The 65,030-nt window shown below is 42.3% G+C and overlaps 3 protein-coding genes across 3 annotated transcripts; 1 reads left to right on the forward strand and 2 right to left on the reverse strand.

The window, feature by feature from the left end:
- Nucleotides 1–4,964: 4,964 nt before the first annotated feature.
- On the reverse strand, nt 4,965–11,329 carry LOC131929769 (uncharacterized). The gene is made up of 4 exons (XM_059286135.1): nt 10,903–11,329; nt 8,176–8,246; nt 5,723–6,684; nt 4,965–5,628 (listed from the first exon to the last, which is right to left on the reverse strand). Exons 1-4 carry the CDS (start codon nt 11,327–11,329, stop codon nt 4,965–4,967), a joined length of 2,124 nt encoding a protein of 707 aa, XP_059142118.1.
- A 22,054-nt stretch (nt 11,330–33,383) lies between these two features.
- On the forward strand, nt 33,384–40,004 carry LOC131929770 (integumentary mucin A.1-like). Its single transcript, XM_059286136.1, has 2 exons — nt 33,384–33,540; nt 38,547–40,004. The coding sequence occupies exons 1-2, from the start codon at nt 33,486–33,488 to the stop codon at nt 39,086–39,088; spliced, it is 597 nt and encodes a 198-aa protein (XP_059142119.1). The 5' UTR covers nt 33,384–33,485; the 3' UTR covers nt 39,089–40,004.
- A 1,265-nt stretch (nt 40,005–41,269) lies between these two features.
- LOC131929768 (uncharacterized) lies at nt 41,270–51,841 on the reverse strand. The gene is made up of 4 exons (XM_059286134.1): nt 51,580–51,841; nt 49,760–49,861; nt 43,333–43,378; nt 41,270–42,231 (listed from the first exon to the last, which is right to left on the reverse strand). The coding sequence occupies exons 1-4, from the start codon at nt 51,652–51,654 to the stop codon at nt 42,128–42,130; spliced, it is 327 nt and encodes a 108-aa protein (XP_059142117.1). The 5' UTR covers nt 51,655–51,841; the 3' UTR covers nt 41,270–42,127.
- Nucleotides 51,842–65,030: the final 13,189 nt, after the last annotated feature.

Here is a 65,030-nt window from a genome sequence, read left to right on the forward strand (position 1 = left end):
TCCATCCTTTTGTTTTACACATTTTCATGTCTCATACACTTCATTGGGGAATGTGTAATTTTGTTATAATTGTTAGTTGTTTTTTTTAAAAATCAAATGCTGTTAAAAGGATTAAGTTTAATTAGTCTATTTGGTGGGGTTTTTTTTTTAAGTTTAACAAATTCACTTTAGTATACCTCACCATTATGAAAATCAATACAAATGTTCGAATCGACTAAAATCATCCCTAATATTTTGCTGTGAGGTATTTTGTCGGAGATCATTTGTCCTTGAGATCATTTGTTCTGAGATATTTGTTCTGAGATCATTTGTCTGAGATTATTTGTCTGTAAGCTATTTTATGAGGGATATTTTGTATGAGATCATTTGTCATGGAACCGATTTGGGATATTAGCTGGCTGCTACACATTTTCATAACTACATTTGAGTCAGGATATTCCACGCTTAGAAGTAAGTAAAGTACCTTTTCGAACCAGACGGTTCACGGGGCAGGTGAAGTAGAATTCACCTACTTCAGAGACCTCAGACGAAATTTTAAAAAAAAAATGATCTATAGAGAATATATTTAATTCTCACCCCCACTCCGGAAATTGTAAGTGCGGCCCCCGGAAATTTTAGCAGCCACCTCCGTGGTGGAAAATGTCTGAAAGATACACTGAGATAGAGATAGTTTATGTTATTTATGTACCTGCTCAGGACGTGACTGCAAATCTTCCTGCCTGCCTGCCTGCATGCCTGCCCGCCACCAAAAAATGTATTAAAATCCTGTCACGGTTTTTAAAAAAAGGATGCCAAAATACAATCCGGCATAGTATCCCCCCCCCCCCCCCCCCCCTCACTCCATCTTTTAATCCGTAAACCTCAACGGAAGGAGGTAGCTTTTTAAGGGGGGAGGGTAGGTTTATGAACATTATAATCATCACAATGCAGCCTTTTGAGAATGTGTTTTCTGGTCTGCCAATAACATTTCGCAATAACAGGGGAGAGAAAACATGCAGGAAACGAATGAATGTGTGACTCTAAGCCCCACCGTATTTTTATTTGTGACCCTAAGCCCCGTCTTATTTATGTTTCCCCACTCTGGTAAGAGCGGTGTACGGGTGTCACGTGGTGTGGTCCGCACCCCCTAGTGACGCCTCAAACACGTGTTCACTGGGGAGTTAAGCTCGACTTTATATTGGCATGCTCGTGGTATTTTTTTTTTTTTAATTCGCTGGAAGAAAAATTTGGTGTCAAGGATATGGGTTGAAGGTCGGAAACTTGAGTGTAGGGGGGGGGGGGGGGAGGTTGTAAGATGCCGAGTTAGGTTAGACCGTGGTGGGTTGTCTTAAATGTGTGGGTTGGCTGTCTTGTGTGGGTTGTCTAACCTGATGGTTGGCTAACATGTGATGGTTGGCTCTAACGTTTGGGTTTTTCTAATTTGTGAGCAGTGTTTCTTTCAGACTTTTTTCTCCGGGTGGGGGGGGGGGGCACTTGAAACTTTCGGGGTGGGGGTGGATTACATTTTCACGGGGGGGGGGGGGGGCGGGACACTAGTGAAAGTATATATTTTCCATATAGATTATATTTCATTTGGGACCCCCTCCCCTGAAGAAATGCTTGAAAGAAACGGTTCTTGTGTTATCTACACTATGTACATTGAGTGTTTTCTCAACTGGGTAGCATCGAGGGTTGTCTCCCATTTTCCCTACACCAATTGATTATCCAGCCCTCATGCTGCAGTGCATCTAATGATATTCGATGCTACCTAGAAAAATAAAAATGGTCATCAAGTCGATGTACTGATGCTCGTCGTAAATGTTAATATATAGCCAATATATGCTATTATTGTATTAATTATTAAAACGTTGTTTTAGCAAGTACCGCAACTCTAGACTTAAAGCCCAACATTAGCCCTAACGCTAATCATGTCCCATCTCTGACCAAAACCACAATTTTAGCTGCAACCCTCACACTAGCTGGGAAAAACCCATTTACAATACAGCAGCATCCTATCTGCGTATATTATGTTTTTTATAATAATAAGGACGCTGTTTTTATAGCACCCAACTGAAGCGCCATCCTATGGTCAGTGCTAGCAGTGGTTGCCATGAAGTTCAAAGTTCAAATCACGACTGGGTTAAACCAAAACAACAGCGCAGTAGCGCCGGTGGAAAGATGTGTTGACGTCAGCATTACTTGCCGTCCTGCGCAACCTGTTAGAGCATCGGGCGGGTAGGCGAGGGGTGGGGGGAGTTATTTACTAGATTTGAGCGTCCCCGCTGGTTACATAACTGGGTCAAGGTAACGAATCTGGCGTTGAAACTTCCATAATGCGTGCCGATAATTCCAAGTGAGCATTCAAAATATGTTGATAAAATATTTGATGACTTTTTAACGTGTTAAATTAAAAGATAAATTGAAGATAAATATTAAAGCCTTACGACAGCGTAAGGAGTGGGTTTTGTGTATGTGTGTGTGTGAGTGTGTGTGAATGAATGGGGCGGCATTTTGGGGTAAGAGATGTCAACCAAAGTAGGTTCATCCCTACACTGTGAGCTAACCCAGTCACTTCATGCCATCTTGAGGCGATTCATCTTTCAGATTTAGGAGAGTACCATGAGCCCGATGTAGTCAGCCCATCACACCAGATGTAGTCCACATGTAATGTAGCCCATCACATTAGATGTAGCCGACATGTAATGTAGCCCATCACACCAGATGTAGCCTATTATCATTTCACCTGATGTAGCCCGTATTTAATGTAGCCCATTACATCAGATGCAGCAATCACACAAAATGTAGCCCATCCCACAAGATGTAGCTCACGTTTAAATTTTATGTAGCCCATTACACCAGATGCAGCAATCACACACAATGTAGCCCACCACACGTTTCATGTAGCCCATCTCAACAAATGTAGCCCTCCAAACCAACTGTGGCAATCACAACAGATGTAGCCCACGTTTGATGTAGTCCTCCAAATCAGATGTAGCCCCCATTTATAGTAGCCCACACACACCTAACGTAACGTGTAGCCCCCACACACACCTAACGTAACGTGTAGCCCACACACACCTAACGTAACGTGTAGCCCACACACCTAACGTAACGTGTAGCCCCCACACACACCTAACGTAACGTGTAGCCCACACACCTAACGTAACGTGTAGCCCCCACACACACCTAACGTAACGTGTAGCCCCCACACACCTAACGTAACGTGTAGCCCCCACACACCTAACGTAACGTGTAGCCCACACACACCTAACGTAACGTGTAGCCCACACACACTTAACGTAACGTGTAGCCCACACACACCTAACGTAACGTGTAGCCCACACACCTAACGTAACGTGTAGCCCCCACACACACCTAACGTAACGTGTAGCCCCCACACACACCTAACGTAACGTGTAGCCCACACACCTAACGTAACGTGTAGCCCACGTTTAATGTAGCCCTCCACATCAGATGTAGCCCCCATTTATAGTAGCCCACACACACCTAACGTAACGTGTAGCCCACACACACCTAACGTAACGTGTAGCCCACACACACCTAACGTAACGTGTAGCCCCCACACACCTAACGTAACGTGTAGCCCACACACACCTAACGTAACGTGTAGCCCACACACACTTAACGTAACGTGTAGCCCACACACACCTAACGTAACGTGTAGCCCACACACCTAACGTAACGTGTAGCCCACACACACACCTAACGTAACGTGTAGCCCCCACACACCTAACGTAACGTGTAGCCCACACACACCTAACGTAACGTGTAGCCCACACACACTTAACGTAACGTGTAGCCCACACACCTAACGTAACGTGTAGCCCCCACACACCTAACGTAACGTGTAGCCCCCACACACCTAACGTAACGTGTAGCCCACACACACCTAACGTAACGTGTAGCCCACACACACCTAACGTAACGTGTAGCCCACTTAAAAAAAAAACATTCCCTGTCGATGTAGGTTACAACCCTACGCTTTTTGGCGGGAAACTTTATCTGGGTCATACAGATAACACGAGGTTGTGACCTTGACCCGTAGCCAAGCGTTACTTATTGTAAAAAACACCGCTTGCATCCATCCTGACAGTATTTTTAAAACAATTTATCCAATTATGTAGAAGGGGGGGGGGGGAAGAGGGGTTAACTTAAATTTTTTTTATATCAAGGCCGTTTATCTAGCATCAACCTTGTTTTTCAAAGCTGCCTAGCACAAGGATAGAAATAACTGCTAATAAATAGTATCTTAGGGCTCGGTTAGGTAAATATAAGACGTTACACTGGAGGAGGGGGGGGGGGGCGCTGATAGCTTTGGGTGATACTGCACAGGTGTGATAACATCCGACCTGGGATAGATGACACCATCCGAGGGTGACACTATCCGGGGGTGACACCAAGACAAAAACGTGCGTATTGTCTCATTGGGGTAACTATTTATTGTTGAAAACACAGGGGGTGAAACCGATAAAAAGTCATAGGAAAAAAACCCAGAAAAAAGTCAGTTTATGCTAGGAAAAAAGTCAAAGGAAAAATGTATCGAAAAAAAAAAAATCACAGAAAAAAAGGTCACAAAAATCTTTTAAGAAATATTTTGATTTAACTATTTAGAATTGTGAAATTTTGGGTGTTTATCAATGTGGGTCGTTTTTTTTTTTTTTGCTAGCATTAAAAGCATTATGGTTTACAACCTGAATAAAAAGGTGTCATTTCAATACAACGTCAAATTGATAATGTAAAAATTCCGCTTTAGGCCTAGCGATAAATTGGGCAAATAAAGTAGAGTTCATGATCCTTAACCTCGGCATATGAAGGGATGTTGTGGTCTGAACTATGCTCGGCCGCCTTTACTTTCCCGAACGTGAGTCAGGTACCCATCTTAAAGTCTCAAGATCCGAACCTTGAGACCTTCAAGGTAGCAGCCAAATGCTCTACCGTTCATCCCAAACGCCATAATAATAACATCATTTGATTAGATGTGTGAATATGTGCATGAGAGCTGTAGATTTGTGAATATGTGCATGAGAGCTGTAGATGTGTGGTATATGCATGAAAGCTGTAGATTTGTGAATATGTGCATGAGAGCTGTAGATTTGTGAATATGTGCATGAAAGCTGTAGATTTGTGAATATGTGCATGAGAGCTGTAGATTTGTGAATATGTGCATGAGAGCTGTAGACTTGTGAATATGTGCATGAGAGCTGTAGATGTGTGGTATATGCATGAAAGCTGTAGACTTGTGGTATATGCATGAAAGCTGTAGACTTGTGAATATGTGCATGAGAGCTGTAGATGTGTGGTATATGCATGAAAGCTGTAGACTTGTGAATATGTGCATGAGAGCTGTAGATGTGTGGTATATGCATGAAAGCTGTAGACTTGTGAATATGTGCATGAGAGCTGTAGATTTGTGGTATATGCATGAAAGCTGTAGACTTGTGAATATGTGCATGAGAGCTGTAGATGTGTGGTATATGCATGAAAGCTGTAGACTTGTGAATATGTGCATGAGAGCTGTAGATGTGTGGTATATGCATGAAAGCTGTAGACTTGTGAATATGTGCATGAGAGCTGTAGATGTGTGGTATATGCATGAAAGCTGTAGACTTGTGAATATGTGCATGAGAGCTGTAGATGTGTGGTATATGCATGAAAGCTGTAGACTTGTGAATATGGGCATGAGAGCTGTAGACTTGTGAATATGTGCATGAGAGCTGTAGACTTGTGAATATGTGCATGAGAGCTGTAGATGTGTGGTATATGCATGAAAGCTGTAGACTTGTGAATATGTGCATGAGAGCTGTAGATGTGTGGTATATGCATGAAAGCTGTAGACTTGTGAATATGTGCATGAGAGCTGTAGATGTGTGGTATATGCATGAAAGCTGTAGACTTGTGAATATGTGCATGAGAGCTGTAGATGTGTGGTATATGCATGAAAGCTGTAGACTTGTGAATATGTGCATGAGAGCTGTAGATGTGTGGTATATGCATGAAAGCTGTAGACTTGTGAATATGTGCATGAGAGCTGTAGATGTGTGGTATATGCATGAAAGCTGTAGACTTGTGAATATGTGCATGAGAGCTGTAGATGTGTGGTATATGCATGAAAGCTGTAGACTTGTGAATATGTGCATGAGAGCTGTAGATGTGTGGTATATGCATGAAAGCTGTAGACTTGTGAATATGTGCATGAGAGCTGTAGATGTGTGGTATATGCATGAAAGCTGTAGACTTGTGAATATGTGCATGAGAGCTGTAGATGTGTGGTATATGCATGACATCTGTAGACTTGTGAATATGTGCATGAGAGCTGTAGATGTGTGGTATATGCATGACATCTGTAGACTTGTGAATATGTGCATGAGAGCTGTAGATGTGTGGTATATGCATGAAAGCTGTAGACTTGTGAATATGTGCATGAGAGCTGTAGATGTGTGGTATATGCATGAAAGCTGTAGACTTGTGAATATGTGCATGAGAGCTGTAGATGTGTGGTATATGCATGAAAGCTGTAGACTTGTGAATATGTGCATGAGAGCTGTAGATGTGTGGTATATGCATGAAAGCTGTAGACTTGTGAATATGTGCATGAGAGCTGTAGATGTGTGGTATATGCATGAAAGCTGTAGACTTGTGAATATGTGCATGAGAGCTGTAGACTTGTGAATATGTGCATGAGAGCTGTAGATGTGTGGTATATGCATGACATCTGTAGACTTGTGAATATGTGCATGAGAGCTGTAGATGTGTGGTATATGCATGACATCTGTAGACTTGTGAATATGTGCATGAGAGCTGTAGATGTGTGGTATATGCATGAAAGCTGTAGACTTGTGAATATGTGCATGAGAGCTGTAGATGTGTGGTATATGCATGAAAGCTGTAGACTTGTGAATATGTGCATGAGAGCTGTAGATGTGTGAATATGTGCATGAAAGCTGTAGATTAGTGAATATGTGCATGAGAGCTGTAGATTTGTGAATATGTGCATGAAAGCTGTAGACGTGAATATGTGCACGAAAACTGTAGATTTGTGAATATGTGCATGAAAGCTGTAGACTTGTGAATATGTGCATGAAAGCTGTAGATTAGTGAATATGTGCATGAAAGCTGTAGATTTGTGAATATGTGCATGAGAGCTGTAGATTAGTGAATATGTGCATGAAAGCTGTAGACGTGAATATGTGCATGAAAGCTGTAGACTTGTGAATATGTGCATGAAAGCTGTAGATTTGTGAATATGTGCATGAGAGCTTTAGACGTGAATATGTGCATGAAAGCTGTAGATTAGTGAATATGTGCATGAAAGCTGTAGATGTGCGAATATGTGCATGAAAGCTGTAGATTAGTGAATATGTGCATGAAAGCTGTAGATGTGCGAATATGTGCATGAAAGCTGTAGATTAGTGAATATGTACATGAAAGCTGTAGATGTGCGAATATGTGCATGAAAGCTGTAGATTAGTGAATATGTGCATGAAAGCTGTAGATTAGTGAATATGTGCATGAAAGCTGTAGCTGTGTGAATATGTGCATGAAAGCTGTAGATTAGTGAATATGTGCATGAAAGCTGTAGATTAGTGAATATGTGCATGAAAGCTGTAGATTAGTGAATATGTGCATGAAAGCTGTAGAGGTGTGAATAAGTGCATGAAAGCTGTAGATGTGTGAATAAGTGCATGAAAGCTGTAGCTGTGTGAATATGTGCATGAAAGCTGTAGATGTACCTCAAAGGTTAGGTTTTCTTTAGGAGTCTTTAATGTCTGTGTAACAATGTAGGTATCTGCGCCCATCAGTAGGTGTAGGTGATGTATGGGAAGTAATGATTACAATTCGCGTTACAAAATAGACTAAATTGCTCTAATTTGCTCTAATTTAATCTTGAAGCATATGAACAATGTTAACCACATACTGTTTTTGCTGATTAGTAAGAGAAGATTGTTGTATTTATTTATTTTTTAAATTTGAAAATAAATTTTATATGACTGTCTTTTGTACCAGCGACCCGTTGGGTTAAAATTGGAGTTCCATTAGAAGTCTTGAAGGGTGACTTAAATCTGTTCTAAACATCGAGATTACGATATGTTGACAAAAAATTAACTCTTTGAAGAGCTAAAATACAATGTTGACACTCAACAGAGAGGCCGAGCGATAGAGCCCTTGACTACTTACCTGTAAGTTTCGAGTCCCGTCCTCGGGCTCATTCTGAGACGCCCTTGAGTCCAAACAACTCTGATGGGCACCTGACACGTGTTATATCAAGTTGATAAAATAGCTGATAAAATAGATGATATAATTGTTGAAACAAAAGCTGATAAAAAACACCAAGCTGCTACTACTTACTTGTCACCTGGGCACTCGGAGCTAGCAGACGTGTGCTATCGTCTGTTATCTTCAAGTGTCTGTAACAAAGTTTACATTCAAACATCACGCCACTTAACTAATGAATTAATGAATTAATTCTATTGAATTTATTTGCGGAAATCATAAAAAACCCTAACCACGTAGAATACATTTTGAACTTCTAATTCTAACGTATACAAGTAATATAACGTTTTTATGTCAAGTTTTTTTTCAAACCTTTTTTTTACAAATTTAAATAAGAGCAGTCCGCACACGGCCCCCGGCCTGTCTCATGAATACAGCTACAGGACAAACGAACTTCTCATCTTGATTCACCGATGGCCGTCAGTCTCTGAAGCGCGGTCGTCAGATAATTCGTGGTTGTGTAATGATAGACATTTTCTAACCGCTTATCCTGTATTAAGATCACACATAATGCTTTAGAATCACGTTTATCTTGTGATGGGGTCTCCTGTACCCATGATGTTAACAGGCTACGTTTATTTTATTGTCATTCTGCATTGAAAACGTTATGGTCAGCCACACAGATCTTGGTTCTTTTGTTCGTCAGCATTATTTCTGGTATTTGTATTTTGCTTACATTTGGCCCTAAATACGGCCCCCAAATTTTTGGTCCTATTTTCTGTCTTCATATTTGACCCTATTTACGGCCCCACATTTGGCCCTATTAACGACCCCAGATTTGACCATATTAACGACCCCCACATTTGGCCATATTAACGACCCCCACATTTGGCCCTATGAACGACCCCCACATTTGGCCCTATTAACGACCCCCACATCCACCGTTAAATACAGTCTGTACTAAGGAAAGTTAAACCAGATTTTCAACAGCGTGAACATAATGGTGCCACGTAGGTCACGATGTCACGTTCATAGGGATGTCACTTGTTGTTAGGGATGTCACGTTGATAGGGATGTCACTTGTTGATAGGGATGTCACGTTGATAGGGATGTCACTTGTTGATAGGGATGTCACGTTGATAGGGATGTCACTTGTTGATGCCACGTAGACAGCGATGCCCTTCGTCTGCCCCCCCCCCCTCCCCCACATCCCCTTATATCCCAACTCACCATTGGTACCCTCTACAATGTTCAAATGTTTTGTCTACACTCGAGATTTCTGTCAAAACACGGGGCGCCAGTACAACAACTGTTAGTGTCGCCAGAGGGGGTGGGGGTGGGGGCTGGGGGGGGGGTGGAGGCGGTGAAAGTGGAGGGGGGTGGGAGCGTGTATGCAAGGGTGAGGTAAATACGTGCACTTTAGGATGGAACCAAGGGGCGACAAATCATTTGTGTATCCACGGGGGAAGTTAGACAAAACTCGACTTCAAACTTTTCATGTAAAAGGGGGGGGGGGGGGTCTTTCTTGCAACCTGTGTTTGACAATGGACTAATCATGTTAGTAGCACTGTTATAGCAAGTTTAATGTTAGGGCCAGGGTTAAGGGTTAGGGTTATTTTAGAACTGGGATGAGGATTACGAATGGGTTGACCATTAGTCTGTAGTTTACTACAAGTAGGACATGCTTGAGTCCACCCAGCTCTGATGGGTACCTGGTTTAATTTTGGTGAAAGTAAGGGCTGCTGGGCATATTGCTGACCATATTATCCCTACTTAAGTCGGGAATAATTGAAACAGGTGAACTCTACTTCACCTGTCACATGGACCCTAAGGTCGAAAAGGTACCTAACTTACCAGCAGACTAACAGCTTTGTTTAAGAACATGGCATGTTTGTGAAAAAGTTTTGTTTGTGAATTCCGACATCCAATTTTTATTTTCCTCCCCGATATTGCCCTGGGTTCTCATATATAAGAGAGCTATGAATGTGATTATTAAAATGTGTGGTTATTTATGTTTTTAGGCACCGCGAACTAAAACTTTGAGTTGTTTTTAGGTTTAAGATAAAATAGAAAGAAGCCTGTCACGAAGCACAGGATAGCAAATATCTAACCAATGATCAACAAAAGCTTCAACAAACGACAAATAACAAAAATATCTAAAATAAATTTGAAAACACACACCTCTAACAAATAGTCAACAGATACAAAAAAGACCTCAAATTAACTGACTAGTATCTGAACAGATGGCCCTTAACATGTGTAATTGACCAACTGCCCACTGGTAGTGCGTACGCATAAGAACGGGAAAACGACAAAGCTAAACACCACCCACGCTACAGGAACCACCAAAAGGTCAACGACCTCTGCAGCCATTGACCAAGAAATGACCGTCTAATGCTAATGACCGGTCCCATGAGGCACAGAGCCCGAGCTTTGAGCAGGCGTGGAGCCCTAACATTCCGAGACGCCCAGACGCAGAGCAGACGTTTAAACTGGGTGTTTGTCTGTTGACGTGTTTGTCTGTTGCCGTGTTTGTCGGGCTCGGCCATGTTTGGTATGTGACAACGTTTTTCATTGGTCCACAGGGTGAGAACAACAGTGAGTCTCTGTGTGTTGGTGTGGGGGGGGGGATGTGTGTGTGAGCGTGAGATTTTGTGTGGGTGTGTGGAGGGGAGTGGGGGGATGTGTAGCAGTTGGTGTGGGATGTGTAGCAGTTGGTGTGGGATGTGTAGGAGTTGGTGTGGGATGTGTAGGAGTTGGTGTGGGATGTGTAGGAGTTGGTGTGGGATGTGTAGGAGTTGGTGTGGGATGTGTAGGAGTTGGTGTGGGATGTGTAGGAGTTGGTGTGGGATGTGTAGGAGTTGGTGTGGGATGTGTAGGAGTTGGTGTGGGATGTGGGGGAGCTGGTGTGGGATGTGTAGGAGTTGGTGTGGGATGTGTAGGAGTTGGTGTGGGATGTGTAGGAGTTGGTGTGGGATGTGGGGAAGTTGGTGGGGGATGTGTAGGAGTTGGTGTGGGATGTGTAGGAGTTGGTGTGGGATGTGTAGGAGTTGGTGTGGGATGTGTAGGAGTTGGTGTGGGATGTGGGGGAGTTGGTGTGGGAAGCAAAGACGCTCATTTCCGGCACCAGGACATAACTGCAGCACCACTCTAGAGTCGTCGCTAGGGGTATGGTGCCTATGGTGGGGGGTGACCGCCCTGGGCGTCAGCCCTACGGGGTGCTCAAAGGGGTAAAACAAAATGCTAAGTTTTATCTGCATTACTGAACTATAAGATTAATAGTAATACACATACATATTTTTACACATTTTTATTTTCCACATCGGTTGAAAAATATTTTTTTTAAAAATCCAAAGCGGTAACAAAAGTGTCTTTCCCCCCTTGTTTTTCTCCTTAATGAAAGAGCTTACATAGGCCTATATAAATAGGTTGCAAGGGGAATCCCCCCTCCAGTAGTACCGTAGCACTATTACCTCGTGTCTTTTGTCAACATTGCCGGCTGTGGAGTCCACGGATCAATATGTGGAGCACTAGACATTCTATGGAGATTTGTTCCACAAGGCCAGAGAAGTTTTGCCCTCAACAAGGTGCAGGGGCGGCACACAACACTTTTGTCTGCGGTTTGACTCGGCCAGTACACATACCCCCCACCCCACCACCACGACCACCAACATGATGAGGTGAATCACCACAAGGACTGTCCGTCTTCTCGGAAGCAACATCTGCAGACTGTTGCCCTCATACTAGCAGGTCTAGCGGATCTTCTGTATCGTGGTCAAGGCCGTGGTCAGTCCTACTACAGCACAGACCTCTCCAAATCAACAATCGAATGGACTGCAGCTTGTATGTAAGGTCGTCAGGTGCGAGATTTAAACCCAAAGGAAATTTTCTTAAGTAGTTTTCACAGGTCTTATCAATATATTTTCCAACCTTAATCTACGACCAAAACCTGAAATTTTTTCCCACGGAAACCAAGACAAATATTTTAGACGAAAACCAAAAAAAAATATATATCAACAAAAGCTTAATTTTCACCGTTTGTAGCTTTATTACTTTCAATAACGAGGGATTTTTTTTTAACATTTACAATGAAAGCAGTAATAATCAAAATATAACCATTAAAATAACCTTAATAATACAATAGCAATAACCACAATTATAAATATAAAAGTAACCAATAAACCGGGAGGTTTTATTTAACCAGCTCTCGCGTGTTGTTGGTTGTTTGTTTTTAAAGTTTGCCCAGCGTGATTTTGTCGCTTGTTTTGTGTGCAAGAATGAGGAAACACGACATTTTTACCTCGAACATTTGAACAACTCGTCACTCTTATCGCCAGGCCTCAGATCTGTTAAAAGTTTATTTCAATTCACTTTTTCTTGTTACGTTCTCAATGCTGGACAAACCCACACACATCCTAGACACACCCACACACATGCTAGACACACCCACACACATGCTAGACACACCCACACACATGCTAGACACACCCACACACATTCTAGACACACCCACACACATGCTAGACACACCCACACACATGCTAGACACACCCACACACATGCTAGACACACCCACACACATGCTAGACTCACTCACACACATGCTAGACACACCCACACACATGCTAGACACACCCACACACATGCTAGACACACCCACACACATGCTAGACACACCCACACACATTCTAGACACACCCACACCCACCCACACACATTCTAGACACACCCACACCCACCCACACACATTCTAGACACACCCACACCCACCCACACACATGCTAGACACACCCACACACATGCTAGACACACCCACACACATACTGGACACACCCACACCCATCCTAAACACACATCATTAACACATTCACACATCCTAAACAGATTCAAACATCTAAACACTCCCACACACATCCTAATCACATGCTGACTATAGGTTGTTACTGGTCATTGTGTCGAAATGGTATTTCATTGTACAAACTGATGTGTACTATATTTTTGAACTTTTGAACAAAAAAGGCGAGAGTGAAACAAGCCACGTATATGAACTGCATCATTTTAAAAATTCTTTTTGGACTTCCTCTAAATTTGTCTAGTGCGGTCACACTTCCGCGTATTAGATGGATGTTTGGGGACTTGTGAATTAACTAATTGGGACAATGTGTGAGAAAAAGTGTGCGGGACTTTAAAGTTAACAGTAATCACATTATGAGCTTGTAAGTAGAAATTGTCGTTTAAATTTTTGAAATTACAAGTCTGCTAATTTATGACGATGTTTGTGTAAAATTTGTTATGGGGGGGGGGGGTCGTGCTAAGGACTTCTTATTGTGTGTTGGTGTGAGGGTGTGTGTGTGGGGGGGGTCGTCCTACGGACTGATTCTTCTGGTAAATACAGCAGGCGTTTAGCAGCAGCTGATATCCAGTATTGGGGACAGATTGTGTGAGGACGACGGGAGGGAGAGAGGCGGAGGTAATTTTTTTAAATAGACCATAATTTGTTTGGTCTAGATTCTAGATGTAAGAGTGCACTTGTTCTTAGCCTTGAGTGGAACACATCACGCACTGCTCTCTTTGTGTGTGTAGATTGTTTGTGTATAGGCATAATGTGTGGATATAGGGTGTGTAATTAATGTACAAAATGTGTGTAGTTACTGTGTAATGTATGTATAGAATGTGTGTAATCAGTGTGTAATGTGTGTGTACATACGGTGTGTAAATGATGTTTGTATGTAGTCCTAATGTGAGTATACAATGTGTATGAAGAATGTGCATATAAAGTGTGTAGTTAGTGTGTCATTTGTGTTTAAATAAGGTATGTGTATATAATGTGTGTATAAGCCTAATGTATCTATATGTGTGTTATGTGTGTGTAATGTGTGTGTATGTCAGGTGTGTTTAAAAGTCTGTGTGTTTATCTGTGACCTGAAAAGGTCAGTATATTAGAGAGGTATTACATGAGGCCAATACATTGGCCATAGAATCAAGTCTGGCCATAGAGTCCAGAGTTTGGCCATAAAACCCAGAGGTTGGCCATAAAACCCAGAGGTTGGCCATAAAACCCAGAGGTTGGCAATAAAACCCAGAGGTTGGCCATAAAACCCAGAGGTTGGCCATAAAACCCAGAGGTTGGCCATAAAACCCAGAGGTTGGCCATAGAGCCCAGTCAGCCCATAGATCCCAGAGACGATGGGCCATACGATCCATATGTTAACAAACCGCCCCTAATTTGGCCATATAGTTCACAAACTGACATTAACTACTAAGATCTTGATCTTTAAAGTGACACATAATCTGTTTTTCGTCACCAACTAGGAAAGAACAAAAAAAAAAAAAAAAAAAAAAAAACAACGGACCACCCATAACAATATGACCTTCAAATGCACACAAATTCAACTTGTTTTAATTGTAACGACACACTGATGTGTCACAATCCGACAAGCCCCCCCCCCTCCTAATGTGTCTTGTCATCCTGCCTCATGTGTATGCTTCTATAAATAGCGCAGAAGTACATGCCTACATACCGCACTTAACAACGTAAGCTCTGTTTGAATGAAAGTGTACTTTTAGCCTCTGCTCCATATCTGTGTGTACGCTAGCAACCAATCACAGGCCAGGGCGGGCGGGTTATGTGGGGGCCATAAATTTGACAGGGGGGTGAGGTTAGGGTTAGCCTGGTAAACCACGAAACGGCTCACAGATAAATCTAAAATCAATTTATTTTTATGATAATTTATTCATGTTTTTATTGCTAGCGGCGCGGTTGTTTCTATGGCTTTGGTTTAAATAGGGGGGGGGGGGGGGGTAAAGTTATGTTAAAGTGCGTGCGAGGAGGGTGTTAGAATGAAAATAAAGGAAGCAGGGATGTTAGGGTGTAAGAAGCAGGGATGTTTGTAAGAAGCAGGGATGTTTGTAAGAAGCAGGGATGTTTGTAAGAAGCAGGGATGTTTGTAAGAAGCAGGGATGTTTGTAAGAAACAGGGATGTTAGGGTGTAAGAAGCAGGGATGTAAGGGTGTAAGAAGCAGGGATGTAAGGGTGTAAGAAGCAGGGATGTAAGGGTGTAAGAAGCAGGGATGTAAGGGTGTAAGAAGCAGGGATGTAAGGGTGTAAGAAGCAGGGATGTAAGGGTGTAAGAAGCAGGGATGTAAGGGTGTAAGAAGCAGGGATGTTTGTAAGAAGCAGGGATGTTTGTAAGAAGCATGGATGTTTGTAAGAAGCAGGGATGTTTGTAAGAAGCAGGGATGTTTGTAAGAAGCAGGGATGTTTGTAAGAAGCAGGGATATTAGGGTGTAAGAAGCAGGGATGTAAGGGTGTAAGAAGCCGTATGGAGCTGGATGATCATCTTTGCAGCTGTTAGATCTAAAGCCCAAAACACGTTAGGCAACGGCTTTGGTAAAAAACAACCGGACCGGTAAATTTAACCGGCGTGTGATTGCCATCAAAATAACCAGGCCCGTAAATTCAGCCGGTTGTGATTGTCATCTGCCAATGAAGACCGGTAAATTTAGCCGGTAATTTAATGATTGTTTGTCACCAACCTAAAGTGACCGGTAAATTAAGCCGGCTATGATTGTCACCACGGTAACCAGACCGGTGCATTAAGCCGGCAGTGATTGTCTGTATGTAAATGAACCCGCCCGTGGTCCCATCTATCCAATCTACGGACACCTTTAACCTGCCCGTGGTCCCATCTATCCAATCTACAGACACCTTTAACCTGCCCGTGGTCCCATCTCTCCAATCTACGGACACCTTTAACCTGCCCGTGGCCACATCTATCCAATCTACGGACACCTTTAACCTGCCCGTGGTCCCATCTATCCAATCTACGGACACCTTTAACCTGCCCGTGGCCACATCTATCCAATCTACGGACACCTTTAACCTGCCCGTGGCCCCCATCTATCCAATCTACGGACACCTTTAACCTGCCCGTGGCCCCATCTATCCAATCTACAGACACCTTTAACCTGCCCGTGGCCCCATCTATCCAATCTACAGACACCTTTAACCTGCCCGTGGTCCCATCTATCCAATCTACGGACACCTTTAACCTGCTGTGGTCCCATCTATCCAATCTACGGACACCTTTAACCTGCCCGTGGTCCCATCTATCCAATCTACGGACACCTTTAACCTGCCCGTGGTCCCATCTATCCAATCTACAGACACCTTTAAGCTGCCCGTGGTCCCATCTATCCAATCTACAGACACCTTTAACCTGCCCGTGGTCCCATCTATTCAATCTACAGACACCTTTAACCTGCCCGTGGTCCCATCTATCCAATCTACGGACACCTTTAACCTGCCCGTGGTCCCATCTATCCAATCTACGGACACCTTTAACCTGCCCGTGGTCCCATCTATCCAATCTACGGACACCTTTAACCTGCCCGTGGTCCCATCTATCCAATCTACGGACACCTTTAACCTGCCCGTGGTCCCATCTATCCAATCTACGGACACCTTTAACCTGCCCGTGGTCCCATCTATCCAATCTACGGACACCTTTAACCTGCCCGTGGTCCCATCTATCCAATCTACGGACACCTTTAACCTGCCCGTGGTCCCATCTATCCAATCTACAGACACCTTAAACCTGCCCGTGGTCCCATCTATCCAATCTACAGACACCTTTAACCTGCCCGTGGTCCCATCTATCCAATCTACGGACACCTTTAACCTGCCCGTGGTCCCATCTATCCAATCTACGGACACCTTTAACCTGCCCGTGGCCCCATCTATCCAATCTACGGACACCTTTAACCTGCCCGTGGTCCCATCTATCCAATCTACGGACACCTTTAACCTGCCCGTGGTCCCATCTATCCAATCTACGGACACCTTTAACCTGCCCGTGGTCCCATCTATCCAATCTACGGACACCTTTAACCTGCCCGTGGTCCCATCTATCCAATCTACAGACACCTTTAACCTGCCCGTGGTCCTATCTATCCAATCTACGGACACCTTTAACCTGCCCGTGGTCCCATCTATCCAATCTACAGACACCTTTAACCTGCCCGTGGTCCCATCTATCCAATCTACGGACACCTTTAACCTGCCCGTGGTCCCATCTATCCAATCTACGGACACCTTTAACCTGCCCGTGGTCCCATCTATCCAATCTACGGACACCTTTAACCTGCCCGTGGTCCCATCTATCCAATCTACGGACACCTTTAACCTGCCCGTGGTCCCATCTATCCAATCTACAGACACCTTTAACCTGCCCGTGGTCCCATCTATCCAATCTACGGACACCTTTAACCTGCCCGTGGTCCCATCTATCCAATCTACGGACACCTTTAACCTGCCCGTGGTCCCATCTATCCAATCTACGGACACCTTTAACCTGCCCGTGGTCCCATCTATCCAATCTACGGACACCTTTAACCTGCCCGTGGTCCCATCTATCCAATCTACAGACACCTTTAACCTGCCCGTGGTCCCATCTATCCAATCTACAGACACCTTTAACCTGCCCGTGGTCCCATCTATCCAATCTACAGACACCTTTAACCTGCCCGTGGTCCCATCTATCCAATCTACGGACACCTTTAACCTGCCCGTGGTCCCATCTATCCAATCTACGGACACCTTTAACCTGCCCGTGGTCCCATCTATCCAATCTACGGACACCTTTAACCTGCCCGTGGTCCCATCTATCCAATCTACGGACACCTTTAACCTGCCCGTGGTCCCATCTATCCAATCTACGGACACCTTTAACCTGCCCGTGATCCCATCTATCCAATCTACGGACACCTTTAACCTGGCCGTGGTCCCATCTATCCAATCTACGGACACCTTTAACCTGCCCGTGGTCCCATCTATCCAATCTACGGACACCTTTAACCTGCCCGTGGTCCCATCTATCCAATCTACGGACACCTTTAACCTGCCCGTGGTCCCATCTATCCAATCTACGGACACCTTTAACCTGCCCGTGGTCCCATCTCTCCAATCTACGGACACCTTTAACCTGCCCGTGGTCCCATCTATCCAATCTACGGACACCTTTAACCTGCCCGTGGTCCCATCTATCCAATCTACAGACACCTTTAACCTGCCGTGGTCCCATCTATCCAATCTACGGACACCTTTAACCTGCCCGTGGTCCCATCTATCCAATCTACGGACACCTTTAACCTGCCCGTGGTACCATCTATCCAATCTACGGACACCTTTAACCTGCCCGTGGTCCCATCTCTCCAATCTACGGACACCTTTAACCTGCCCGTGGTCCCATCTATCCAATCTACGGACACCTTTAACCTGCCCGTGGCCCCATCTATCCAATCTACGGACACCTTTAACCTGCCCGTGGTCCCATCTATCCAATCTACGGACACCTTTAACCTGCCCGTGGTCCCATCTATCCAATCTACGGACACCTTTAACCTGCCCGTGGTCCCATCTATCCAATCTACAGACACCTTTAACCTGCCCGTGGCCCCATCTATCCAATCTACGGACACCTTTAACCTGCCCGTGGTCCCATCTATCCAATCTACAGACACCTTTAACCTGCCCGTGGTCCCATCTACACAATCTACAGACACCTTTAACCTGCCCGTGGTCCCATCTATCCAATCTACAGACACCTTTAACCTGCCCGTGGTCCCATCTATCCAATCTACAGACACCTTTAACCTGCCCGTGGTCCCATCTATCCAATCTACGGACACCTTTAACCTGCCCGTGGTCCCATTTATCCAATCTACGGACACCTTTAACCTGCCCGTGGTCCCATCTATCCAATCTACAGACACCTTTAACCTGCCCGTGGTCCCATCTATCCAATCTACAGACACCTTTAACCTGCCCGTGGTCCCATCTATCCAATCTACAGACACCTTTAACCTGCCCGTGGTCCCATCTATCCAATCTACGGACACCTTTAACCTGCCCATGGTCCCATCTCTCCAATCTACGGACACCTTTAACCTGCCCGTGGTCCCATCTATCCAATCTACGGACACCTTTAACCTGCCCGTGGTCCCATCTATCCAATCTACGGACACCTTTAACCTGCCCGTGATCCCATCTATCCAATCTACGGACACCTTTAACCTGCCCGTGGTCCCATCTATCCAATCTACGGACACCTTTAACCTGCCCGTGGTCCCATCTATCCAATCTACGGACACCTTTAACCTGCCCGTGGCCCCATCTATCCAATCTACGGACACCTTTAACCTGCCCGTGGTCCCATCTATCCAATCTACGGACACCTTTAACCTGCCCGTGGTCCCATCTATCCAATCTACGGACACCTTTAACCTGCCCGTGGCCCCATCTATCCAATCTACGGACACCTTTAACCTGCCCGTGGTCCCATCTATCCAATCTACGGACACCTTTAACCTGCCCGTGGTCCCATCTATCCAATCTACGGACACCTTTAACCTGCCCGTGGTCCCATCTATCCAATCTACGGACACCTTTAACCTGCCCGTGGTCCCATCTCTCCAATCTACGGACACCTTTAACCTGCCCGTGGTCCCATCTATCCAATCTACAGACACCTTTAACCTGCCCGTGGTCCCATCTCTCCAATCTACGGACACCTTTAACCTGCCCGTGGTCCCATCTCTCCAATCTACGGACACCTTTAACCTGCCCGTGGTCCCATCTATCCAATCTACAGACACCTTTAACCTGCCCGTGGTCCCATCTATCCAATCTACGGACACCTTTAACCTGCCCGTGGTCCCATCTATCCAATCTACAGACACATTTAACCTGCCCGTGGTCCCATCTATACAATCTACAGACACCTTTAACCTGCCCGTGGTCCCATCTATCCAATCTACAGACACCTTTAACCTGCCCGTGGTCCCATCTATCCAATCTACAGACACCTTTAAGCTGCCCGTGGTCCCATCTATCCAATCTACAGACACCTTTAACCTGCCCGTGGTCCCATCTATCCAATCTACAGACACCTTTAACCTGCCCGTGGTCCCATCTATCCAATCTACGGACACCTTTAACCTGCCCGTGGTCCCATCTATCCAATCTACGGACACCTTTAACCTGCCCGTGGTCCCATCTATCCAATCTACAGACACCTTTAACCTGCCCGTGGTCCCATCTATCCAATCTACAGACACCTTTAACCTGCCCGTGGTCCCATCTATCCAATCTACGGACACCTTTAACCTGCCCGTGGTCCCATCTATCCAATCTACGGACACCTTTAACCTGCCCGTGGTCCCATCTATCCAATCTACGGACACCTTTAACCTGCCCGTGGTCCCATCTATCCAATCTACGGACACCTTTAACCTGCCCGTGGTCCCATCTATCCAATCTACGGACACCTTTAACCTGCCCGTGGTCCCATCTATCCAATCTACAGACACCTTTAACCTGGCCGTGGTCCCATCTATCCAATCTACGGACACCTTTAACCTGGCCGTGGTCCCATCTATCCAATCTACAGACACCTTTAACCTGGCCCGTGGTCCCATCTATCCAATCTACGGACACCTTTAACCTGCCCGTGGTCCCATCTATCCAATCTACAGACACCTTTAACCTGCCCGTGGTCCCATCTATCCAATCTACAGACACCTTTAACCTGCCCGTGGTCCCATCTATCCAATCTACAGACACCTTTAACCTGCCCGTGGTCCCATCTATCCAATCTACAGACACCTTTAACCTGCCCGTGGTCCCATCTATCCAATCTACAGACACCTTTAACCTGCCCGTGGTCCCATCTATCCAATCTACAGACACCTTTAACCTGCCCGTGGTCCCATCTATCCAATCTACAGACACCTTTAACCTGCCCGTGGTCCCATCTATCCAATCTACGGACACCTTTAACCTGCCCGTGGTCCCATCTATCCAATCTACAGACACCTTTAACCTGCCCGTGGTCCCATCTATCCAATCTACAGACACCTTTAACCTGCCCGTGGTCCCATCTATCCAATCTACAGACACCTTTAACCTGCCCGTGGTCCCATCTATCCAATCTACAGACACCTTTAACCTGCCCGTGGTCCCATCTATCCAATCTACAGACACCTTTAACCTGCCCGTGGTCCCATCTATCCAATCTACAGACACCTTTAACCTGCCCGTGGTCCCATCTATCCAATCTACAGACACCTTTAACCTGCCCGTGGTCCCATCTATCCAATCTACAGACACCTTTAACCTGCCCGTGGTCCCATCTATCCAATCTACGGACACCTTTAACCTGCCCGTGGTCCCATCTATCCAATCTACGGACACCTTTAACCTGCCCGTGGTCCCATCTATCCAATCTACGGACACCTTTAACCTGCCCGTGGTCCCATCTATCCAATCTACAGACACCTTTAACCTGCCCGTGGTCCCATCTATCCAATCTACAGACACCTTTAACCTGCCCGTGGTCCCATCTATCCAATCTACAGACACCTTTAACCTGCCCGTGGTCCCATCTATCCAATCTACAGACACCTTTAACCTGCCCGTGGTCCCATCTATCCAATCTACAGACACCTTTAACCTGCCCGTGGTCCCATCTATCCAATCTACAGACACCTTTAACCTGCCCGTGGTCCCATCTATCCAATCTACAGACACCTTTAACCTGCCCGTGGTCCCATCTATCCAATCTACAGACACCTTTAACCTGCCCGTGGTCCCATCTATCCAATCTACAGACACCTTTAACCTGCCCGTGGTCCCATCTATCCAATCTACAGACACCTTTAACCTGCCCGTGGTCCCATCTATCCAATCTACAGACACCTTTAACCTGCCCGTGGTCCCATCTATCCAATCTACGGACACCTTTAAGCTGCCCGTGGTCCCATCTATCCAATCTACAGACACCTTTAACCTGCCCGTGGTCCCATCTATCCAATCTACGGACACCTTTAAGCTGCCCGTGGTCCCATCTATCCAATCTACAGACACCTTTAACCTGCCCGTGGTCCCATCTATCCAATCTACAGACACATTTAACCTGCCCGTGGTCCCATCTATCCAATCTACAGACACATTTAACCTGCCCGTGGTCCCATCTATCCAATCTACAGACACATTTAACCTGCCCCGGTATATTTTCTTACCTGTCCATGTCGGTGACTCATACACCCCTCCCCCTATTTCTGCCCCCCCCCCCCCCCCACTACACGTGTCATATAGCCCAGCGTGGATAGGATTTAAAAAAAAATAAGTGGCCCAGGTACACGGCAACCGGGGGGAGGGGGTGGGGGACTTTTTTTGTCCTCTTACATCAGAATAACAGGAACAATTTACGATAGACGCTGATACCACTTTTTTTGTGTGTTCTAATGTCCTGCTGCGTCCTGAAGGACATCTGACGTAAGGACATTGGTCATGTGACATAAGGACAACTGACATCGGGTGCGAAAGAGACGGGGGGGGGGTGCTGGTTTGTTTTTGAGGGGTGGGGGTGAGTCAAGGACGGCATTTTTTGTAGAGTACGCTGGAAGGGTTGGGGAAGGGGGGGGGGCGGTGTGGTGGCAGGTTGATTAGTAAGATCGAGCTTGAAGGGGGAGGGGGGGGGGGGGGGAAAGAACTTTTCCAGTGAGGAAATGTGACATGGAGGCCGATGACACGAGACATGGAGGCCGATGACACGTGACATGGAGACAGATGACACGTGACATGGAGGCTGATGACACATGACATGGAGACAGATGACACTTGACATGGAGGCCGATGACACATGACATGGAGACAGATGACACTTGACATGGAGGCTGATGACACGTGACATGGAGACAGATGACACTTGACATGGAGGCTGATGACACGTGACATGGAGGCCGATGACGTCACAGATCCAGGTGTAAACATTGACGTCACACAACGGGCGATTTGATTAAAATTAACTTCTGATTCACTCAATTTGCCACAATGAGTCAATAAGCCACTGACTCAGTCACTTAATCCGTCAGTCACTTAATCCGTCAGTCACTTAATCCGTCAGTCACTTCATTCGTCAGTCACTCAATCCGTCAATCCGTCGTCTGCTCTACCTGTTATGTAACAATTTTTCCCGCCACGGCCGCACCACTTGACCTCCACCAACATGGAGATTTAGTCATGTCGTCTGCGTACAAAAAAGAAAATCGACCACAGTTCTCTCCCCCTGCCGTACCAAAGATTGGCCAAGAAATGCGGGGACACGTCCACAAGTGTCTGAACTTTTTCATTTCATGTCGGCGAAACCTAAACAAAAGGTTCAAATGAACTTTTTAACTCGGCTCATTTTTTGTTAATTTCGGCGAAACTTAAACCTAAACAAAAGGTCCAAATGAACTTTTTAACTCGGTTCATTTGTGCCTAAACACCAACTGAACTTCATTGGTTGTTTTTTCAAATTTGTCTTGAAGGGAATAATACAGTTCTAGTTTGTCTGTTTTTTTTTATTAGTGGCGTCACTAGGCGATGTGTACAGGTACAGGTACAGGTACAGGTACAGGTACAGGTACAGGTACAGGTACAGGTACAGGTACTGGTACTGGTGTAGGTACTGGTTCACATACAGGTACAGGTACAGGTACAGGTTCACATAGGTACCCCAAACCTTACATCCGGTCTCTTGTATGTTAGTTGATGTATATTATGTTACCACCAAAGTGAGAAATCCGACATTCTATTCAATGGGCCGTCAAAGTACGAAGTGAACAGTACATGTACTTTGTAAACATGTACTTCGTAAACATGTACTTTGTAAACATTACTTTGTAAACTTGTACTTTGTAAACATGTACTTTGTAAACATGTACTTTGTAAACATGTACTTTGTAAAAATGTACTTTGTAAACATGTACTTTGTAAACATATATTTTGTAAATATGTACTTTGTAAACATGTGCTTTGTAAACATATACTTTGTAAACATGTACTTTGTAAACATGTACTTTGTAAACATGTACTTTGTAAACATGTACTTTGTAAAAATGTATTTTGTAAACATGTACTTTGTAAACATATACTTTGTAAACATGTACTTTGTAAACATGTACTTTGTAAACATGTACTGTGTAAACATGTACTTTGTAAACATGTTTTTTGTAAACATGTACTTTGTAAACATGTACTTAGCAAACATGTACTTTGTAATTTGCCTATTGAATGTCAGGCAGGTGTTGGGATAGTGTTGGGATAGTGTTGGGATAGTTTTGGGATGGTGTTGGGATAGTGTTGGGATAGTTTTGGGATAATGTTGGGATGGTGTTGGGATAGTGTTGGGATAGTTTTGGGGAAAAAATTGTCGAAAAAAAATATGGTGCGTCAAGCTATAACACGAATGCAAACCATGAGTAAATCAAGGTATACGCCTTTTAGTGCTCGAAAACAAACTATTTAACTAGAGACCTAATCAACGAAAGACCTGTGAGACATGAAACCTAATCAACGATGATCTATGAGACCTAATCAACGAAGACCTATGAGACCTAATCAACGAAAGACCTATGAGACCTAATCAACCAAGGACCTGTTGGGGTGGACATGGAGATGGACAAGACAGAAGTGAGGACTGTATCGACGTGAGCAGCTGATGGCATCACAACACCGGTCTCACAACCGTGCGTCACTGGAGCATGTGTAGAACATTCGTAGAACGTGAGTAGAACGTGAGTAGAACGTGAGTAGAACGTGAGTACAACGTGAGTAGAACGTGAGTAGAACGTGAGTAGAACGTGAGTAGAACGTGAGTACAGCGTGAGTAGAACGTGAGTAGAACGTGAGTAGAACGTGAGTAGAACGTGAGTAGAACGTGAGTAGAACGTGAGTAGAACGTGAGTACAGCGTGAGTAGAACGTGAGTAGAACGTGAGTAGAACGTGAGTAGAACGTGAGTAGAACGTGAGTAGAACGTGAGTAGAACGTGAGTACAACGTGAGTAGAACGTGAGTACAGCGTGAGTAGAACATGTGTACAATAAACATATGACATGTGTTTTACGTCTGTAGGCCATCCTTATATCGCGTGTATCGTAAGTGTATAACATTTGTACAACATTTGTCGAACATTTGTTAAACATTTGTTGAACATTTGTTGAACATTTGTTGAACATCCCTATAATAAAGCGTCATTAGCCCAATCGATTGTTTCATGTAAAAAGTGCCAGAAACACATTTTTACCACCCCCACTTTCATCGGGGGTCAAGAGCGCCAGATTGGGGGCGGGGGTGTGGTGTGATCACTTTTAGACAGGCGGCTTCATTGTTCTCCCCCTCCCCCTCCCCTACTCCCGGAGTGTAACAAAACAATGCACTTTACCACTTAACCACTCTAGAATTGCCCAACAACGAAAAAAACCTCACCAAAAAACACGACAACAAAATAGGAAAAAAAGAGGACATCACTGCCGTGGAATTTAAAAACACTCGTTTTTTTTTAGTTAAATATTTTTTTAGAAAGAACAGGTAGATCTAGTGTCATCTGGTACTTAGAAAAGTAAACAAATTACAATTGTATTTTTGTACTTAACAATACTTAAATTGTGTCGCTACTAATTTTATTCCACCACTTTTTTCCGCCTCCTTTGTTTATTGTTGGTCGTTTCTTAAAATTATTGTTCTTTCAAATCTTGTCATTTTTAAAACTTGCCGTTTTTAAACACTAGCACTAACTGCTTCAAGATATATTACTTAAAAAAAGTAAAGTTCTCATTTTTAAAACCTGACGGTCTATAGAGCAAGTGAAGTAGAGTTATTCTGTTTATGTGACCTCGGCATTAAGGGGATAGGGCAATGAGCACTATGCCCAGCCGTTTTTACTTTCCCTAACGTGAGTTAGGTACCCATTAAAGCTGGGTGAACTCAGGGACGTTGTACTGACTTATATTATCTGTTTTCCCAGAATTCCGACTTTAACCCTGATCCTTACTCCGCTCTTACCATGACCTTAATCCCGATCCTAACCATGATGTTAATCCCGATTGTAGCCAGGATCTTAATCCCGACTCTAACCATGACCTTAATCCCGACTCTAACCATGACCTTAATCCCGATTGTAGCCAGGATCTTATTCCCGACCCTAACCCGGACCCTTACCAGTAGACTCTAGCCGTGACTCATCCCGACTTTAGCCTTGACCCTAACCCTGACCAGCACGCCGACCTTAATGACTTCTCATTAAGAACTGAGACCTAACCTTATCCGTGACACTAATCTCATGTCACGAACTTCGCTGATCCTAACTATAGCCCTTACCCTAACGACGATTCTCAAAGCTAATCAAACTGTATTCGATACTACACTGCTACGCCATTTCCAGCAGCAAATTAATCTTTATTCGATACCAGACTACCAATGCGATACAATAGTATTCGATACTACACAGAAAGTTCCCCTTACTTCAGCTTAATTAAAACGTCTTCCTTGTGTCTACATATTTCATAATTAATAAACATTTTAATGAGATTTTAAAAAAAATATTCCACTTTTGTTGCAACGTACCCAATCAAACAAACCATCCGTCATCCAACAAACCATCCGTCATCCAACAAACCATCCGTCATCCAACAAACCATCCCTCATCCAACAAACCATCCCTCATCCAACAAACCATCCGTCATCCAACAAACCATCCGTCATCCAACAAACCATCCGTCATCCAACAAACCATCCCTCATCCAACAAACCATCCGTAATCCAACAAACCATCCGTCATCCAACAAACCATCCGTAATCCAACAAACCATCCGTCATCCAACAAACCATCCCTCATCCAACAAACCACCCGCCATCCAGCAAACCACCCTTCATCCAACAAACCATCCGTCATCCAACAAATCACCTGTCATCATGCATGACGGACGTGTGAACCAGAAAAACAAGTATCACGGCGTCCTACAATCAGTTCAACGTAGGGCACAAAATAGGCTTCAAAACAAACCGCAAACACCCCCACCCCCCACACAAACACCCCCCTACCCCACACCAGGATGTTCGTGATACGAGAGACCACGTGATGCCGTAGGTTGTAAAATTCAGAGTTCATCGTGACCTAGATTTAAAAGGGGAAAACTTTGGCCACATGTAAAAAAAAAAAAAAAAAAAAAAAAAAAAAAAAATTAAATTTGTTTACTTGAATTGCAAGTCAAGTACCAACTGACATTTGACGTTTTTTTTAAAGCAAATTTTTATTGTCTTTTCCTTATTTTTAAACGTCTATTAAAAGGAATGTATTATATAAGATTATATTATTTATTATATAACATCTGGCCTTGTTGTGACCTCCATCCCATTTTATGAGTTTGGATTTTTGTGTGTTGGCCATTGTGTGAAGAACATGGCTCGGGTTTTATGGCTGCTGGGGTGTTTTATGGGACTCGAACTTGTCTTAGAGGTTGGCATGTGGGTTGTCCTAGAGGTTGTCAGGTGGGTTGTACTAGAGGTTGTCATGTGGGTTGTCCTAGAGGTTGTCATGTGGGTTGTTCTAGAGGTTGTCATGTGGGTTGTCCTAGAGGTTGTCATGTGGGTTGTCTTAGAGGTTGTCATGTGGGTTGTCAGAGAGATTGTCCAATAGGTTGTCATGTGGGATATACTAGAGGTTGTCATGTGGGTTGTCAGAGAGATAGTCCAAGAGGTTGTCATGTGGGTTATACTAGAGGTTGTCATGTGGGTTGTCAGAGAGATAGTCCAAGAGGTTGTCATGTGGGTTATACTAGAGGTTGTCATGTGGGTTGTCAGAGAGATAGTCCAAGAGGTTGTCATGTGGGTTATACTAGAGGTTGTCATGTGGGTTGTCAGAGAGATAGTCCAAGAGGTTGTCATGTGGGTTGTCCTGGAGGTTGTCATGTGGGTTGTCCTAGAGGTTGTCATGTGGGTTGTTCTAGAGGTTGTCATGTGGGTTGTCCTAGAGGTTGTCATGTGGGTTGTCCTAGAGGTTGTCATGTGGGTTGTCTTAGAGGTTGTCATGTGGGTTGTCCTAGAGGTTGTCATGTGGGTTGTCAGAGAGATTGTCCAATAGGTTGTCATGTGGGTTGTCCTAGAGGTTGTCATGTGGGTTGTCTTAGAGGTTGTCATGTGGGTTGTCCTAGAGGTTGTCATGTGAGTTGTCTTAGAGGTTGTCATGTGGGTTGTCCTAGAGGTTGTCATGTGGGTTGTCAGAGAGATTGTCCAATAGGTTGTTATGTGGGTTATACTAGAGGTTGTCACGTGGGTTGTCCTAGAGGTTGTCAGGCAAATTGTCCAAGAGAAAGTCCTAGAGGTTGTCCCACAAGTTTCCCTAGATGTTGTCCTACCTATTGTCCTACCTGTTGTCCTACCTGTTGTCCTACCTGTTGTCCTACCTATTGTCCTACCTGTTGTCCTACCTGTTGTCCTACCTGTTGTCCTACCTGTTGTCCTACCTGTTGTCCTACCTGTTGTCCTACCGGTTGTCCTACCTGTTGTCCTACCTGTTGTCCTACCGGTTGTCCTACCTGTTGTCCTACCTGTTGTCCTACCTGTTGTCCTACCTGTTGTCCTACCTGTTGTCCTACCTGTTGTCCTACCTGTTGTCCTACAGACTGTCACCCAGGTTGAGGGAGTGAGTGACGGTTGTACTTTAAAAGGCTGACGTGGTGACTTGCAATCAATGCTGACAGGTTTTAGGGCTTGTAAGGTTACATAGCAAACAATTTGTTGGTCAGTTGTGATAATCGCCCCCACCCCAGGGGCAGTGGTGTGTCACGGATGACGTGGTGGTATCAGGGGTGTATATAGTGACATGGTGTGACAAAGGTTTGTGCAACACTTAGATAGCTGTCAGCAGTAACATCGACATTGTACTTTGGACAAGCAAAACAAAAGTAACAATTTTTACCAGATGTTTATGGTTTTACAAAGAGAGGTAACCGTAATTATTCCTCATCAAGAACTTGTGTTGACTTCCTCCCCTGTTTTATTAAAATTATTTTCAAATTAAAAAAAAAAAAAGCATAATTTATGTTCAAACATTATGGGAAATGAGCATAGAATATATTAATTGCCGCTTAATAATTAGCTTTGTATTTTTAAAAAAAACTGTCAATTTAAATAAACTAATATGTAGAGTTCACTTCTTGCTGTTGTAGGGGAAAGAACCGCGTAATTATTTTCCTATTTATTATATAGCTGGTTATTTCCCTTGAAAAGGGTCCCTCTTCTTTAGAGAACAAATCTTTATATATTAATATATCAAATTAAGATTTAGTTAGAAATCTCATTTCACTTTGTTATGAATGATTATGAATGATATGAATGATTCAGTCAAATGTAAACATTTTTTTGGCAAAAGAACAACTGACTTTTAAGCAGAGGGTTTTTATTACACAGTATAAATGTATACTTCCATTTCGTCTGACTGTGTTAAAACTGGCGCCGTCGTAAATTACTCTAAATCACAACAACAGATGTCTGGGCAGGAAAGATTACTCTAAACCACAACAACAGAAGTCTGGGCAGGAAAGATTACTCTAAACCACAACAACAGATGTCTGGGCAGGAAAGATTACTCCAAACCACAACAACAGATGTCTGGGCAGGAAAGATTACTCTAAACCACAACAACAGATGTCTGGGCAGGAAAGATTACTCTAAACCACAACAACAGATGTCTGGGCAGGAAAGATTACTCTAAACCACAACAACAGATGTATGGGCAGGAAAGATTACTCTAAACCACAACAACAGAAGTCTGGGCAGGAAAGATTACTCTAAACCACAACAACAGATGTATGGGCAGGAAAGATTACTCTAAACCACAACAACAGATGTCTGGGCAGGAAAGATTACTCTAAACCACAACAACAGATTGGGCAGGAAAGACAGGACCAAAGGATTTAATCAGCCACTACCAATCCCTAGTTTCAACAGGATCTAATGCACACAGCCTGAGATAATGGTATTGTGGAGTCCGGTGATAAACAAATGTGGTACACCGTTAGTGATGGTTCACCCGTCGTTATCGTGGATGTGAAGCTTATCTGATAACGTCGTATGTACAGTAGCGATTCATCACTGCGTTGTATCTCTCCTACTACGTCCTACAAAATAACTTCGTAATATTAACGCTTCTTATAAGGAAGTCTTTCGTAAGATCATTTTTAAAATAAGGTCGTTCTTTAGTCTTTTGTAACATCATCCTTATATTAACATCGTTCTTATCGGAAGCGTCGCGAGGGGGGGGGGGGTGCGGACCGCACCGGGTGACACTATTCAGGGGGGGGGGGGTGACACCAAGACAAAAAAATGCAAGATCTATCGAATAAATGTTTTTTTTTTTTTTTTTTTTTTTGCAAGTTCAATGAATGGTTAATTAGAGCTAAAATGTATTTTAAGTTCATAATGACGATCCCGACAAGGATGGGGTGCGGGGGAGGGGGGGGGGGTGCGGGAGGGGGGGTGGCACCATGACGTAAAAATAATGCTACACCCAGCTGTATTGACAACTGATTATAGATTAACATCATGAGTATTAAATGTGAACACTTTAAAGCTTTTACGGGGAGGGGGGGGGGGACTGCAAAATGTATAGAGAAAAATAAGAGGGGGGTGACACTGTGAGGAGCCTCACCGGGTGACACCCCACCTAGCGACGCCACTGGTTCCTATCATCATCTAATCCCGTCTAGGACGCACGTGACCGTCACAGAAAGGTGTTTCCATTTCTGCTGGTGTCTGGCACCATCTTGTCAGTTCCCCAAGACAAATGTGTTCTGTTATCCGTGCATAGTTCTCCATAGTGTGCTTTAAAATAAGATTTTTTCATATTATTTTCATAGTGAATTGTTTTCCTCAAACATCTTTAAACAAATATAAACTTACTAAAAAAAACAGAAACGATGTAAAAATAAATTCTTTACAATTTTTTTACCAACAGATAGGTGTGAATAATAAAGAGAAGTCAACATATTTATAAAAACAAGTTAACTATGTTATACGTATGAGTTGTCTAATCCAGGGTTCACCAAACTACGGCCCGCGGGAAAAAACGTTTGTTGGTGATGGCTGAGGAACTTTGCCCAGAAAAATAAAAAAATCAAAGACATGCCCGGTAGAAACTGGCCCCCCAACTGAAATTTGATAGTTAATGCGGCCCTCGTTTGTAGACCCCTGGTCTAATCCATTAAAACGTGTGAACGAATTCAGAAATACGTGTGAAATAATTGATAAATGTGAGTTAACTAACTTTAAAATACGTATGAAATAATTCATAAATATGAGTTAATTATTCCTCAGTCGAGGTAACCTAATTATGAAACTGTATTTTGCAAGCAATCCTGATGTCTGGTCAACGTGTAGTCAACCACCACCCCATTAAAGTTTAAATGATCTACAACACAGGTAATTTTGATCTTGCCTAAAAAATATTAGTATGTCCACAAGTAGCGAAGTAGCCACTCAGACTAGAGCAAACAAATAAAAATCATTTTTCGATACTACAAACTTTACAAGTAGATGGATACGGCTAATCAATATAAACTAAAATTTCACTGTCCTGTCCCCTCCCCCCACCCCCACCCCCATAGCCTCTGACCTCCATGACTCACAGTGATTTGCTCGTGTGTGTCTGTGTATGTGTGTGTCCATTTGTGTGTCCGTGCGCGTGTCTCTGTGTTTGTGTGTATTTTATGTGTAAGTGTTCTTGTATGTGTATGTCTGTGTGTGTATGTGTTTGTATATATATATATATATATATATATATATATATATATATATATATATATATATATATATATATATATATATATATATATATATATATATATATGTATATATATATATATATATATGTGTGTGTGTGTGTGTGTGTGTGTGTGTGTGTGTGTGTGTATGTGTGTGTGTAAACACACGTGAAACAGCCGTGTAGAGTAACGCCCCCTGCCGTTCCTCTCTATTGTACTGTAGCCCTTCCCCAGCCTGTCGCTGAGATAACAGAGATAGACGAGGTAAAAAAAAAAGATATCGGTGAGATATCACAGAGATACCTACCGTATCGATTAGCTCAATTGTTTTAGTCACTCATCGAACTGCTGCGATCTAATCACGTTCTAATTACCTGTCAACAACCAGGTATGTTTGGCTTTAATTAGGGTGGCCGCACCTTAATTCTCTGCAGAAATTACCTACCTGGAATTTAAGAGTTGACCCGCCCCTGGGGTCAACCCTGCTCTCTTGTGTAGGCGGAGGATGGAGTGGCGCTTCAGTAGCATGCGATGACCCCACCTGAAAGGATCGAGTTCGGTGCCTGGGTTGGGCTGAGGACCGTTTTTTGGTTGTCACGTCTGGTAGGTACCGGGGGAGCCGGACATTACCCCCCCCCTGTCAAATAACCTTACCCCCAACCCCACCCCCCATCATGTCATATTCTCTACCAATCAAATTTTGAATGACGTCAAGTATTAAAGTTTACATTACGTCATTTGGCAGTGGTCAATCCGTTGTGGTCAATACAAACAGTCAATACAACCAGTCAATACAAACAGTTAATACAAACAGGTCAATCCACAAAACCATTACTCTTATTCCACAATACTGCCACACCTCATACACAATACTGCCACACCTCATACACAATACTGCCACACCTCATACACAATACTGCCACACCTCATACACAATACTGCCACACCTCATACACAATACTGCCACACCTCATACACAATACTGCCACACCTCATACACACAATACTGCCACACCTCATACACACAATACTGCCACACCTCATACACACAATACTGCCACACCTCATACACACAATACTGCCACACCTCATACACACAATACTGCCACACCTCATACACACAATACTGCCACACCTCATACACACAATACTGCCACACCTCATACACACAATACTGCCACACCTCATACACACAATACTGCCACACCTCATACACACAATACTGCCACACCTCATACACACAATACTGCCACACCTCATACACACAATACTGCCACACCTCATACACACAATACTGCCACACCTCATACACACAATACTGCCACACCTCATACACACAATACTGCCACACCTCATACACACAATACTGCCACACCTCATACACACAATACTGCCACACCTCATACACACACTTGTTTTATTAATGCTCTAGCGATAACTTAACAGCGAGGCAACACCTATCAGCGCCGCCCCTGACGCAACCACCTCTACCCACCTCTGACGTCATATCTATCGGGACCAAACCGTTCATCGTCCCGTGATCATTAAGTAGCGCAGACCTCAGGTCGAAACATATCGCCGCATTCACTCAGTACACCAGGATACTCGCCTCTAACCACACACGACAATCATGAAGCTGCTGTTGATTTTCTGCCTTGTTTCTCTGGCGATTTCCAGTTCATTGGGTGAGTTGAAGTGTTTTATGTATTCGTTAGCTGAATGTGACTTCAGTAGCTTGGCTTGATTTAAGGTTAAATAGCCGGTTATGACTTAGCTACAGAAACATGTAATATTTTAAATATCACTTAATAAGTTTTAACTAGCGAAATCGGACTTATGTAGCTAGATATGACTGAACAAGCTGAATATGACTTATCTAGCTAGATATGACTGTATACTGTGCAGTACTTAGTGTCACCTCTCATTTAACCACACATGCTGCTGTCATCGCTCTCCTGGTTATGTTGTTGTCGGTGTGTAGCTGTGTGTTTGTATGTGTGTAGCTGTGTGTTTGTATGTGTGTAGCTGTGTGTGTTGGTAGTTTTGGACAGGGGAGTAGAACTGGCTGTACAAGTAACCAACCAACGATTATAACTGACCCAACTACCCATAGAGGTGACCCAACTACCCATAGAGGTGACCCAACTACCCATAGAGATGACCCAACTACCCATAGAGGTGATACTACTACCTATAGAGATGACCCAACTACCCATAGAGGTGATACTACTACCTATAGAGGTGACCCAACTACCCATAGAGGTGACCCAACTACCCATAGAGGTGACCCAACTACCCATAGAGGTGACCCAACTACCCATAGAGGTGACCCAACTACCCATAGAGATGACCCAACTACCCATAGAGGTGATACTACTACCTATAGAGATGACCCAACTACCCATAGAGGTGATACTACTACCTATAGAGGTGACCCAACTACCCATAGAGGTGACCCAACTACCCATAGAGGTGACCCAACTACCCATAGAGGTGACCCAACTACCAATAGAGGTGACCCAACTACCAATAGAGGTGACCCAACTACCCATAGAGGTGACCCAACTACCCATAGAGGTGACCCAACTACCCATAGAGGTGACCCAACTACCCATAGAGGTGACCCAACTACCCATAGAGGTGACCCAACTACCCATAGAGTTGACCCAACTACCCATAGAGGTGACCCAACTACCCATAGAGGTGACCCAACTACCCATAGAGGTGACCCAACTACCCATAGAGGTGACCCAACTACCCATAGAGATGACCCAACTACCCATAGAGATGACCCAACTACCAATAGAGGTGACCCAACTACCCATAGAGGTGACCCAACTACCCATAGAGGTGACCCAACTACCAATAGAGGTGACCCAACTACCCATATAGGTGACCCAACTACCCATAGAGGTGACCCAACTACCAATAGAGGTGACCCAACTACCAATAGAGGTGACCCAACTACCAATAGAGGTGACCCAACTACCCATAGAGATGACCCAACTACCCATAGAGGTGACCCAACTACCCATAGAGGTGATACTACTACCTATAGATGACCCAACTACCTACACAAGTGACATAACTACCTACCCCAGGTGACAAAACTACCCATACAGGTGACGCAACTACCTACTCAGGTGACACAACTACCCATACAGGTGACACAACTACCCATACAGGTGACACAACTACCTACCCAGGTGACACAACTACAATACAGGTGACACAACTACCCATACAGGTGACACAACTACCTACCCAGGTGACACAACTACCCATACAGGTGACACAACTACCTACCCAGGTGACACAACTACCCATACAGGTGACACAACTACCCATACAGGTGACACAACTACCTACCCAGGTGACACAACTACAATACAGGTGACACAACTACCCATACAGGTGACACAACTACCTACCCAGGTGACACAACTACAATACAGGTGACACAACTACCCATACAGGTGACACAACTACCCATACAGGTGACACAACTACCTACCCAGGTGACACAACTACAATACAGGTGACACAACTACCCATACAGGTGACACAACTACCCATACAGGTGACACAACTACCCATACAGGTGACACAACTACCTACCCAGGTGACACAACTACCTACCCAGGTGACACAACTACCTACCCAGGTGACACAACTACCTACCCAGGTGACACAACTACCTACCCAGGTGACACAACTACCCATACAGGTGACACAACGACCTACCCAGGAGACACAACTACCTACTCAGGTGACCAGAGACGTAGTGTGTATGTGTAAGTAGCGACCCATTCCGGCGCCCGGGGCGGCCGCCCCACCCGCCCTCCCCTAGTTACGCCACTGCATGTGACCAAAGATAAGAGAAAAACGTACACACCATTCCATTTGATATTTATTACTGCTGACACAGTTCAAATATAAACAGTAACAATGAAAGGTGTGTAGAGACTTTATTTACGGCCCCTACTAACGTGTGAACAGTTTTCAACAACACGTTACAACTGTTAGATAGAATAGCGACATTTGTCCTACTTCAGTCGTGAAAACTTTTGGGTTTATGTTTTGTTTTAGCGAGGGAGTATGGTGACCCCTGTAGTTCTAGTATGTGGGTGGTGACTCCCTGTGTTCCCCATCCAACCTCAAGTTCCCCATTCAACCACAAGTTCCCCATCCAACCACAAGCCCCCCCATCCAACCACAAGCCCCCCATCCAACCACAAGCCCCCCCATCCAACCACAAGTTCCCCCATCCAACCACAAGTTCCCCCATCCAACCACAAGCCCCCCATCCAACCACAAGTTCCCCCATCCAACCACAAGTTCCCCCATCCAACCTCAAGTTCCCCATCCAACCACAAGCCCCCCATCCAACCAAAAGTTCCCCCATCCAACCACAAGTTCCCCATCCAACCAGGTTCCCCCATCCAACCACAAGTTCCCCACCCAACCACAAGTTCCCCATCCAACCACAAGTTCCCCACCCAACCACAAGTTCCCCATCCAACCACAAGTTCCCCACCCAACCACAAGTTCCCCATCCAACCACAAGTTCCCCATCCAACCAGGTTCCCCCATCCAACCACAAGTTCCCCCATCCAACCACAAGTTCCCCCATCCAACCACAAGTTCCCCCATCCAACCACAAGTTCCCCACCCAACCACAAGTTCCCCACCCAACCACAAGTTCCCCACCCAACCACAAGTTCCCCACCCAACCACAAGTTCCCCATCCAACCAGGTTCCCCCATCCAACCACAAGTTCCCCCATCCAACCACAAGTTCCCCACCGTTCCACAAGTTCCCCACCGTTCCACAAGTTCCCCATCCAACCAAAAGTTCCCCCACCCAACCACAAGTTCCCCACCGTTCCACAAGTCCCCCATCCAACCACAAGTTCCCCATCCAACCACAAGTTCCCCATCCAACCACAAGTTCCCCCATCCAACCATAAGTTCCCCATCCAACCATCCAACTCACTGAAAAACCGAGGTTCATCATATGGTTTGGTATAGCGTCATTAGATGTGCTGCACTCATTGTTTTGGACCCCCTATATGTCTAGAACTAGTAAATCTTGCATTTTGTTTACTGCCCCGTATCCTGATATAGATGGTACACATTCTTCTTCCTGACCAACTCAAAGTAAACAAAATATCCGTGCAATATCTGGGTAAAAAACCATAGCTAAAACAAAAGCTAAAAATCAAACGACTTTTTAAAACCACTGCAATATAAAACCACTTTCCCAGCTTTCAAAGCGACATCGAACCCATTGATTGGTTTCTATACCCTAACCAAGGTTAAACTTTTGACTAACGGACGTTGATAGCGTTACACAAGTGTGTAAGGGGGTGGGGGTGGAGGGGGGTGACTATTGATAGATATGTCAATGTGAGTCTCGATGTAGAAAACACATCTTGTATGGTACACAGTAGGGGCTGTTACACTGTGTGGTAGATTTATAAGCGTGTATTGCTCTTTTGTAGTTGTAGCATGTGTTGTTTGTAGTGGGTCATGCTACTTTTGATATAAATAGTAGAAGAAACAGTATATATATATATATATATATATATATATATATATATATATATATGTATATACATATGTAATAGTAGATGTAGTATTTGTTAGTAGCAGACGATTGTGTAGAAGCAAGGCGATTGCCAGGCATATATTTCTTTTGTTTTAATTTTCGAAACTAAAAATAAAACAAATATAGAAACGTGTATAATAATAAGCTTTTATAGATCTCTTACATATTTTAGCAACCTGTTTTTTTATTTAAAGCCAGTAAACTACTTTTTTTAGCGTATTTAAAGGCTTATTATTATAAAGGTGTTTTTGTTTTTTACATTTTATTTTCGAAAATAGCAATTTTTAAATACACAATTTTTACTGACTAACCTAATTTCTCATTAGATTGAAAAATAATAATTCTTGCATTGTTATCTGAGATTAAAGTATATGAAATCACTGCATTAGAATTGGGTTAAAGTTGACCTGCAAGATGTGAATAGCCAACAAAAAAAAAACAACAACAAAAAAACAACCATTAAACAGACATCTTTTTTCCGTTTGTGTCCAAGAAGCATAGGGCAGATGAAGTAGAGTTCATTTGTTCATCAAAATAGAGCTTTAAAAAATTGGACTTCTTACATGTACTTATCTATTATACGAGTTTGTATTTTCTATACTGAGCTTGTACTTTTTACACTGTGTTTTCTATCCTGTATTTGTACTTTCTACCCTGGGCTTGTACTTTTGAGTTTGTTTTTTCTACCTGAGTTTGAACTTTCTATTCGAGTTTGTACTTTCTACCCTGTATTTGTACTTTCGACCCTGTATTTGTACTTTCGACCCTGTATTTGTACTTTCGACCCTGTATTTGTACTTTCGACCCTAAGTTTCTACTTTCTACCCTGTGTTTACTTTTGTGTTTGTACTTTCTACCCTATGTTTTTACTTTTGAGTTTGTACTTTCTACCCGACTTTATACTTGCAACCCTGTAGTAACCTATACCTTCAGAGATTTCTATACTTGTGTCGGCTTCTACTGGCTTCTACCACGGCGCCTAACCTCTGTCTACAACTGGAGAAAAGGTTTGAGTAAAGAACCAAGTATCTACACCTGCTAGTGTTGTGACCAATTTCATAACAAAATGTTTAACCCACAGGCGCGGTACTGGTTAATGTCAACGATACTACCACCGCCTCGACTACTACTGTCACCACAACCATACCTACCACCGGAAACTCAACCAACGTCACTACGGTCACCACAACAGCTACCACCAGCAACACAACCGCAACAACAGCTACCACGAGTAACACCACCGCAACAACAGCTACCACGAGTAACACCACCGCAACAACAGCTACCACCAGTAACACGACAGCAACAACAGCTACCACCAGTAACACCACGGCAACAACGGGCACCACCAGTAACACGACAGCATCAACAGGCACCACTAGTAACACAACCGCAACAACAGCTACCACCAGTAACACCACAGCAACCACCCACCCCACCAGCACCGGATCAACAAAGCCGACCACCGAACACACCACCAAAAAATCGTCCGGCTCCGGCTCCAAGTTCGACGTCGGCTCATTCTTCGGCGGCATCGGGTTGGTCGTCGGCATCGTCATCATCGTCGTCATTGGGTACAAATGTTACAAGACACGGAACCAGGAGGGGTACAAGTCGATGTAGGGGTAGGGTACAGGTCTATGTAGGGGTGGGGTACAAGTCTATGTAGGGGTGGGGTACAGGTCTATGTAGGGGTGGGGTACAGGTCTATGTAGGGGTGGGGTACAGGTCTATGTAGTGGAGGGGAACAGGTCTATGTAGGGGAGGGGTACAAGTCTATGTAGGGGTGGGGACTTTTGTGGGGTAAAAGTCTATGTAGCGGTGGGTTACAGGTCTATGTAGGGGTGGGGTACAGGTATATGTAGGGGAGGGGTACATGTCCATTTAGGGAAGCATTTTTTTTTTAATAAATGAGATCGGGGTTGGGCAACTTGATTTTTCCCCAGCGAGGAAGAAGTAATGTAGCCCTACATAATGTAGCCCTACATAATGTAGCCCTACATAATGTAGCTATACATAATGTAGCCCTACATAATGTAGCCCTACATAATATAGCCCTACATAATGTGGCCCTACATAATGTGGCCCTACATAATGTAGCCCTACATAATGTAGCCTTACATAATGCAGCCATACATAAGGTAGCAATACGTAATGTTGCCATACATAATGTAGCCATACGTAAAAATAGCAAGTATCATATCTAGTTTAAAAGAGAGGGATGTGATGAAAGTAGCCTTATAGATTATAGACCGTTTAACTCGGGTGAAGATTTATCTCAACACCTATGGAATAGATTAAAATATTTTCAAAATTGAATCGAATCCCCCCCCCCCCCCCCCCCCCCCGGTGTACATTGGTTATACCTGCCAGTCTAGAATGCCAGTCCTTGGACTAGAGTGCTAGAAGTGTGAACGTGTGAATGAGACTCTAAAAGCGTGGACTAAATGTGCAGTGGACAAATAGTTCCAATGGTAACCTGGAGTGTGATGTGTATCGACATGATTGATGCTTAAATAAAAACAAATGTCAAACACTGTTTCGTCGTTCGTTTTAATAATCTCAATGCAATTTTTTAAAATTAAAATTTTAATTTTTTTTATATTTCTCCTCGAATAAAGCCGCGCCATCCTGGATGTGGCTCAAATACACCAAGCATTACTTCTATCACGTAACGTAGTCCCCATTTCCGGTAAAATCAGTGGTTGGTTAGAATCCATACAACAGAAATTATGATTCACGTATCTATCATCATCATCATTTCTTCCCATTCGTTGCCAGGACACTGGGCAGATGAAGTAGAGTTCGTCTGTTTCAATCACCTAAATATACGAGGTGATTGTGTAGCCAGCATTATACCCAGCCGCCGTTGTTTCCCTAACCTGGGTCAGGTACTCATTAGAGCTGAGTGGACTCAGGGACGTCCTACAGACTCGAGCCCAGAATACGAAACTGAGAGTTTCATGTTAGCTGTCGTGGGCCTGTCCTCTAAGTCGAGTGGAATTTTTTTTTTCGGTGCTAACACTGAAACTCTTGGTCAACTTGACCATCTGTATGACGTTTTACTGGTCAGCTGATTACGATATCGTCTAATATTCACCAAACAAACTCACCAAAAAAACTCACCAAAAAAAAAACTCACCAAAAAAAAACTCATCAAAAATAACTCACCAAAACTAACTCACCGAAATTCTTTAAAGTGTAGCACCTAAAAGTTCAGAGACTAAACCCCATCCCCATAAATTAGCCAACAAGACTAAAGCCCATAACTTACACATCTGTCCACACGACTAAATCCCACACCCCAAACATCTGCCCACACGACTAAATCCCACACCCCATACATTTGCCCACAACACCATGATTTACCCAGAAGAGTAAAGCCCACACCCAACATATTTGCCCACAACACCATAATTTGCCCACAAGACTAAAGCCCACACCCCACACCCATACATTTGCCCACAAGACTAAAGCCCACAGCTCATACATTTGCCCACAAGACTAAAGCCCACAATACCATACATTTGCCCACAATATTTGAGTTTACATCCCATAGATTAGCCCACAAGACTAAAGCCCACAGCCCATAATTTGCTCACAAGACTAAAGCCCACAGCCCATAATTTGCCCACAAGACTAAAGCCCACAATACCATACATTTGCCCACAATATTTGAGTTCATATCCCATAGATTAGCCCACAAGACTAAAGCACACAGCACATACATTTGCCCACAATATTTGAGTTCACAACACATACATTAGCCCAGGAGACCATTCTATAAAACAACAAACTCATGTCCTGGTTGATATAGCATGTTTATTGAACCATATGCCATGAAATGATTCAGTCTACAGCCGAGTGTATACACTATACGTACAGGTGTAAACGTAAAATAGACAAAATTCCGTACACAACGGCTGTAGGTGTGTATGTAAAGTAGACAGCATCATGTAAACATTGGTTGTAGCTGTAAAGCGAACAGCTGTGTAAATTAAACAGCGCAATGTTAACATGACCCGGGTGTAAAGATAAATCTAAATGATAGTTATGAACACACCGTCTATATTAATTAAGGTGACTGTTATTCTGGTATGAAGCTGTTATTTAAAAAAGAGATATTCGTTTCCTAAATGTATAATTTCATCCCAAAATTTACCTTTTTTAAAAAATATTTTTTTATTTATAAATATTAAAATAGATTTAGGTGTTGTTGTTTATTTTATTTTTTTTTCAAATTGATTTTCGATCCTAACTGGCAATGAAATTAGACTGGACTAAACTGTCTTAAAACCCTGGCCAAAACAAAATGGCGTTCAGGGTTTATTAGCGGTCGTGTGAACGGCACCTTAAGGACACGCCAGCGCTGCAAATGAATGGATGATGTCTGCAGCAGCAGACGATGAGGTCTCTCACACTTGGCACGGCCTGAGTCTCCCCCACACACAGGTACCCCCACACACAGGTCCCCCCACACACAGAGATCTGCTTCTCCAGGGGTCGCCGCACAAATCATACACATACACCACCCCGCGTGCTCACACGTCAAACGTCATAGAATGTTTACCATTTTTAAATCAAACCACGCCCCATTTGATCACATGCAAAAAAAATAAAGCCACGCCCATTTGTATCACATCAGCCAAAACAAAACACAAATCACTGTGGAGTTGGTAATTTCCGTGTGACGTCATTGTTCCATCGCTTCCGGTTGTAAGGTGGGCGGTAACGTGGAGGGTTTGCTGGGCGGTCTTTTGTACGATCTGGAGGAGGGGATAGGGAGGAACAGAGGAGAAGAGGGAATAGAGGAACATTTAGTTGACATTTACTTAAAGCTCTAGCAAATACTTTATCTCAAATTTATTAGCGTGCCTAATATATTATACACGATCAAATTACAGACCAATATGAAAATGCACTCTGTTTTGACGGACCAGTCTTAATCTACAAGCCACTGACTGACAAATCTCATACATAAGCTATTGACACACCAATGTGTGCACAAGCTATTGATAACCCAATGTCATCCACAAGCTATTGACACACCAATGTCTACACAAGCTATCGACACACCAATGTCATCCACAAGCTATCGACACACCAATGTCATCTACAAGCTATCGACACACCAATGTCATCCACAAGCTATTGACACACTAATGTCTACACAAGCTATTGACACACCAATGTCTACACAAGCTATTGACACACCAATGTCTACACAAGTTATTGACACACCAATGACATCGTCAAGCTATTGACACACCAATGTCATCCACAAACTATTGACACACCAATGTCATCCACAAGTTATTGACACACCAATGTCTACACAAGTTATTGACACACCAATGTCTACACAAGCTATTGACACACTAATGTCTACACAAGCTATTGACACACCAATGTCTACACAAGCTATCGACACACCAATGTCTACACAAGCTATCGACACACCAATGTCTACACAAACTATTGACACACCAATGACATCCACAAGCTATTGACACACCAATGACATCCACAAGCTATTGACACACCAATGTCTACACAAGCTATTGACACACCAATGTCTACACAAGCTATTGACACACCAATGTCTACACAAGTTATTGACACACCAATGACATCCACAAGCTATTGACACACCAATGTCTACACAAGCTATTGACACACCAATGTCTACACAAGCTATTGACACACCAATGACATCGTCAAGCTATTGACACACCAATGTCATCCACAAGCTATTGACACACCAATGTCATACAAGAGCTATTGACACACCAAGGTTAATCACAAGCTATCGACACACCTTAACCTGCGAGACCTCAAATGATCTAAGTGTATGGAAAACTACTGACCTGTTAGCTCCTTGTGAATGATATAGGCGGTCTCTTTGCGCATGTCCTGTGTACAGAGATAAACAATTTCAAAATACAACAAGACATACACAGGTAGTTATCATACACAGGTAACATACACAGGTAACATACACAGGTAGTTATCATACACAGGTAACATACACAGGTAACATACACAGGTAGTTATCATACGCAGGAAACATACACAGGTAGTTATCATACACAGGTAACATACACAGGTAACATACACAGGTAGTTATCATACACAGGTAACATACACAGGTAACATACACAGGTAGTTATTATACGCAGGAAACATACACAGGTAGTTATCATACACAGGTAACATACACAGGTAACATACACAGGTAGTTATCATACGCAGGAAACATACACAGGTAGTTATCATACACAGGTAACATACACAGGTAACATACACAGGTAGTTATCATACGCAGGAAACATACACAGGTAGTTATCATACACAGGTAACATACACAGGTAACATACACAGGTAGTTATCATACACAGGTAACATACACAGGTAGTTATCATACACAGGTAACATACACAGGTAACATACACAGGTAGTTATCATACGCAGGAAACATACACAGGTAGTTATCATACACAGGTAACATACACAGGTAACATACACAGGTAGTTATCATACACAGGTAACATACACAGGTAACATACACAGGTAGTTATCATACACAGGTAACATACACAGGTAACATACACAGGTAACATACACAGGTTACATACACAGGTAACATACACAGGTAACATACACAGGTAACATACACAGGTAGTTATCATACACAGGTAGTTATCATACACAGGTAGTTATTGTAATCAAGTAACATTCATATATAGTAATCTGGTAACATATACAGAGTTAGGCAATGACATAGGTTGCCTTTATTTCCCAAAAACATTTAACCCCCAGCACAAAATCCGTAAAATGAAAAAAAAATCTTATAAAATTGTACTCGAACTTGTATGAAATACATAACGTATAGAGGTCAAAAACAGAATTATAAGTTCATATTATTTAAACCTAGTTTTTATCGGAATGTATCATACAAAACAGCTTCATTATAAAATGCAATTTGAATGATGAAGCCTTCGATGGCTATGATGGTTTGTTTTGCAAAACCGATAAGCTTACATCAAACGTCATTGTGAACAGCTGATGACGATCAGTTGTGCAACCCCTGATTACACTTGCTGTTTGTATTGGAACTGATTCAATGGTAGAACATCGAGGGTATTTGATAACAGACTAGATCGTTTATTTAGAATTTAGACTATAAATTATCAGTTTGATAAGAAATCTGACTAAGAATTCAAATACACTGGATCAAGACACATTAAGATCATGACACATTAAGATCAAGACACATTAAGATCAAGACACATTAAGATCATGACACATTAAGATCATGACACATTAAGATCATGACACATAAGGATCATGACACATTAAGATCAAGACACATTAAGATCAAGACACATTAAGATCAAGACACATTAAGATCATGACACATTAAGATCATGACACATTAAGATCAAGATACATTAAGATCATGACACATTAAGATCATGACACATTAAGATCAAGACACATTAAGATCAAGACACATTAAGATCAAGACACATTAAGATCATGACACATTAAGATCATGACACATTAAGATCAAGATACATTAAGATCATGACACATTAAGATCATGACACATTAAGATCAAGACACATTAAGATCAAGACACATTAAGATCAAGACACATTAAGATCAAGACACATTAAGATCATGACACATTAAGATCAAGACACATTAAGATCATGACACATTAAGATCATGACACATTAAAATCATGACATAATAAGATAACATTAAGATCATGACACATTAAGATCATGACACATTAAGATCAAGACACATTAAGATCATGACACATTAAGATCATGACACATTAAAATCATGACACATTCAGATAATGAATACAAAATAAAATGACATCACGGTAAAGATGTTATCGCTAAAGAATGTCTGTAACAGGTTCCAAAATGAGCGATAAAAACTAATGCCTAGATATTTGTACTTGTGAGTTTCTATTATACTTAAAATTTAAAGTACAATGTTTTCATTTTAAAAAAAAAACCTATTTCTACTACTTAAAATTATAATTTATTAAGATACTCGATAAGAAATGTTCAATACAAATTTATGATGTTTTGAAAAAATAAAATCATGACTATGGTGAAACGTGTAGGCCTACATGGAGAGCAACCTCTAACTAAAATATGATATCTTCTCCTCATACTTCTACTGCTACTTTTGTACACTATTTCAAACAACACCGAGGGTACCTAGATGATAAACACGTGATTGCCTATTAAAGACCACCCCTATATACATTATATATATATATATATATATATATATATATATATATATATATATATATATATATATATATATAAACATATATCAGATATTGATAAAATGCATAAAGGAATGTGTATTTGAACCTAACTTATCTCTTGGTGAACATGGTGACATTATTTGAAAACATGAACCAATCGACACCTGATGTAATATATTAAGCCCTATTTTAATTAAACAAAAAAATAGAGGTCGATAGAAAGTTCATCTAACATTTCGATTAGGCGCAGTTAATTTCAATATTTTTGCCTTTATGGCTATATAATTAATCGAGTTATCGATGTTTTCTAGTGTGCAAGGCATACAGTTGCTATACGTCACAACACAAGATTGGTAGTAAGATTTTAAAGTTTGAGGCTGACATGATTGTGGCGTAAATGGTAGTACATTGTGGTAGTATTGTGGTGATATTGTGGTGTTACTGTGCTGGTGTTGTGGTGGTATTGTGGTGGTGTTGTGCTGGTGTTGTGCTGGTATGGTGCTGGTGTTGTGGTGGTGTTGTGGTGGTGTTGTGGTGGTGTTGTGGTGGTGTTGTGGTGGTGTTGTGGTGGTGTTGTGGTGGTATTGTGGTGGTGTTGTGCTGGTGTTGTGGTGGTATTGTGGTGGTGTTGTGGTGATATTGTGGTGGTGTTGTGGTGGTATTGTGCTGGTGTTGTGCTGGTGTTGTGCTGGTGTTGTGCTGGTGTTGTGCTGGTGTTGTGGTGGTGTTGTGGTGGTGTTGTGGTGGTATTGTGCTGGTGTTGTGCTGGTGTTGTGCTGGTGTTGTGGTGGTATTGTGCTGGTGTTGTGGTGGTGTTGTGGTGGTATTGTGCTGGTGTTGTGCTGGTGTTGTGCTGGTGTTGTGCTGGTATTGTGCTGGTGTTGTGGTGGTGTTGTGGTGGTGTTGTGGTGGTGTTGTGGTGGTATTGTGGTGGTGTTGTGCTGGTGTTGTGGTGGTATTGTGGTGGTGTTGTGGTGGTATTGTGCTGGTGTTGTGGTGGTGTTGTGCTGGTGTTGTGCTGGTGTTGTGGTGGTGTTGTGGTGGTATTGTGCTGGTGTTGTGGTGGTGTTGTGGTGGTATTGTGCTGGTGTTGTGGTGGTGTTGTGGTGGTATTGTACTGGTGTTGTGGTGGTGTTGTGGTGGTGTTGTGGTGGTATTGTGGTGGTATTGTGCTGGTGTTGTGGTGGTATTGTGCTGGTATTGTGCTGGTATTGTGCTGGTTTTGTGGTGGTGTTGTGGTGGTGTTGTGGTGGTATTGTGCTGATGTTGTGGTGGTGTTGTGGTGGTGGTGTTGTGGTGGTGTTGTGGTGGTATTGTGCTGATGTTGTGGTGGTGTTGTGGTGGTGTTGTGGTGGTGTTGTGCTGGTGTTGTGGTGGTATTGTGCTGGTGTTGTGGTGGTGTTTTGGTGGTATTGTGCTGGTGTTGTGGTGGTGTTGTGGTGGTATTGTACTGGTGTTGTGGTGGTGTTGTGGTGGTGTTGTGGTGGTATTGTGGTGGTATTGTGCTGGTGTTGTGGTGGTATTGTGCTGGTATTGTGCTGGTTTTGTGGTGGTGTTGTGGTGGTGTTGTGGTGGTATTGTGCTGATGTTGTGGTGGTGTTGTGGTGGTATTGTGCAATCTCATGTACCACTGCCGCGTGTTTTTAAATTGTTTTAAAATAAGTTACAGCTTTACATCAAATACAATGTTCCACAATTTTGGTAATAAAATTCCCTTTTCCAACCTGACGGTCCATGAGGCAAGTGAAGTAGAGTTCACCTGTTGTTTGTGACCATGGCATATGAAGGGGTAATGTGGTCAGCTCTTTGCCCAGCTGCCTTTGCATTCCCTAACATGAGTTAGGTACCCATTATAGATGGGTGGTCTCGGGGGACTTTCTACTGACTTGAACCCGGATTCGAACTCGAGACATTCCGGTTAGCACTCTAACGCTAGGCAACGCCAATTATGGCAGAAAAGGTGTGTGTGTGGGGGGGGGGGGTGTAGTTACACATATTTATATAGTTGTAAACATTAGAGCATCTGACATCAGATTCACCGTGTACAAATGTATAACTGTATAGGGAAAATGTTAATGTTGGACTCTACTTCCCCTATAAGAGCGGGGGCTGAGTTAGTCACCCGAGAAGGATTAATTTTTCATTCATTTCTTCAGCTCAAATTTTTTTTAATTTAATTAAAATTTAAAAAAAAAATAGCTTTTTAATTTCTTATTTATCGAATAGCCTGTTTTAATATCCAATGCTATTGTATTACTAAGGTCGTCTAGTTAAATTTAAATAGCATTTCCTATCGGAAATGTTGGGGTGAGGGGGGGGGGGGGAAAGGAGTGGTTCCTTGATGCGTTTTATACTGTGGTAACCTATGGAAACATTGTATCATTTTTTTCTGTTTAGCAGAGTCGATCAAAACTCGGACATATAAACATCATTCAATCAGTTGAGTCGAGATCAAAGTCAGCTAGTACACTAGAAGGGCCACGTCCTAGTACACTAGACTTGCCATGTCCTTATAGACTGGCCATGTCCTTATAGACTTGCCATGTCCTAGTAGACTGGCCATGTCCTAGTAGACTGGCCATGTCCTAGTAGACTGGCCATGTCCTAGTAGACTGGCCATGTCCTTATAGACTGGCCATGTCCTTGTGACTGGCCATATCTTATAGACTGGCCATGTCCTTATAGACTGGCCATGTCCTTATAGACTGGCCATGTCCTAGTAGACTGGCCATGTCCTTATAGACTGGCCATGTCCTAGTAGACTGGCCATGTCCTAGTAGACTGGCCATGTCCTAGTAGACTGGCCATGTCCTTATAGACTGGCCATGTCCTTGTGACTAGCCATGTCCTAGTAGACTGGCCATGTCCTAGTAGACTGGCCATGTCCTTATAGACTGGCCATGTCCTTATAGACTGGCCATGTCCTTATAGACTGGCCATGTCCTTATAGACTGGCCATGTCCTTGTGACTGGCCATGTCCTTATAGACTGGCCATGTCCTTGTGACTGGCCATGTCCTTATAGACTGGCCATGTCCTTGTGACTGGCCATGTCCTTATAGACTGGCCATGTCCTAGTAGACTGGCCATGTCCTAGTAGACTGGCCATGTCCTTATAGACTGGCCATGTCCTTATAGACTGGCCATGTCCTAGTGACTGGCCATGTCCTTGTGACTGGCCATGTCCTTATAGACTGGCCATGTCCTTATAGACTGGCCATGTCCTTATAGACTGGCCATGTCCTTATAGACTGGCCATGTCCTTGTGACTGGCCATGTCCTTATAGACTGGCCATGTCCTTGTGACTGGCCATGTCATGTCCTTATAGACTGGCCATGTCCTAGTAGACTGGCCATGTCCTAGTAGACTGGCCATGTCCTTATAGACTGGCCATGTCCTTATAGACTGGCCATGTCCTTATAGACTGGCCATGTCCTTATAGACTGGCCATGTCCTTATAGACTGGCCATGTCCTTATAGACTGGCCATGTCCTTATAGACTGGCCATGTCCTTGTGACTGGCCATGTCCTTATAGACTGGCCATGTCCTTGTGACTGGCCATGTCCTTATAGTCTGGCCATGTCCTAGTAGACTGGCCATGTCCTAGTAGACTGGCCATGTCCTTATAGACTGGCCATGTCCTTATAGACTGGCCATGTCCTTATAGACTGGCCATGTCCTTATAGACTGGCCATGTCCTAGTGACTGGCCATGTCCTAGTACACTAGACTGGCCATGTCCTTATAGAATGGCCATGTCCTTGTACTGGTAGTACCTAATATTCACAGGTAAAAAGAAGGTAACACTCACAGGTGAAATTGGTAGCTATTAGGTACCACTTACTTTCTAACAGGTAGATAAGCATGTATCATTGACAGGTAGCGAATCAGGTATCATTCACAGACCTATACCACTCAACATTCGTTAAATACGTACCATGCCAAACCGGAATATGAAAAAACAAAACATGAGAAATAAAAGGGAAAGAACTCACATTTCGAAAAGAGAAAGGTTGCCTCCCCTTGAGACCTCTGTCGTCCTGTAAGCCAATGTTGTAGTTCAGTGTACTTTTTTCAAACACGTTCTTTCGTACAGTCTGGAGATGGTTGGATACAACAAAAGGTTACCTACCATCTCTACCATCACATCCCTACCATCACAGCTAGATTACTGGCCTTGTTACCACACCCCTACCATCACAGCTAGATTACCTTCCTTGTTACCACACCCCTACCATCACAGCTAGATTACCTTCCTTGTTACCACACCCCTACCATCACAGCTAGATTACCTTCCGTGTTACCACATCCCTACCATCACAGCTAGATTACGCCCTTATTATAACATCTCTACCATCGCAGCTAGATTACCGCCATTGTTACCACACCCCTACCATCACAGCTAGATTACTGGCCTTGTTACCACATCCCTACCATCACAGCTAGATTACTGGCCTTGTTACCACATCCCTACCATCACAGCTAGATTACTGGCCTTGTTACCACATCCCTACCATCACAGCTAGATTACTGGCCTTGTTACCACATCCCTACCATCACATGCAAGATAACGCCCTTATTATAACATCTCTACCATCGCAGCTAGATTACCGCCATTGTTACCACACCCCTACCATCACAGCTAGATTACCGCCATTGTTACCACTTCCCTACCAGCACAGCTAGATTACCTTTACCAGTAATGTAAGTATTACCACAGATGTACATAAATAACGAATTAATAATCGCAATTGTCAGTATGGAAATTGCGCTAAAAACATATCGCTAGTCATCAGGGGCGGGGTGTGCCATGATACGGAGAAATGGTTGCTTCAATAGCACCATTAGGGGGGCGGGCTATGGGTTTGCAAGGGTGTGCGAGGGGTAGGAAGTCAGCATGAAATGCAGGCTAAAGCTAACATAAAGACAGAGCATTTCAGGCTTGATATTTCGATGACTAACATTAGCGATATTGTCTTTGATTATTCCATAACATGGCTTAGTGTCTAGATTTGGGTTAGAGCTAGACTTTTTCTTGGCCTGGGTCTAGAGTGTAGTTAGAGTTTATGTGTATGGTTAGAGTTAAGATCAGGAAATGGGCCCCCAATCGCCATCTGTAAACTATTTGTCACATAAGACTTCAGTTAGTCGTGCCCTCAGAAACTTAAATAACTAATTAACTTATTGTTATTTTAGAGTTTCTACACTATCTTAATTCTAATACATGGGTTAAGTCATTTTGAGACACTCTTTAATTAATTAAGGCTTAAAACCAAGTTCAATAATCTGTATTACTAATAGTAATTCTCGCTTTCGAACTTTAGGGTCCATAAGGCAAGTGAAGTAGAGTTCACCTGTTTTTGTAACATGGTCAGCACCATGTTCAGCCGCATTAACTTTTCTAACGTGAGTTAGGTACCCATCAGAGCTGGGTGGGCTCAGGGAAGCTCCACTGACATAAACCAGAGTTTCTTCCAGGCATAAAAATTTTTACCGCCCCCCCCCCCCCCGAACGAAAAGAAATTTATATAATTTATATAGAAAATATATACTTTTAACAGTGTCCGCCCCCCCCCCCCCGAAGAAAGTCTACCGCCCCCCCCCCCCCCCGAAAATTTCAAGTGCCCCCCCCCCCCCCCCCGGAGAAAAAAGTCCGGAAGAAACACTGACTTAAACTCAGATTCGAACTCAAGACTTTCGGGTTAGCTGTCACGTGTCTAACCGGAAGTTTACCCAAATCTACTTCCTAATGTCAACAACAACACCAAATCACCCAATCTATTTCCTAATGTCAACAACAACAACACCAAATCACCCAATCTATTTTCTGTGTCTTCCATAAGGGCTGGAGGACAATACCCGCCACATGTTCGGCTTTCTCTGACGTCATGGCCTGGTCTGGCTATTTCTGTCCCCGCGACGTCGAGTGCAAGAAAGAAATGCACGGCAGAAGGAAGAAACGCTTGGTAGGTGGAATCGATGGCTAGTCCTGGGCCAAGCTTCAACTTCTCTTCCTCGGGTTTCTTGTTTGTTTTTTTTTTTTCTATCGGTGAACGAGCGTCACTCGATGACGTCACTGCCGGTTTCAAGAAAAGCGCGGCTGTATGTGTTTTTTTTAAGCGGGTATCCCCGTTTTTGCCGCGTCGCACTTTTTAATTATAAGCTTTTGTATTGACGCTTGGATAAGGTTGCATAGTAAACGAGAAAGATGATTGGGAGAAGGGGGGGGGGGGGGGAAGATAAAGCATTAACTCAACTCTACTTCCTCTTACTTACGTATCAAAGAATTAACTCAACTCTACTTCTCTTTTATTTATCGCCGGCAGTGTTTCTTTTATCTCCGGGGGGGGGGGGGGGGGGGGGGCACTTAAAATTTTTCGGGGGGGGGGGGGGCGGTCAACATTTTCCAGGGGGGGGGGGGCGGACGCTGGTAAATGTGTATATTTTCTATATAAATGCTATTTTGTTCGGGGGGGAGGGTGGGGGTAGACTTTCTTCGGGGGAACGGAGCCCCCCCCTTCCCCCCTCCCCCCAAGAGATGCCTGGGAGAAACTCTGATCGCCGGGTCTAAAAATGGTCTTTTAATTTTTAGCTTGGACGGCGATACTAAGATTTATTGGGGTGGTATTATTTAGTGGTATTAATCTATATCTTAAATGTCGTGTAAGTTGTTTCATGTAGTGTTGGAGCTGTAAGGACTGACTGCTGTCTCAAGTGGCTGTGTTATCAATGATAACACGTGTGTGTAGGAACACACTAGAACACAATATCAGACCCACACACTACACGCCAATCAACAACGCATTCTTTCCTCGGATAACGTTTTATCAATGTTTGAATTAAGACCCAAGGGAAGTAATCCATGAATTATTAAAGCCGTCGGTATTTTCGCAGTCGTTTCCCTTTGGATGCGAACAAAAAAAAAAGGTGCCGTGCTAATTATCATTCTATTTTAAAACCTAAGGGAAGTAATCCATGAACTACTAAAGCCGTCGGTATTTTTGCAGTCATTTCCCTTTGTATGTGAACCAAAAAAAGATGCCGTGCTTATTAATTAGCATCTCGTATTTTAATCACCAAAACTCATTGTTCACAACTAACGGTTCATGCACCATCCTCAGGGTTACTACATGGTACTCGCGACCTTGAAGGCCTCAACTCGCGTGTCACGGCCGTCAAGGTCACTGCTTTGTTTATCGTAATAATCTATATTAAGAAATAATTAAAAAGCTTGAACTAAGCATTAGCATCAAGAAACGATATGCATTAACAACATAATCGTCAAAATATAAAATATTCGACTACGCCTTCAGTATCGCTTGACTCAAGTTCATGATCAACTGTCTATAGAGTTTGATAAATTTTTTTATTAATAAAATAAAAGAAGAAAAACAACTTCTCCACAATTATTACTGCTTTATGACCCAAATATCGAACAAACGCGTCTGCTATCAACACATCTCACGGTCCCGTCTGCTTTATTAAACCCCTCATAAGCCGACCCATTCGCCCTTTGATCCCTCACCGTAGTCTTAGATCGCCAAGGTAGACAAATCATCCTCGGCCGCTCGGATTTTTCCTAGAGTGACGGCCCCTGGATGCGCATCAAGGCGTTCATCTACCCCGGCCGGGTGTATCGTGTAGGCCCAGACCACCCACATCCGGGGTTTAATGGTGCCGGGGTAAGAAGTGATCCCCCGGCTCGGCTAAGTAGATCATAGGATTGACGGGCATCTAACGAGATTAGCGGCGACGTGTGTCTGAGATCAGAGGGGGGGGGGGGGGGGGTTGTGAAAATGTTGGTCTGTATTAATGTTGTTGGTCAGTCCAGAACTTGGTCCATTATTAAACTTGGTCGCTCAAGAAAATTGGACATTTTATGTCATGTCAATATAATGTTTCTCCCGGCTCGATTTATAACATTACCCCCCCCACCCCCCAATCCCCAACCCCACACCCTGAATATGAATGTATCCAAGTTTATACAACATGCTCTCATGTTAACATTTCCTAATGTTTCTTGGTATCTATCAGCGAATCTCAGGAGGGACATGCTGGATTAACCAGACCCATCGCCCCCCCCCCCCCCCCCCGACATCTTAGACCTTGTTAAAACCACACCCTGCTCGCAAAGCTAAAGACATGAAAAGCTGGTTCCAAATTTTTGTTGCCAGAGAGCACTTTTTTCAACCAAAATTGAATATTTCATAACATTTATGTAATAAGTACAAAATTACGGTTTTATTAAGGCAAGAAATAGTCGAACAAATAATACTACTATTATAAAAGTAATTTAGCAAACAATTTTATTTTTAATCTGGATTAGTAGAGTCCGGGTGTTGTGGTTATTGGGGATGTTATATTACTTAATATAAATACAATACTACGCTATAAACCATAGATCACTATTATCTATTTTTATCATGGAAAACAATTGTTCTAACTTTATATTGTTTTACTCTCCCTGGCAATTCCGGTAGACTTCAATGAGAGGTTGAGGGCGGTTTTTGAAAATATTTGAATTGATAAAATAATTCTAAACGGCTTTTCAACGGCTTATTTAATACAATATATATATATATATATATATATATATATATATATATATATATATATATATATATATATATATATATATACGGATTTAGTTTTTTTTTAATGTAACTTTTATTTTATCTCTTGTCATATTTTTTTTTTCAAAAATTTAGTATGACTACATAGACTTTTCAAGACTGTTAAAAACTGAATTGCAAGTTGTCAATCGGCTAACGTTATGGACAGATGAGACTCATTATATGGGGACATACACCCATCTAGGAGAGAAAACTACAAAATCAAACAACTGCTGACTTTAATTTCATTTTGGATGGATAAAGGCTATGGAAGCAAATCCAAAAAGAAAAACAGGCTGAAATCAACGGCCAATATGGCGCATAACCCATTGACACACAATACTTAATTGTGTTAGAGTATAATCCCTTCAATTGTTCAATTAAGAACGAAGAAGAAGAAACAAAACAAAAGCTTTAAAAACTCATTTAAACAGTTTTATCAACGATTTAAAATATATTTCGGGCGTTTATTTTATTTTTATTTTGCATTTATTAGCTACATAGTTCTTTCAACTTGTTATCGAATAAAACCGAATGTGTTCTTATATAGCTTTTTTTCTAATACCCTTGTTTGTTTATAATTATAAAGATCAAGATGATAAAATGGCCACTGTGTCTACCATTGTTAGGTTTTGTTTTGTTTTTTTTAACTATTAAAAATATTGCTATTTCTAACACTCGCTAATTTTTTTTTTAAATTCGCCCGCGTCGCTTTCTTTCTGAAAGTTGGCAGCGATTAAAATAGCCACCGCTTTTAAGCTATGCTTATTTCTTGAAAGCAGCTAGCAGTTTTATACAGATATTCGAAGTTTCCAGAATGTCTGGATGGACGGTTTTACCCAAAGGTCTACGGTCTACCCCCCAACCTAATTCACATCGGAATTTTCTTTTTTTAAACTGTGGGAAAACCCGATGTTAAGTTTAGCCTAACATTCACCCTAATCCCCACCCATTGACGCGGGGGGAGGGCGAGGGGGTCAGCGAGGGACCCGCTTAAGCCATCCGGGTCTGTACCGTGACCCGCTAAATGACCCGTTAAACCCAGGCTTGACCAGGGAACAACTGTTTCATTCTGTCCGGCTATTTTGTCTGTTTATTTTATCCGCATCAACCGGGCCGGGCGATGACCGGGTGTAAAGTGGTTTGAACGGAGCACGCGCCCATACACGGCGCCCTGACAATAGGGCGCCATGGAGGGCATAATCGGGTACCTCCAGCTACGGGTGCCACTAGCAACGGGTGCCACTAGAAACGGGTGCCACTAACGTTGGACGCCGTCATTATTGGGCGCGGGTACAGCGAAGAAGAACGCTGGCCGTCATCGTTTTGTGCCTTCACATTAGGGCGCCATCACAGAGATGCTGTTAGAATTGGATGTCGTAAAAATCGGGTGCCTTAATGATCGGATGCCGTAAGAATCGGGTACCGTAACAGTCGGGTACCGTAAGAATCGGGTACTATAACAGTCGGGAACCTAACTACCGGGTACCGTAACTACCGGGTACCGTAACAGTCGGGTACCGTAACAGTCGGGTACCGTAAGAATCGGGCGCCCTAAGACCCGAATGCCGATCTTATGCCCGCTTACCAACAGCCTAAACCAGGGGTCTCCAAACTACGGCCCGCGGGCCGGATGCGGCCCTCGAGGTCCTCTCATCCGGCCCGCGGATATCTTTTTGTCCACGGAAAAAACGTTTGTTGGTGATGGCTGAGGAACTTTGACCAGAAAAATCAAAGATATGCCCGGAAGAAACTGGCCCCCGAACTGAAATTTAATAGTTAATGCGGCCCTCGGACTGAAAAGTTTGGAGACCCCTGGTCTAAACCTACGGCTCATCAACTGGCGCCAATTATTTTTAAAGAAAGTTGTTGTACAATAAAAACAAATTAAAATGACATAGGTTTCCGAAACTATTATCTGACAACCATTGTGTTCTAGCTAGCTGGGACGTCCTCATATTTAGTTCTAGCTAGCTGAGACATCACATATGTTTTCTATCTACCTGGGACGTACACATGTTTTCTACCTACCTGGGACGTACACATATGTTTTCTACCTACCTGGGACGTACACAGATTTTGTTCTACCTACCTGGGACGTACACTCATAAATTTTGTTCTACCTACCTGGGACGTACACATATGTTTTCTACCTACCTGGGACGTACACATATGTTTTCTACCTACCTGGGACGTACACATATGTTTTCTACCTACCTGGGACGTACACTCTAAAATTTTGTTCTTCCTACCTGGGACGTACACATATGTTTTCTACCTACCTGGGACGTACACATATGTTTTCTACCTACCTGGGACGTACACTCTAAAATTTTGTTCTTCCTACCTGGGACGTACACATATTTTGTTCTAGCTACCTGGGACGTACACAGATTTTGTTCTACCTACCTGGGACGTACACAGATTTTGTTCTACCTACCTGGGACGTACACAGATTTTGTTCTACCTACCTGGGACGTACACATATGTTTTCTACCTACCTGGGACGTACACATATGTTTTCTACCTACCTGGGACGTACACATATGTTTTCTACCTACCTGGGACGTACACATAAGTTTTCTACCTACCTGGGACGTACACATATTTTATTCTACCTACCTGGGACGTACACATAAGTTTTCTACCTACCTGGGACGTACACATATTTTGTTCTACCTACCTGGGACGTACACATATGTTTTCTACCTACCTGGGACGTACACATATTTTGTTCTACCTACCTGGGACGTACACATATTTTGTTCTACCTACCTGGGACGTACACCACCCTTAGAACATTTCACTGCCCCTGGCCTGTACGTCTGAGACCGCTGTGTCGGGTTCTGGTGACCTTCAACTGTCAGCCATGACAGGAGGTGTGGTGTCAGCCCTCTCACGTTTGACATGTCACCGTTTCACACTTCACCTCCTGTTATCCCACCCCACAACCCCACAACCCACACAACACATTCTCTCACTCAAGACCCTCACTTTGCCATCTCTGCCCCCCACAAACCTCACCCTCACAAACCAGACACCAAAAACCAGACCCCCACAAACCCTATCCTCATGTCACAATAGTTGTAACAAAATGTTGATTTAACATTCCTAGTTGTAACAAAATGTTGATTTAACTTTCCTAGTTATAACAAAATGTAGATTACCATTCCTAGTTGTAACGAAATGTTGCTTTAACATTCCTAGTTATAACAAAATGTTGATTTAACATTCCTAGTTGTAACAAATATTAGATTCAACGTTCCTAGGTGTAATAGTGTAATAAAATGTTGGTTTAACGTTCCTAGTTGTAACAAAATGTTGATTTAACATTCCTAGTTGTAACAAAATGTCGATTTAACATTCCTAGTTGTAACAAAATGTCGATTTAACATTCCTAGTTGTAACAAAATGTTGCCATAAGTTGTAACATATTGTTGATTTGACATTCCTAGTTGTAACAAAATGTTGCCATAAGTTGTAACATATTGTTGATTTGACATTCCTAGTTGTAACAAAATGTTTACCTAACATCTAACAAAAATTATTATAATAAAATGTTCACTCAGCATCTAACATCGCTAATTATAAAAAAAATTAGATTCAACATTCCTAGTTATAACAAAACGTTGACTCAGCATCTAGCCTCACAGCTTGATTATAACAAAACGTTGACATATTTTCATTCCCTCCCCTTGTCCAACTATCCGCCATCTTGAAACGCTCAGCACCAAATTTACCCCCTCTCGCTGATTGGCCATCGAGCCAACGGCAGCAACTCTTGAGGTGAATCCTCTGCATCATCTCCCCTGAAGAGGGCGGTGCTGCGAGGCGCCAGTGTTTGCCCCAGGCGGCCCAAGATCGTTAGCTCTACTCTTGATGACACTTACCCACCTTTTCCAGAGGTAGCAACTAGCTACGTCTAGGGGTAGCATTGGGTGCAGGTAGTGTTACACTGACACGGAGACCCATCTAGCATTGAGTGGGTCTGGTGGTAAGTGGGATATACATGGGGACAGTTACAGATAGACTGGTTATAATTACCTCCCCTACTTAAAACGACATACCTTGATTATAATTACCTCCCCTAATTAGAACGACATACCATGTTTATAATTACCTCCCCTGGGTAAAAAAACCACATACCTCATTTATAAATATAATTATCTCTCCTAAATAAAACCACATACCCAGTTTATAATTACCTCCTCTACATAGAACAACATGCCATGTTAAAGTTACCTCCCCAAAATAAAACCACATACCTCGTTAATAATTACCTCCCCTAGTTAAAATCCACATATCTTATTTATAATTACCTCCCTCGTTATAAATACCTCCCACAAATAAAAAGACAGATAAAATACATTTGGTATCTTTAAACAAATTGTTTAAGAGATATATTGTCCTAGTACTTTGCCCTGAGTTATTTTGTCATGTACCGCTCCTTATTAATCATCTAACTCTATTGAAACTTATACATTATTGTATTGTCATCTGTATTAAGGTTATATGCTAAGCAGAAATAGGTGGATGTAGCGTTACAAAATGTACAGAATGTTATAGAATGTTACAGAATGTTACAAAACCAAAACGAGAAAGAAAACAAACGTACCACGTAACTTAAGAAACTGCTTGTTAATTCAGCTATTTTACAAATCAGTAAACCGTTTTAATTACCATTACCATACCCATGTTGCTCTCTAATTGGTCCCGACATAATTGACTTTTGCGATCAACAATGATCTAATTTTAGCTTCATCTTAAAACATTCAAAGACCAGGGTTCAATTGTCGTGGCACAACATGACTTCTCTTTGCCGTCCCTGCCCTAGCTAAATAAACGATCGCCTGATCGATAATCGATCAGCAAGCACCTGACATGCTATTGATTTAGGCATAGGTACCTCGCGTGATTAGAAGTTGCTGGAAAACTGTGGGTACCTCATCTGTCGTGGCATAGGTCAGCGCCGTGAAATAGAAAGATATATGGAACATTTTTTTGCTGGCATTATGACAAGTGTTTCTTCCAGACTTTTTCTCCTGGGACCCCCCCCCCCCCCCCCCCCACGAAAAGATGCCCGAAAGATACTCTGATTATGATGTAATCTCAATCTCACGAGAGACATGATTGGTGTGATATTAATAGCAGCTGATCAGGTAACTGGTGACGTCATACGTAGTAGTACACACACCGAAAAAAAATCGTGTCTTTACCATACACGACGAGCATGCGATGTTGATAGAAATATATACACATACACCATACACAGCTACATTTGAATCATGCATCTACACATCTATTACATGACAACACATCTGATTAATGACTACAGCTAATTAATTACAACACATCTAATTTATGACAACACATCTAAATTATGACCACATCTAATTAATGACAACACATCGAATTTACAAATACACATCTAATTCATTACTACAATTTAATTCAAAAGTAAGGCCTTCATCTAATTCATAAAAACACATCTAATTCATGACTACATCTAATTAATTACAACACATTCATCCCTGAATGAACATCTAATTCATGAATACACACCTCAAACAAACACCTACCTATTACCTACCCTATTTACAACCACCTACCAACTTATAATTACCTCCCCTATTTACAACCACCAACTTATAATTACCTCCCCTAAAAACAATCATTTATCTATTTGTGATTACCTCCCCTGTCTCCAACCACCAACTTACTTATAATTACCTCCCCTGTCTAAAACGACCAATTTATTTATAATTACGTCCCCTATTTACAACCACCAACTTACTTATAATTACATCCCCTATATACAAAACTATCTTACAACACTCCACCACTAACTCCTCCTCCCCATCTCTCCTCCACCTACCTCCCCCTCCCGACCTGTATGTTTAAGCACATTAAAACGAGGACATGTAAATGGCGCCTGAAGATGTAGCAGTGTTTGATGTCAACAGTTTGAATGAATTCCCTCCAGTAACTTGATGTATCCAATCCTCAATCCTCACAATCTGCCCGGCCCTGGGCTGTGTACCCACCGGCTCCATTTGTTTGAGATGGGGAAAGAACGAAAAAAAAAACCCGAAGTTTTATATTTCGCTCTTCTAATTTCTCACATTTTTAATCGAATGATGCGCTAAAAAGGTGAGTACACAAATTCTCCTTGTCGCGCGTTCCTCAACAGTATAGAGTTCCTCCCCAACGATTTGATCCTGCACATTGTCTTTATCAGTCCCCGGATGTTGACGTGAGTGGTCTTGACACTTGTCGACTCGGCTAGACATTCCGATGACAATATTGACATTTTCTTTCACGTCTATGGAAGTAAAAATTGCTGCAGTCTATATATATATGTCACAGACTGTATAATTATGTATCCTTATTATATTGTGTTTTGCATGAATGAAGAGTACCTGGCTAGCGGAAGGACTGTCTGAGCGATCGTCATGTGTTGTTTCATGCTTTTGGGTGAGATCGCTCATGTACGTAAGGGGAGAGAAAGTGGTGAATAAAAGGGAGAGCAAAAAGGTGAACGGGGGTTGTGTGCTAGAACTTGAACCTGAGGACTGTGGCTGTGAATGTAGGATGTTACTACGACACTTTGTTTCTTGACTGTGATTGTACTTATACCAGTTGTGACCATGGATTTACTATGGATCTATTAATTCTCTGTACAAAGTGTAAATAAAGTTATTTGTTTCACAACTACTGTTGCTCGTATGAGTATATTGAAGAACCCACAATAACAACAAAGAATACATGTTGTTACATATGGTGTCAGAAGTGAGCGTCTACTGTTACATATGATGTCAAAAGTGGTTGAAGAAGTGGTGCTACTGTTACTGATTCTACTGTTACATTGTCAGAAGCAATTGAAGAAGTGATGTTGTTACATTGGTAAATTATATTGAAGTCTGAAATCGTCAACGAAGTTACAGTGTTACTACAAGTGATCAAGAATTGTCACATTATCATTGTAAGCAGTTTTCAACGTTTTTGAAGTGGTCTTCCACTGTTTACCAAGTACGTCAAGTTCTTGAAAGTCATCTATCTACACTCAAGTCAGAAGGGTTGCTGTAGTCAAGTCAGACGTCTTGTTCAAGTCAAGTCATCAACGTGATAATTTTTATCACCTTATTTCGATATTGTCTCACCAATGTCGAGTAAATATCGTCTGTGTGTTTTTTCTGTTTGGATTTAGCCGATCAAGTCTTAGTGTTTCTTTTCTACTGTTTGGATTTAGCTGTTCAAGTTTTTTCTATATGGATTAGCTGTTCAAGTTTTTCTACTGTTTGGATTTAGCAGATCAAGTTTATTTTTGTAACTGTTCCTAAACTGTTCCTAAAGATGTCTTATCTAAAACTGGACAAATTTCTACTCTGTAACAGGCTACTAGAACTATTTTGAATTTTTTCAACTTTTTGGAATCAACAAAGTGAACTATTCTTGTACTATATATGTACTATGAACTTTTCTTGGATTACTAGATGTCTCTAATCAACTGAACAAAGCCAGAATACAAGAAAGGGTATTGTAAATTAATTAACATTTATCTATTGTCAACTAATGAATTTATATTTTATGTCATAGAAAATATATCAAAATGTCAAATTTTGAAACATATACAGCACTTGTGAAGGAACTTGACATTCCGAAGGAAGACAGGTTGGCATTTATAAAAGAACTACTAAAGAAAGATGAAGAGAAAGCTGCTAAAGAGAAAGCTGAGAGAAAAGAAGAAGAGAAGGCTAGAGAAGAAAAAGCTGCTAAGGCGAAAGCTGAAGAAAAAGAAGAAGAGAAGGCTAGGAAGGCAGAAGAGAGGGCTAGGAGGTTAGAGGAAAGGAATTGGAAAATAGAAGATGATGAACGAAAACACAAGCATGAAACAGAACTGGAAGAATATATGGAAATGGCGAGGGCACAAGGCATTAAGAAGATGAATAAGCAGATAGCCTGGGCAACCAATCGACTTGAAAAAGACATAGAAGAAGCAAAAGAAGCATGGGACGAAGAAACAGACCAACCCCGACGAGCTCATGGAAATGTATTGAGAGAACTAGATGATATGATAGAAATAGTGTGTAATAGATCAAGAGCTATTACAGACATGCATAAAGAAGAAGACATTTCAGAATTAGATAAAGTAGAAGAGACTGTACAACCAAAAGGAAAGCGGAAAAAAAGAAACAGAAAACAGAGAGCAGATAAAAGGGCTGAAACTATGGAAAAACAAGTTGGCCTACATGAACTAGCATATGAACAAGAACTATTAGAAATGAAAGCTATAACAGACACAAATGAACCAAAATTAGAAAGTGAACAGATAGAATTTAAAGCAGAACTTGAAGAAGTAAATATTGGCAACCTTTGGAATGAAGAACAGAGTAACATAGTCCAGGAAGAATTGAAACCCAAGGATAAAACAGAGGTTGAACTTAATAATGATTTAAAGGTGACAGATACATTAGTATGTCTTAAGATTGACTCTTTTTTGAATGATACGCAGGTACACGAGAATATTATTGAAAGTTGTATCGTAAGTCCATCAGAGAATGGCAGTCAACAAGAAACAAGTCCATCAGAGAATGGCAGTCAACAAGAAACAAGTTCATCAGAGAATGGTAGTCAAAATGATTTAATAAGCCCATCAGTCAATGGCAGTGATGATTTAATAAGTCCATCGGAGAATGGCAGGAATCATGATAAACTAATGATGATTAATGAATCAGTGAACTTAATAAGCCACAATAAAGAGAACGTACCTATTGAGGAGTTACTTAGAAATCTGGAGTCAAACTTTAAAGAAGATATCCTAGAACTCAAGAATAAATTTAACAAAGAAATGGAGAAATTAACACAGAAATTTATGTGTGAATTAGAATCAATAAAGAAGCACAAGGAAGTTAAGAAAGATGAAACAGTAACTAGAAACTACAATGTCATTAATGCACAGAATGAAAGTAAAAGAAATTTAGCAAATTATGAATACAGTCAACATGTTAATAAGAATGTCATTAATGTCATTAATGCACAGAATGAAAGAAAAAGAAATTTAGCAAACTATGAATACAGTCACCATGTTTATAAGAAGCCAAAATCTAGATGTTTTTACTGCGGAAAAACAGGTCATTACCAAAATCAATGTTGGCATAGGTTGGCAAATCAGAGAAGAAACAATTATGTACACAGAAAGTCATGTGAGAAATACAGTAATTTAAGAAATGTATCAACTTCAAATCAGAATAACAAAAGTGTGAATAGGTATACTAATGGAAGTTACCGACGCAACACATATTATGAGAGGCCAAAGCAATGCCATAATATTTATATTGAGTTGGTTGATGAACCAAACCAACATACACAAAGCAAGATAACCACTGACGTTGTTCAGAAACCAGAGGAGAATATTAAAACAAATGAAGTAACACAAGTTACACGAAATCTAGGAAATGATTATGGTAGCACAGCTAAAAGCTACAATTTGAGGGAGAGATGGCATACAGGTCATCGTCAACTGCACGAGAACGATTACTCATGCTATAGAGGGTGCTAAGATTAAATTATCAATTTACAGTTTATTAATATTATACAGTCTGTAACTGTAATATATAAATATCAAACAATTTGTATCAGTAATATAAATTGTGTACTATTTCAAAAGATTGTAAACTGTATTATGTTAAACCTATTCTATACTATTAATTAACAGTGAATAAAGTAAATCAAGTAAAAGTTAGAGACTATTATTCCGCATAACAATAAGACGGAAGTCTCAATGATGAATTGTGTGTTAGCCATACCTGTGAAAGGCAATGTTGTTGTGTTGTGACCTAGATTTGTCTGAAATGGGTCAACTAGGGGAGACAACAAAGTATATTAATCATGCGTCGTAATAACATGCCTTGATGCTAAGGAAGTTTTTTACTACATAGGATATAATTATTTAATTCATGAGTTGAATTAAGTCTTTGATAATTTCAACTATGTATTATAGTTTGGTAATTCACTAAACTCATTTGTCTTGTTTATACAATTACTTGGTAATTGAAATGTTTTTCTTTCTCATATTTGAATACATTACACATAATGCTTGTGCATTAGTCTACAAAGAATGTATTTTTCCATGTTTTTTGAGATGTATAAAAATTTTGTTGTCTGGCACATGATCCTGCCCTACCAATATTGTATTTATAAATTTTGTTACACAAAATTTTAATTGAAGGGGGGACGTGTCACAGACTGTATAATTATGTATCCTTATTATATTGTGTTTTGCATGAATGAAGAGTACCTGGCTAGCGGAAGGACTGTCTGAGCGATCGTCATGTGTTGTTTCATGCTTTTGGGTGAGATCGCTCATGTACGTAAGGGGAGAGAAAGTGGTGAATAAAAGGGAGAGCAAAAAGGTGAACGGGGGTTGTGTGCTAGAACTTGAACCTGAGGACTGTGGCTGTGAATGTAGGATGTTACTACGACACTTTGTTTCTTGACTGTGATTGTACTTATACCAGTTGTGACCATGGATTTACTATGGATCTATTAATTCTCTGTACAAAGTGTAAATAAAGTTATTTGTTTCACAACTACTGTTGCTCGTATGAGTATATTGAAGAACCCACAATAACAACAAAGAATACATGTTGTTACA

The sequence above is a fragment of the Physella acuta genome, unplaced genomic scaffold, assembly GCF_028476545.2.
Source record: "Physella acuta isolate Inbredline_101_S28 unplaced genomic scaffold, ASM2847654v3 ptg001673l, whole genome shotgun sequence".
NCBI classification, from domain to species: Eukaryota; Metazoa; Mollusca; class Gastropoda; family Physidae; genus Physella; species Physella acuta.

What these genes read in the sequence shown, in the direction of transcription:
- LOC131929768 (XM_059286134.1), bottom strand. Translation starts at nt 51,654, where the DNA reads ATGACGTCAGAGAAAGCCGAACATGTGGCGGGTATTGTCCTCCAGCCC. An exon ending in AACCTTTCTCTTTTCGAAAT is followed by an intron (nt 43,379 to 49,759) that starts GTGAGTTCTTTC and finishes CTCTGTACACAG; the next exon opens with GACATGCGCAAAGAGACCGC. An exon ending in CATTCACAAGGAGCTAACAG is followed by an intron (nt 42,232 to 43,332) that starts GTCAGTAGTTTT and finishes CCCCTCCTCCAG; the next exon opens with ATCGTACAAAAGACCGCCCA.
- LOC131929770 (XM_059286136.1), top strand. Translation starts at nt 33,486, where the DNA reads ATGAAGCTGCTGTTGATTTTCTGCCTTGTTTCTCTGGCGATTTCCAGT. An exon ending in GGCGATTTCCAGTTCATTGG is followed by an intron (nt 33,541 to 38,546) that starts GTGAGTTGAAGT and finishes TTTAACCCACAG; the next exon opens with GCGCGGTACTGGTTAATGTC.
- LOC131929769 (XM_059286135.1), bottom strand. Translation starts at nt 11,329, where the DNA reads ATGAGCGTCTTTGCTTCCCACACCAACTCCCCCACATCCCACACCAAC. An exon ending in ACGGGACTCGAAACTTACAG is followed by an intron (nt 6,685 to 8,175) that starts GTAAGTAGTCAA and finishes ACACATCTACAG; the next exon opens with CTCTCATGCACATATTCACA. An exon ending in TCTCATGCACATATTCACAA is followed by an intron (nt 5,629 to 5,722) that starts GTCTACAGCTCT and finishes ACACATCTACAG; the next exon opens with CTCTCATGCACATATTCACA.